Source organism: Solanum stenotomum, chromosome 10, assembly GCF_019186545.1.
Source record: "Solanum stenotomum isolate F172 chromosome 10, ASM1918654v1, whole genome shotgun sequence".
Taxonomy (NCBI): Eukaryota; Viridiplantae; Streptophyta; class Magnoliopsida; order Solanales; family Solanaceae; genus Solanum; species Solanum stenotomum.
Genome location: NC_064291.1, coordinates 28,704,459 through 28,776,547, shown reverse-complemented (window position 1 = coordinate 28,776,547; position 72,089 = coordinate 28,704,459). Strand labels below are relative to the sequence as shown.

The following is a 72,089-nucleotide window of genomic DNA, read 5'->3' as shown; positions in this document are numbered from 1 at the left end:
TGTATGGGATTGGTCCCGAATTTTGTACTCTAAAGTATTAGATGGTTTTGAGACATCATGTATAAAGTCTAGAAAGTCTTCCGCTTGCTATTGTTTTTTTTTAATGAAATGTTTTCTTGGTAAAGAAAGTTTTTAATTCCTTATGGTTTTAGTGTCTATGCGATGAATGAATGCTAAGAGGATTGTATTAGACCTCTTCGAGGTCGAGTACGCCGGTTACGACTAGGGGGTGATCCCGGGTCGTGACAACATCCTTGTTGATTTTGACTTTGTTGCATTACTTTGGTTGGTCAAACATCATAGTGACATCTTTTGGGCTTTTGTTGAAAGGTATGTTGAGGCTATTATGTCTCTTCTGGCATGATCTTAATGACCTAAGATATTTTATGGTCAGTGTATTATCATTATTTGACTTGTAGCTTTATCCTATTGAGTTGGCTATAACCATATGATGCAATGCCTATCGGCAACACTCCACTCCTTGCTGAGTGGCCTAGAAAAACCTTGTTATGATTGTGTTTTGATTAATCATGATTACTAATCATTGTTGTGATGTTTTATAGTCTATCTGTCGCCTATGATCTTGTTTTGGCCTTAGGAGACACTGACATTGCGAGGGTCTTAAGCATACAAAGTGATTCTTATACCGAGTCTTTGAGCCGGGTAGACCAAGCCTTTGGGCTGGGTAGATCGAGCCTTCGAGCTGGGTAGATTCAGCCTACGAACCGGGTAGACCGTGCCTATAGGTTGGGTAGGTTGTACCTACAAGCAACATATATGTATTGTACCACAGAGCCTCAAATTTGCATTGATTCATGGAACAAGTACATTTAGATGGTTCAGATCGGATTGCCATCGGGATCCAGTTAAGGGGCTAATATGGGTATTTAGCGATTGCTTGCTCTCGTTATGACTATAAGGATTGTGTGTTGTTTGTACCTACCGGGCTTATGGAGGCCAGGTCAGGTTATTGCTTGTTATATGCTTACATTTTATTGTTATAGGGAGATAGGGTATTATACTTGTCTTTCACTCCTACCTTTTTCCGTTCCATACTTTTACTTCAGTTTCAACTTTCGGTTTACCTTACATGCTCAGTACAATATTTTGTACTAACGCCCCTTGGCTGGGGACCTGCATTCATGCTTGTAAGTCCTAGAGGTTTGCATGCTTTGCTTTTTAAAGATTTTGGGGTAGGCCGGTGATGTTCGACGTAATCAACTGACACTATTTCGATTCAAGTGCCAAACTATCACGTGTAGTGATATAACCCAACCAAGGGTTGGGATCATTCCCACAGGGAATGGTTTTGAGAATTAATAGAAAAATAAAATTTAGTTCTAATTAGTCATAGCTATAAACATTATCGAATATAAACATACTAAATCAATGGGGGTTTGTATTAACTAACAACTAAAAAGAGCAAAATATAAGGAAACTAGATATGGAGACGGGATTCTTAGGATGTGATAAGAATACGGGATAAACTAGACTATCGGGTACATGATTTTGATAGTAAATTGTTGAACATTTGTGAATAGGCTAGACTATAGTGGGGGTAAATTCTCTCTCGAGCAACTTACCCCGAATCAACTCAATTTCTCTTGAACACCGAGTTGCCGCATTACGCACAGCCTCCACCTTAGCCCATTCACTCTCTCGAGCTGAATGTGTGGGAGAAGTCTAGGATTCACTCTCTCGAGCTGAACCCATGTCGATCAAATACCACCGACTATCAATTTAGTAGTCTTAGTTTTACGACCTCTCTCTCGAGCAAGCCAAAAACACTAAGATGAAATCATATTTGCAACTACAATCCCATTAAGTTCATACACAACTACTAAACGAAATCACATTTAAACAACAAATAAACTATCAACAAGCAAGACCTAACAAATAATTTAACCTATATTCACAAAATCACACCCTAAGAATTGGGGGTTTAGCTAGACATGTAAAAGAGATAAAAATTTATACCAATATCAGTTTCCATCAACTGGTATGAAGAATTAAGTCCTAAAACACGTCAAGAGTGAAGAATCTTCGAGACCCACGTCCAATTTTTTGGAGTTGAAACCCTTTGAATCTTCAAGGTCTTAGAACAAAGTCTCCAAAACCCTCTAAAACTTAAACTCTCCAAAAAACTGTAAAAAGTTCGAATAATAGAAGTGATACTAAGCTAGAAATTAAAAATAAGTATTTATAGTGTTTGAAAATTTGTGTTGCGGAGGACCATTCGGTTCAGTTAGTCGGGATCACCGATACACTCGGTGATCCGCCTTTTGGTCGATTTCATCGCCTTTCTGCTTTTGCCTTCAGCATTCTCGCATTTTGAGGCATTGAGCGATAGAAGTACTTGCTTCGCGAAACTGCTCGGCAACGCGCCGACTGCTTTCTTTCATCACGGAATAGACCTTCTTCTTTAGGGCTCGTCACACTAGAACAAAAGGCAATCTCTAGGCCGATCGGCGACTCGCCAATAGGGCTCGGTGATCTTCAGGCCTTCATTTCTTCATTCTTTTCATCCGCCTTGTTCCTTCTTGCCAAATAGTGTCCATACTTTGCCTTAAACTCCAAATACCTGAAACTTAAGGGTTTACATCAGATATTGAGATAAAATATGCATTTGAGGACTCTAATTCTATCAAAATATAGCCCTAAATGAGTCCAATTTGTTGACTCATCAACACCTCCAACTTAAAATTTTGCTTGTCCTAAAGTAAAACTCAAGTTCAGCAGTTCAAAAAAGGATGTCTCAAACAGTGCTACACAAGACTCAATCATGAATGTACACAACAAGACTCAACTTACTCATGCAAGGATCAATTGTATACTCAAAGATTCAAGTTGTGACACACCATTATCAAAGATTCTCAAGCTCACTATACTTGCTTCAAATTCAAGTCCGAGCTCAACAAATGTATTCGAATGCCCTCTCACAAATAATGTTTCCATATTCACACACAATGGTTTAATCAGTTAAAGTTCCGGAATCAAATGCAATGCTCACTCTCACAAAGAAGAACACAATGCATGCTTTCACCCATAGGTTTACCCGTATTTTCCAATCAACAAATGTTTCAGCTCACTTAAGATCAAAAAGGTCTTTTCAAGGCTTGTAATGAGGCTGAGTGCAAATGTATGGTCATTTAGGCTCAGTGACTTTCATCCTTGTGAAGTGTGGTACTTTCAACATTCCCTTTCCTCTTCTTTCATCATTTTCTTTAGTGCTCATAAGTCATCCCATTATTCACTTCCATGGATTGTTCGAAACCTCGTTTCTTTTGTACTTTATTCCACAACTTTTTCATTCTTTTTCTTTTTCTTTCTTTTTTATTTTTTATTTTTTTATGAAGGGGTTCCATTTTTTTAACACCATGGATTAAAGGGGACTTTTCTTGCACTTCTTGACTTCCCTTTTCTTTTCACCACACCCCCAACTTAGGCTTTTGGCCTAAGTTGACTATTCAATCAACCACGAATCACGGGGATTATAGGTAGTGGATTAAGAAAGGTCGTGTTTTCATCAAGTTTCTTCCAAAGAAAGGTAAGGCTCAAGGGGTGTTCAAAAGAGGTTCACACACTCATAAGGTAGGCCACAAAAGAGGTATATGTCAAATTGGCTCACACTCTTCGAAGTTGCCTTAAGATCATATCAAGAGATAATTACTTAGTCGACCGGACCAACGGGGCATATTCTAGGTGTTATCATACATGGTTCACAGTAAGCTCATCACACAAGGCATCGGCATCAAAGTCAAACAAGACTCCACGCTTTCGCTAGTGTACAACGTTCATCACTAGAGAATCATTTGATAATTAGCTAGTCACAACGAGATGCAAATAGTTCACATATTGACTATGTAACTTCAATTGGTCTCATCGTAGCCGCGTATTCATGTTCGTTCAATTATGAGCACTATTTGATTCATTGATATTGATCGAAACCGAGACTTAAATTTGCTAAATAAGAGCCACATTCAAGTACATACAAGAGTGGGCGAAAAATTAAATGGGTCAAATCAAAATCATTTATAATTTAAAATAAAAGGAGCCACAAGTTCAAACATCCACAAGAAGTAGTGTAAAACACAATTTTAAGCACAACAACCTAAATATATAAACAAAACACAAACATCAATATTCACACAAAAGGTGGGCCTTACCCCACCACAAATAAAAATCATTTGTCCTCAAATGCAAATGAATTAAAAATATCCAAAAAGTGAAAAGAAATAAAGACAGAGAGGGAGGTAAAGAGGGAATCCTGTCTAAACAGTCACTCTATCTGTCTGGGCATTAGTGCCTGATGCCTCACCCTGAGCCTGGGCATCAGCGCCTGAGGTCACCTCAAGAGGAACAACAATGCCATCTTCACCAAGTTATGTTGACTGTGAGTCTTCCAGAAAGACATGCACTGCCCTGTAGAATCCCTTAGCCCATGAAGGAATATTAGGGTCCAGGGTTTTCCTGGCAGAAGTGGGCCTCTTGCCCTTGCCTTTTCCAGTAGTTGTGGGTAGTTTCGAAGCTTTTCCTTTCGACATAACTGCATCCTCATTTATCACAATCCCTTTGGACTTCTTTTGAGTTGGCATTATTCATTCAGCAGCTTTTGATTTAGTCATGTCTGCAAAATCTCGAAGAGAGGTTAGAGAAACTTAAACGAAAGCTCATCAAAACAATTTCAGATAGACTCGCCAAACTAAAGGGTGACTCGCCAAATTTCTTGGGCGAGCTAAATCGAGCTCGCCTAAAGGATTAGCTCTAAAATTGCAGCAAATAGGCGATAGGAAAACCACTCGACCTGTCGCCGTTAGCTTTCGGTGAACAAGGACAAGCTCACCGAAAGTTCCAGTGCACAAAGGCTAAGAGGTGCAAATAGAGGGCAAAAGAGAAGACTTTTGGTGAGTCGCCTAAAGCTTTTGGCGACATCATGCTTTTCGCCGAAAGTTACAGAATCAACCTTCAAATAAAGCACGAAATCAAAAGTGATATGGGGACATTAGGCGAATCGCCGAGTGGTTCGGCGAGCTTGACCCAGCTCACCAAATGGCCCAACGTGCCTATTTTGAACCCAACTTCTCAAATTCAACCTTGCAACCCCCGAAAACAAAATCAAAGTATGCACCAGTACAATTAAGGTAGGACCCATACACCCAAACACAACCTCTTGAATTTTAATCCAGTTTAAGGCATGCAATTACAGGAACTCAACAATCACAACTACTCAAGCAAGATTATCAAATTAAATCATGCATGTAAACAATCTAATCCTATCACGCAGGATCATAACACTTCAACAAGATCAGGCTATTGCAAATGAGTATAAATTTTGATAAAATAAACTTGAGGCATAGAAAACCAACTTTTTTGTCGATAAAGAGAAGATTGAAGCGCTAGGCGGTAATGTAATCCAATTCCGATCACAAATCAGCACTGAAAATACTCTAAAAATGCGAAAATATAGGAACTATCGTGCGGGTGTGAGTTTGGGAAGATAAAAAGTGAGGGAAAGTGAATGAGGTTGAAACTTTCATATACCTCATCGAATTTTACAAAACCTCTAGTGAGTGTGGGGGTCCTAACGACGGTCTTCGTCGAGATCGCCGACATGGTCGGCGATTCGCCAATAATTTCTCAGGCTCACCGAGTTTTACAGACTCCAATTTGAAGATGTCTTGAGTCAAACGACGGATTAGGTCGTGTTCACCGACCTCTTCGACGACTCGCCGACTGGAACTATTGCTCACCACACTACACTTTTTCGAACACTTTCCATACTTCAACCTGTACAAACAACATACCATTATTTTACCAAAACACAAATAGAAAGCAATAAGGGGTTTTGGGTTGCCTCCCAAATAACGCCTTAGTTAACATCGCGGCACGACGCAAGTCCACCTCCAAACCTCATTTTTGGGGTTAGCCATAGTATCACTAGGCAAACCCCCCCTCCTGTCTCGGATTGAGATGAGATGCTATATGACCCATTTGGATCTCCAACTGATTTATAGACATTGAATGGGAGGTGACGGTCTGGCTAAGGGTGGACACATCTTCTTTCACTTCTTTCAAAATTTTGTCTGACCCTTCAACTTTATTAAGGATACAAGAGAGCATATCCTTAGACTAACACCTTCTGAATCCTTCGGCTTTTGGCACTCATGGGGAGGCACATACCTATCCTTCTCCCCATCCTTCCAGTTAGGATTTTGGTCCCTCTATTCTGTGTCGCGATCTTTCCAACCATCCTCTCTAGCCCAACCTTGGTTACCACCCTGCCTCGGGTAGTTTGAACGATAACCACCGCCTTGGTTGGCTAGAAAATTTACCTTCTCATTAAACAAGGCTTCAAACTTCGTCGCCTTAGGATTTGCACACCCGACCCCAATGACATTAACACCATGCGCACCAGCCCCCATGATATTTTTGGATAAAATGTCAAGTTGTGTCATAATCTTGGCCATGTTTTAGTCTCTCTCATGATCTTTCTCCATCTGTTCATTAGAGAGCTTGAATGTGAGAGGGGAGACCTAGTCTTCACGACTATACCACACTCTGTTTATGGTCGTCATACCATCTAAAAGTTGGGCTGCAATTGCATACGGTTGTTGCATCAAACCTCCAGTGAAAGTTGGTCAGCAACACCTTTGTTTGCCGACTCCAAACTTCGGTAAAAGTACTGCATCAAAACATTGTCGGGCAGGCCGTGAGTTGGGCATTGGAGCACCAACTTTATGAATCGTAGCCAAGTCTCATGGATTGGCTCACCCTCTAAATGTTTAAAACTCTGAATGTTGTCCCGAAGAGTCATCATTTTCGAGGGAGGGAAAAATCGCACTTGAAATGCGTTTACCAATTCCTCCCGAGAAGTGATGGATTAGCATGGCAACTCTTCCAGCCACTTACACGCCTCTCCCATCAACGAGAAAGGGAATAACCTTAATCGGACTGAATCTTGAGAGATGTTTTTAAAAGAAAATGGTCCGCACACATCCACGAAGTTTCAAAGATGCTCGTGAGGATCCTCACGAGCCAATCCACTGAAAAGTCCCTTTAGTTGCAAGAGTTGCAACATAGTGCTCATTATGTGGAACACTGCATTTCCATCGGTTGGAGGTAAACGGATAGCCCCAATACCTCCCATGAGATGGGGGGTCATTAATGTTGGGCTCTTGGACATAGTTGAGATTTCCGATGTCATCTTGGTGGCCCACCAGCCAATCGTTGCTGCCATTAACACTCATGCTTCCGGCTTTCAACACAAACAATAAAAAAAACTAAAATTTAAGTAAGTAGACTATGACTAACAAAAACAAAAATCCTACTTAACTAGAAATTCTCAAATAACACCACTCCCCGATAGCAGCACCCTTTTAATGTTCGACGTAATCAACTGACACTATTTCGGTTTAAGTGTCAAATGATCGTGTGTAGTGACATAACCCAACCAAGGGTTGGGATCGTTCCCACAGGGAGTGGTTTTGAGAATTAATAGAAAAATAAAATCTAGTTCTAATTAGTCATAGCTATAAACATTATAGAATATAAACATACTAAATCTAAGGGGTGACGTAAGCGTCAATTATCAATGGGGGTTTGTATTAACTAACAACTAAAAAGAGCAAAAATATAAGGAAACTAGATATGGAGATGGGATTCTTACGATGTGATAAGAATACGGGATAAACTAGACTATCGGGTACATGATTTTGATAGTAAATTGTTGAACTTTTGTGACTATGCTAGATTATAGTAGGGGTAAATTCTCTCTTAAGCAACTTACCCCGAATCAACTCGGTTTCTCTCGAACACCGAGTTGCCGCATTAAGCATAGCCTCCGCCTTAGCCCATTCACTCTCTCGAGCTGAATGTGTGGGAGAAATACTAGGGTTCACTCTCTCGAGCTGAACCCATGTCGACCCAATACCACCGACTATCAATTTAGTAGTCTTAGTTTTACGATCTCTCTCTCGAGCAATCCAAAAACACTAAGATGAAATCGTATTTGCAAATATAATCCCATTAAGTTCATACACAACTACTAAATAAAATCACATTTAAACAACAAATAAACCATCAACAAGCAAGACCCAACATATAATTTAACCCATATTCACAAAATCACACCCTAAGAATTTGGGGTTTAGCTAGACATGTAAAAGAGATAAAAATTTATGCCAATATCAATTTCCATCAACTGGTATGAAGAATTAAGTCTTAAAACACGTCAAGTGTGAAGAATCTTCGAGACCCACGTCCAATTTCGTGGAGTTGAAATCCTTTAAATCTTCAAGGACTTAGAACAAAGTTTCCAAAACCCTCTAAAACTTAAACTCTCCAAAAAACTGTAAAAAGTTCGAATAATAGAAGTGATACTTAAAAATAAGTATTTATAGTGTTTGAAAATTTGTGTTGCGGAGGACCATTCGGCGCAGTATCCGCGTTTTGGTTGATTTCATCGCCTTCCTGCTTTTGCCTTCAGCATTCTCGCATTTTGAGGCATTGAGCGATAGAAGTACTGCTTCGCGAAACTGCTCAGCGACGCACCGACTACTCCATTTCATCGCGGAAATGATCTTCTCCTTTAGGGCTCAGCACACTGGAACAAAAGGCGATCTTCCGGCCGATCGGCGACTCGCTAATAGGGCTCGACGATCTTCATTCCTTCATTTCTTTGTTCTTTTCATCCACCTTGTTCCTTCTTGCCAAGTAGTGTCCATGCTTTGCCTCAAACTCTAAATACCTGAAACTCAAGGGTTTACATCAAATATTGAGACAAAATATGCATTTAAGGACACTAATTCTATCAAATCTAGCCCTAAATGAGTCAAATTTGTGGACTCATCAGTCGGGGCCATTTCCCATCCAAGTGTTATATTCGTAGAGGCTTGCAGACTAGGGTGTTGGGTTGTGTAGCCATGTTATTGGCCACGTTGGCCTTGCTTTCTTGTTGGCTGATGATTGATAGTTGCTTGACATATTGGTAGATACATACCTATTTTTAGCTTTTGTATAGAGATCATGGTGGCTTTGATGGCCCACGTAGAGTTTATGCTTTCCTAGTTACCATGGTGGCCTTGACGGCCCAAACAGGCATATGTGCTAGTTTGTTATTGCTTCATATAAATTGTTGGGAGTAGGTATTTTCTTTATAGAGCTATTGATAGGGGCCTTGCTGACCGAGGTCTTATTTTTAAGTTGAGATATAATTGTTTGTTGTCTTGATTGTGTGTGGCTGCCATGCGCCATTAGCAAATGGTTCAGCAGGGTCGGCTCAAGCCTAAGTTTTGGCATCAGGTGTCAGTTGCACCCATCGAGTTTGGTCTGTGACATGTATTTAGTTTTTTTTTCCTTTTTAAATAACTTATAAGTTAAAAGTCAAAAGTTATAAGTTGGAAACCCCCAACTTTTTATTTTTGACATTTTATGTGTTGTGTTACCCAAACACTTTCTATATTAAAAAAGTGTTTAAAAATCGAAAGCCGCTAAAAATAAGTCAATTCAACAGAGTATATCAATTTAGTCTTTGATATTGCATGACATTGCATTCAGTTTATGACATATAATATTGATCAACTGCATCTTTATTTCTTTCTCAGTGGATTAGGTTATATGTATTAGTTTCCTAATCAGTTTAGCATCTCAAGTTCATCATCTTCAACTTTATATTTAATAGTGCATATCTCACATACTAAATACATTTAAAGTAGTGACTACATACCTTCATTTGCGATATATGATTTATAATATAGGTTAAAACACTCATATCCAACTCACAGTTAGTATGGTTATGTATCATCTAAACAATAGAGTTTAGTAATTTCTTATCTATGTAGGACAATGACTACTTTTATTTTTGTTATTTTAGTCATTTTAGTGTAGTAGAGGCTTTCATACAATAGTTTCAGCTTTATGGTTTTGTTCAGATGATTTCCATTTGATTATTAAGTTTGTTTTGAACTTACTTATACTATTCAGTTTTAGTTTCGGCTGTGGGATTTCTTAGTTTTATATAGTAATCTTAATGTCATGCTATGATATGGGCCAGTTTGGGGTCACTTGTAACTCTAAGAATCATATTACTACTAAGGGTAGTCTCAAGTCTTAACAAACTTGGTATTTGAGCATCACGTTTGAAATGTTCAAGAGTGTCTGAGAGTCTATTGAGTAGAGTTTTTTACATGGGTGTGAAAAGCGCACCATATTGATACTAAACATTTGGGAAGTTTCACTTTTCGTATGTTCATATCGTGCGATAAAGTGTGAACTCTATTTCACCTCCTTCTAACTTGTGCTTTACACATTTACTGAACCATACCTCAAAGAAGAGCTTATGGAAGGAGAAGTAAAAATGGGAATAGAGACTGGTAAGCACCACTAGTTCCAACTGACCCTTTTGAAAGAACAAGTCTCTTATACTTAGTCAAGGGTTGCGTTCCAGGTGATATAAATCAAACAATGACAACTCAGGTCAACCAACAAGTTGTTGCCCATGTCAAATATGAATACAATAGTAGCAAGGGTTTGAGATTTCACTCTGATGAATCATGTATAGTTATATGGTTCTAAGGTGGAAGAGGATATGTGGGAGTTCATTGGTGACATTCAGATGATCAAGCATAATATGGGTGTCCCTTTAGTCGAGAAGGAAAACTTATCCATTAGTTAGTTGGAAGGAGTGGCTATGACTTGGTGTAAGTAGTGCAGGAAGATAAGGGTGTTGTTATAGGTCCAGTAGACTAGGATGAGTTTTTGGCTGCCTTTTTTGACAATTTTTTTTTGCTTGAATTAAGGGAAGCAAAAGTCCAGGAAATAATTAATTTGAAATAGGGTGAGTTGACCGTGAAAGAGTGTTTCCTTAAGTTTACTTAGCTCTCTAACCATGCTCCAGCATTAGTGGCTGATTCAAGGGTCCGTATGAGTAAGTTCATTTCAGGTGTTTCCAAGATCATGGCTAAGGAATATGGGACTGCCATATTAATCAAGAAGATGGACATCTATGTGTTGATGACCCATGCTCAACAGACTAAGGAAGAAAAAGCCAAGAAGAGTGAAAGACATTGAGTAAATGGGCTAAAACAATCAATTTTGACTTTTCATAGAAGAAATTGGGTGGTTGGAATCACTCTCAATTTTTTCAGAAATCCTTAGTTCTAACTCTATCCTTTGCAAATGCCTTATTACCAAAGTTAAGAGGAGAGCACAAAGTCTCTAAGTCCCATAGTAGCATCACAGATGGCCCTATTCATTCGGTGTGCAAGAAATATGGTAACAACCACCCGGGGAATGTATGGCCGGCAGTGGTGGTTGTTTTGGATGTATTGTTCATAATATAGGTTAGCATCACATATGGTCCAAATCATATGGTGTGCAAAAAATCTGGTAAGAACCACCAGGGGATGGTATGGTCGACAATGGTGGTTGTTTTGGATGTACTGTTCATAATATAGGTTTAGACACTTTCGTATCATCTATACAATAAAGTTTGGTGAGTAAGGTTCCATACTATCTCTACAACAGAGTTTGATGTGTCCTCTTACTTATAGGACAATACCAACTTTTATTTTTGTAACACCTCAAAAGTGCCTAGCTCGGATAAAGTTGGAAAGTGCAAAAAAAGTTACTGAAGTCTGCAATTTTGATTTTTTTTACAAGAGGTGTTCATGGACAGTATAAGCTTGCATGGTTCGTGGAAGTCACCCATGAAATGAACATCAGAAAATGGAAATATTAGGGTCAGGGTTACGGATGGTTGTACAGTCCGTATAATAATTCATATACCATAGACCCTTTCGTTGGCCATCTTTAAAAAGTTGGAAATATGGATCGACATGACAAATGGGTTTCACGGCTCGTGGTAGGGTATATGGACCATGGATGGGGTCGTTGAACAAAGATTTGAACATTAGAAATATTAAGGATCCCTTGCCTTTCACAGAAGGCCAGGACAAGTCGTAGAATGGTTTACAGAGACCATGGAATGGTCCATAAAGAGGAATGTTCAAAAAATAGAATATTAGTGTTCACGAGAGGATGTATGGTCCGTCCTATCTTCTAAAGACCATGGAAGGGTCTGTAGATCCAAACTTTAGTAACCCAGTTTTTCCTCCCTGCCTTCTACGAGATTCTTCACAATCGGTGGACTGTTCTGCAGATCGTGGAATGGGTCCATGAATGGCTTCCGATAGATTTTAATCGGGGATATTTTAGTCTTTTCCATTCTTTTAATTCCTACATTATGTTGTTTTGACCTATTCTAAGTGAGTATAACTGATTGGTAATCACCCTAACTACCTCATTCCCCCTCATTCTCTCAAAATCAATTTCTTTTCTCCTAAGGCAATATCAAGGTCTTCAAACCAAATCTCCTCTTCTGAATTCAATAAGGGTTTTGACTAAGGTATAATGTGGGAACTTAATCAATAGGTTCTTCTTCAACCATTGATTTCTAAAGAAACCTCGATTTCTCAATTTATAATCTTCCTAAATTTTATGGTTTCATGATTTCTTATGGGTTCTTATTGAATTTCAATTTCATCTTTGTGATTGATCTTATTATGCATGAATTAATTGTAATTCAATTATTTCAATGTTATTTTCATGAACCCATGGCATGCAAATATTTTAATGATCACAATTATGCTGTTTTCACATGCAAGTTTTATGAATTAAGGATTTTATGAATTAAGAATGCTTTTAGATGAAGTATCATTCAATTTATATGATTAACATGATTTAGCTGCTTTCAGATAAAATGTCTCTCAGATTATGTTATGTTATCATGATTTTAAGGAGCTACTCAAATTATCATATTTTTCATGAATGATTCAATATTACAGATTCTTACTATTTCTTGACTTATGCATGTTTTCCGTTGGGAGTTTACTTATCACCGAGTAGACCTAGGGATGAAGTCTCACCCATTAGAAGATGTGTGAGACCTTTAGTAACAATTCCTTTATCTTAGAACTAGGTGCCCCCATAGAACTTAGTCTTTGTAAACTTTAGTTAACAGACTTTTCTTAGCTCAGACTCATGGTCCTTACCTTGACAAGTAGGCCACTTTTTTTAATTGTAGGAGTAGTACATTGAACTTCATGTTGTAGATCACATAGTTTATATCGGTTAACGGTATCTCCCACATATGATATGATTTTCAGATATTACATGATCTTGTGCTATGTTTTTAGATTAGATCATTATTTTTTATGTTATATTTACTTGGTCATTGCATTAGCTTGTTTTACTGACTTATCATGTCATGTTTATGCAGTTCCTCATACATAGTATATTTTGAATACTGACAACATAGTTTTTTGCCTATATTATTTCATAATATAGGTTTTGACATATCTCATTAGGCTCATGGTTAGTACATGATTCTATCAGCCTACACTACTTTTGGTGAGTCGTCATGGTTTGGGGATATACCTTCATATGTTAATTTTAGACTTTACTTTCAATTATCAGATTATTCGAGTGAGCTAGGGACTTGTCCTATCAACTCACTTATGAGTACATGATTTTCAAACATAAGGATTCCACATATGTTGTCGTTGTATTCAAAATTTTCTTTTATACTATGTTAGTCATTTGAGATTTTATTGCACTTTTCATGATTATTTCAGTTATGTGTGCTATCTTAGTGTGATGATATGCCATGTAGTTAGCTTGGGATCACGCACTAGGCAACATGTTACGTCTAAGGGATAGCCTTGGGTCGTGACAAATTTCTTTATTCCAGTCATTCAATTTTTGGACAGTTAGAGTTAGCTAGGGTATATCCCAACAACTCATCTTAGTAGAGGCTTCCAGTCAGTCAAACAATAGTTTCACTTTTAGGAATTCTTTCAGATGATTTCCCTTTTACTATCAATCTTGTTTTGTACTTGTTTTAGAATTTAGTTTTAGCTGTCTATTAGAGACGTCTCAATTTTATATAGTAATCATAATGTCATATCAGGCCATGGATTAGTTTGAGATTACTCGTGGCTCTAAGCACTGTGTTACTGTAACACCTCGGATGTTGGAAAGTCGAATTGGAAAGGAAATATCTCATTTTGGGCTACTGGTTGTGTCCTGAAAGACCTATCTATGGTTTGTAGAAGGCTCCATGGGTCGTAGATGGAACTAGTAGGAATGAGGTTGAGATTTGGGAAATTCAAGTTTCTGAAGTTTGACTTACAAATGAACAAGATGGACTAATGATGGTTGATGAGTCCTAGATGGGTTCGGTGGAAAGGTTCCACACTTGGTGAAATTTTGGACTTAAACTTAGGTTCTATGGATTGGTTCTACAGACCGTAGAAATGTCTCATGGAAAGTAAGGTGAATTTTGGGTTTCTGAAAATGGTTCTACGGTTGACCAGTATGAATTATAGGTCCAAACCATAAGAACCATACAACAATTATTATTATGGGTATATGTGTCTTTTCTTATGCATTAAATGCATATACTATATCGTTTTACCCCAGTTTCTAAGACCTATCACTCAAATCCCCAAATCCCATCCACATTCATCTTCCCCAATTCTCTCTCAAGATCAAGGAATATGAAACTACGGTTTCCAAATCAAGTCTCCTTTTCACCATTGCTTTTGGCCTTTGAATAACAAGTATGTAGAGTTTCATCAATGGGTTTCATTCACCCATTGAGCCTCAAGATTTCTAACTTTCTCCAAGTTCAATGTCATCAAAATTGATTAGGTTTTCATTCAATTCTTTATGTATTTTAATTGTGTTGATTCAATTATTTGATTTTGATCTTATTATGATTTTTTTTGACTCAATTACATGCTTTCCAATTGATTTCACATGAACCCATGCATTGATCATTATTTTTCTTACTATGACCTTTTAAAGACATGAATTTATGAAGAAGCTATATGCATTATTTATGGAAAAAGGATGTTTTATTATCTAGGTTAATTTGAGATGAGCATCAATGAAATTGTGAAAGGTTTTCTCACACATGGTTTAAGGAGCTACTCTATGATATTTTAAGCTTGGATTAGTAACTTAATTGTGCTTTTATATATATGATGAGAAGATTATATTTATGACTATTCCATTAGAATTTTACGTAGCACCGAGAGCCTACTGAGATGAAGGCTCTCCCATTAGTAGAGGTCGGGTTTCTAGTAGCAATCTCCTTATCCCTAACTATGTGCCCCTTATAGGATTGTATTAAGTGACATAGCTAATGGACCCACCTAATCAAGAAGTAAGGTTTTTTCCTTGGCAAGCAAGGACACCTCCTTCCGGTGTGGGAGCAAGACACCAGATTCCAAGTTGTAGCTCATGTGGTCTATGTCGGTTAGTAGTAAATATCCCACAAAATGATCTATGTTTCTCTAAAGATTTGTATGAAGCTTTCGTTATGATTTTAAGATGCATTGACCATGTTCATGATTTATGACTCTTCTTTAAAGGTTTTACTATTTTTTAGCTTGGACATGCACATATTATTTTCCTTTATTTTCCATTATAATCATGTTGTATGTTTTTATGAATATCCCTCATACTTAATACATTCCATGAACTAATACATACTTGTGCCTACATTGTCTCATAATGTAGGAATCGATGCTTGTGCTCCTCCCGCTCGTGGTTAGTTGATTGGTTGATCATTAAAGACTTGGTGAGTCCTCCTGTTTCGAGGATCATGTCACTTTTACTATGTTTTTCTTATGTCTTTAGTTTTTAGATGTTGTATGTGGTGTATGGGTTACGTCTCGGTCACTTTTTTTATGCATTGATTAACTTGTCAAGACTATGACTGGACTTCTGCTTTATGTCAAACTCTTTTATGATATGAGACCTATTGCTTAATTTCTAATATTTTTTATTATATTGTGTTATGTGTATGTCAAGTGGATTGTGTAGGACCTCTCAAGATCTTATACTCCATGTCATGCCTAAAGTGTACTTTGGATCGTGACAAGTGCTTGCTCAATAATACTAAATAATTATGGATAGGCTGGGTAATCATAAACGATACAAGTCTAATTTCAATCTCAATACATCATATCATAGAATCTCTATGCATTCTCATCCATGTTAAAATACAAATCAACCCAACACCTTACTAAAATCTCTCTTTTGAGCATGGACAATTATAAAGGGAAATACACTTTCTCTTTCGAGCAAACTACAACAATCGAATCTAATTTACAAGTATTAAGTTATTTATCCACTTCAATTTATCTTTTTCAAGCATTAACCAAAGATCTAAGTTAGGATTAAGTTTTCAACCTCAGCCCATAATTGAACTCATGCTAAATAACTCAAATTCATGAATAAACAACAAAAAACAGAGCAAGACACCAGACCCACTAAAATTAGTTAACACCCAACTCCATAATCACACCCCTAAAATTGGGGTTTTAGCCAAGTATCATAAAAAGGAAAGAAATTATACCAAATAATGTTTTCAGCCATTTAACTATTGAAAATCAACAATAGTCTTCAACAGCAACTTCGATTTGAACCCTCAATTGTCAATTACAAATTGTTCAAAACCCTAAAACTAAGAAATATTCAAAAACTATTTTCTAGAGATAGAAAGATAAAAACAAAAGAGTCTAGTTAATGAAAGATATGTGTATCTCTCCTTTGGTCTATTTATAATTTCTCCAAAAATTAGTGTGAAATTTTATGCGCGACCTGATTGGCGACGTTAGTCAAGTTCGCCTACTTGATTAATGGATCTCTGTTTTATTGTTCAACTCGCCTTTAATTAGCTTCATGTTTCAGGTGTTTGAACATCAGTTGACAAACTCGATGGAGTGAACCTTTCATGTTCAATGAATCACCGATGACCACCTTGTTCGCCTAGTTTAGCCCTCATTTTCAACTTAGCAGTCTGTCACTTTCGGTAATAGAATTGAGCTTGCCTTTTCACATTCGACGAATCACTGATATCTTCTTTCTTCGCTGACTCTCCTTGACATTTTATCATCAAACATGGTCAACTTTAGCGGAGTTCATGCACAATTAATGATTTTCCAATTGTCTTTGGTGATCTTCAACTTGGAATTTTCATTCTATTTTAACATTTTTAGCTTCTTTTTGCATGATTTGAGCCTTGACTTGTCCACTGGCCTTCATATCTACAAAATATCATCTGACAAGGACATAAATAGACATTGAAGACATTATTTGTTGAACTAAGAGGCCTCAAATGAGTCAAAATCTTAGATTCATCCTATATCATTAGAATAGGATATAATTAGGCATTGAGGACACTAATTGTTGAACTAAATAGGTCTTAAATGAGTGTTAATCTAACACTCATCAACACACCCAACTTAAACTTTTGCTTGTCCTCAAGTAAATCAAGAACACAATCAGCTCCATAAGGGTGTCTACAACAGTACTCAATGAGAGCTAACATGCAAGTGCAACTACAAGACTACTCTCAACAACATGCTACACTCAATCACGATCTAGAATCTTTAAATAATGACTATCCGGTCTCAACATAAGCTCAAGCTCACTATAGCTTCATTTCTAATGTAAGACTATGTTTCAATAAATGCATTCAAGTGCTCTCACATAAAAAACGATTCAATGCTCTCATAAAAGCAAATCAATAAATAAATAAGAAATAAATGCAAACTCTCACTCTCTCAAAAGATAAATACATGCAAGCTTCATTCCATAGGTTCGACCATATTTTCCAATCAACACACAACCTAGTTTATGCAAGATCTCAAGGATCTCCTGGGCTTGTAATTGGGATGAGGGTTAAGGTATGGCCAATTTGTCTTAGTGACTTCACCTTTTCAAAGCATTGTTGCAATCATCTTCACGTCTTCTCAAGTTTATTTCATTCTTTTTCATTTGATAACTCAAAATTTAACTTGTCAATCATTTTATTGGGAACCCTCTTTTATTCCACCGGCTCTCCTTTTCATTTCAATTTTTCAACATTGTTCATCACAATATTTCTCCTTTTTTTATGAGGAGGGGTTGTTTTTTTATTAACAAACTTCAAAGTTGAGTCTCATTTCATCCTTCTTTGCCTTTTACTTGACTTTTCTTCCTCCTTGCTTTCCACACCCACAACTTAGGCTTTTGGCCTAAGCCAACTTTTCAAACAAACCAATGCTTCCAAAAGAATTTTGGATGAGAAGTTAGGGTCAATTTGACTCAAGAGGTTTTAATATGGTTCTAAACAGAAAGTTCAGGTTCAAATGGTGCTAAAGTGCATGCACACTCTCATAAGGTAGTCACAAAGGATATGGAAGTTTGGGTTCCCTCTCAGAATTTTTGCCCAAGATCATGACTTACATTTACTAAAGTTTAAGCAATTAGACAAACAAGGTAAATTCTAGGATTTCATACACATGTTTTAACGAAAGACCTCACCACACATGGCACTTCAAATACACTCATTTAGCATAGCCCGAAAATATTTAAAACTTGTGTGTGATGTTCATTACAAAGCTCACATCAAAATGGAGCTAGTCAACAAAAAGATTCAAAAAGATCGTTAAAAAATGCAACCACGTTGATTTATTTGTTGCAACACAACACTTTACACCATGCTCATCATGAGTATTATTCAATACATCAATGCTGAACATAACCGATCCTCAAATTTTTTATCAATGAAAACTCAAGAATTTCATGATTTCCAAAACTCATGGGGCGATAAGATATTGAGAGAAATATGCAAACAGATACACCAAATGAAACACTATAATATAAACAAAAACAAAATACTACAATCATCCAAAAATTGAAAATAACAAAATACCAAAATACAATAAAAGGGGAATATTGGCACAAGTGCCCTCGCCCCACCAAAAAGTAAACATCAGTGTGCTTAATGCGAAAATCAAATCAAAGAGTACAGGAGGAAAAGTCAAATGGTCCCCCTAACAGGCTATGCCTGTGGAGTCTCTAGAGGAGTGGGATCATTTGGGGCATCAATGCCCGACAATAAGATCATAGGAGGCAGCAACGTAGCACCATCTGTGACATTAATGCCCGTAACATCACTAGAGGAATGGTGGAGTCTAAAGAGACTCCACTGGTGGCAACTACGGAGGTCTTCAGAAGGGATCTCTCCAACGTAGCCTGAACTATCACCTTCTTAGTGTCCAGAAACTCCATGAGTGTTAGTGCAATCTTCTCCTCGTCCTCTTCTCTCCTCAACTCATCCTCGTCACTCTCATGAGCCAAATCATCATCAACCCTCTCATTCTACTCATCATAAATAACATCTTTAACTATCTCAGCTACCCCACTCGGTTGAACACTCTGAGATGGCTTACTGCTAGGCATAGTTAGTGGCATAGAGGTAGATGCATCAGGTAGGGGAACATCACCCCAAAACATTGAAATATTTTTTGAACTCAGGTGGCCTACATCTTCCCTCAAGGTATCAAGCTCACTTCTCATAGTATCAAGCATACTTGAGCTACCCCCATCTTCTCTCGGGCCCTTAATCACCCCCTTGCACCGGGTCACCCTATCTCTCAAAGGAGCTACAACCTTCTCAATGGTTGTCTCTAAAAATTTGAGCAACTCAGCCTCAACCCTCGCCACCCTTACATCCACAGACCGAGCAAGATTTCCCATTTGGTAGATCAAGACTTGGATTAAAGGGGGACGATAAGTAGGAACAGGGGCAGGTGCAGCAACAACAGTAGTAGCCAAAATAGAAGGCACAATAAAGGATTGAGATATACCTGACTTCTCCATAGAAGGAGCGGATGTGGTGGTCTCAAAAGCCAAGGTAGCAGATCAACAACTGGCGTGGTGTTTGGTGGTGGCGGCTTCCTCCAAGCCGCATCATCCCTTAGATAATTGGCCTCTATCCTCCGAATATAATTGGAGGAGGTTGGGGTGATCCACACATCAATTTTCCCCCGAAAGGGAACTGCAACCTCCTCGACAATGATGGACCCACATGATATGCTCCTTGTCGATGATGGTTCCCACTAACACCGCCTTGGTATGCTAGATGATAGATTTATTTTGGGAAGGCATGATGTTGTTGCTTATGAGCCCGAACTAATACCGGTCACCTATGTTTAGATATTTCTTCTCAATTCTGGCAACGCCAACTATCCAAGGTGGAGAAATATCAAAATATCGATGGTGGTAACCACCCCTTCAGAGCGTCATGCTCATGGTGCATTCAAATCTGGAACATATCAAATTTATTTGAGGGGGTGCCAATGGTTGTGTTGATTGCACCCGTATGGTATTGTATCGTCTTACCACGCACTTCAACCTCATCCAAGGGTTTCCAAACCATAAACTTCCTCTTTTTATGTAAAGCATTTGCATAGGTTGTGTAAAATTCTCGCACCCAAGATGGAACATACAGGTTACGAGGTCTTGTGAACCCCTCAAACTTATGGAATTGAATCGTACCCAAATTGTTGGGTAGTTGCCCAAAACACCATTTATGCAGAGTTGTCTCTCATCTAGAATGGTATGCTGTCCAACTGCCTTTAGCCTATTGAGGCTTCTTGGAGCGGTTAGCGGGAGAACAGTTGATGTGGCACTTGAGTAGAGAAAGGTGGCACCATTTTGGACCGGATGTCCATTTTTTTCTTGCAACCCCCTTTGTGGATTGCGCACTTCCATGTGCAGTGTTTGGTTGTGGTCGAGGAGCCTTAGATGGCTCGTTGATTACAATTCCCTTTTTCTTTTTCAATTAAGTAGGACGAGAGTCTCTATAGAATTTCGTAATCGAAGTTATCACCTGTTTTCTCTTAGTTCTAGCCATAATCTACAAAACACAATCATTCAAACATAGAACCGACGAAGGTTAGTTGAAATCAAACTCAATTGAAAGCACAGTTCAAAAATTGTTCTGAGGCTCACCCAATTAGAAAGTTGTCCGCCTAACAAGATGAGCGAGCTTCAGTGAGCTCGCGGAAATAGACAGTACCAAAAATCAAAGAACTAGGGCATAATGGGTGTAGTCAATTCCAACTCGGTGATTCACCTAGTTGGTTTCGGCGGGATAAGACAAGTCCACCGAAACTATCAATGCAAAATGAAAAGAAACAGGAATAAAAGGTGATGTCCACTCCTACTTGGAAAACCACTGAGTGGGTTCGAGGAACTTGTGGAATAGTACACAAGGTCACATATTCACTCAAAAAGACGAGCTGGGGCTTACTCGAACTTTCACCTAATCGCCTCAGCGAGCTAAGACAAGCCCATTGAACATGTGGTGTTCAACCAAATGCCTTTTCATAGGTTAAACCAACATACACAACAATATATAGTTCCCAATCAACCTTACAATCTACCCACATGCTTATCTACCCATGGGTACTCAGATTTCCCTCAAATATCACAAAGTATTGCTCAAATTGACTATTTTACCTTAAGAAAATTGTCACTCAGTTTAATATTGGGAAAATCATGCAATTGGGTCAACACTGACTTATTAGACTTCACCCATATAGAATTTAAGTAAGACCCAACAATATTTACCAGTCAATTTCAACAAGTAACCAACACATTCAAGTTTAAAAATTTAGGCATAATTTAAAATATCTAACACATGGACATCATTAAAAAACAATATAGCATTACCCAATGAAATAAACTAACAACAAACATCAAATGTCCTTAAGCCAATACACAAAACACATTTTAAAGTTCAAATCATACAATAGAAGTCGAACACCAACCTCAAAGAGAAGCAAAATGCAAAAATGAGGGAGGTTAGGGTTTCAGGTTGACTGATCAAGACAAATAATGCACTCCACGCATTCAAGAATCACACAATAAGGACACTCACACACTAAAATATGCTATTGCAAGTGAAAGGGAGGAAAAGATTTCAAACATAGCAAAGGGTTTTCTTTTTGAAAATTAAAAGACCCTTGGCCTTTTTATACCAGGCACTTTCAGTGATCACGACTAATGTTATCGAGTGTGTTCGACAGATTGCCAAATTGTGTTGAAGCTCGCCGAAGAGGCCTGAACAAAACCAAACATGTAGGTTGATTCGACAGACTCGATGAAGTCCGTATAGTGTACTTCGGTGGATCACCTTTTGGAGCTCCAATCACCCAAATTGACAATACATTTTTTTACATTGTCCATCTCAGAAGGCAGTTAGGAATTAGTCCGCACAATGTCTTCGGCGGATTGTCGTTATTGTTTTGGCATCACCTATTATTTTCATCGCAACACTTTGACTTCGTTTAAACCTGCACTCACAACACACGTTATTGAAAGAAATAAAATAAAAGTAAAGATTGGGTTGCCTCCTAAGAAGCGCCTTATTTAACGTCATGGCATGACATAGTTCTTATTTCCTCAACATTCATTTTTGGGATTCGGGACGGTATCACTAGGCAAAGTTCCCTTTTGCCTTGGAGTGAGATGAGTGGCGATTTGGAACATCTAAGCTTCCAACTATTTGATAGACACTGAATAAGAGGTCACCATTTGAGATAAGGTGGAGAAATCATGTTTCAATTTTGCAACACCTTGTTGGATCCTTCAACCTGGTTGAAGATCCTTGTGAGTATTTCCTCGAATCTATTTCCATCCAAACAATCTGGTTCTTTTGGTCATGGACGATATGGGGAGGGATGTACCTATCTTTGTCAGCCTCAATATATCCCCAATTTTCACATCTCTAATCTTCCAGCTACTAACTTGCTCCTTGTTCCACCCTTGGTTCCCACATTGTCATTGATCCCATTTGAAGTATTGAACTTTTTCATTGTATAATGCCTCAAACTTGTAATCATTTGGGCATTGCCCTGTATTTGTTCCAACTACATTCACCGATTTAAGTTCACCTCACATGACATGTTTAGACAACAAATCGAGTTGGATTATCATTTTAGCTATGTTTTCATCTAATTCATTTTCCTTTTTGATTTGTTCTTTACTCATGCTTAGTTGTAGAGTAGACACTTGGTCTTCTCTAGTATGCCATGCTCGGTTAATCTTTGTCATGTAGTCTAGAAACAATGTTGCTACCTCATACTGTTGTCTCATTAATCCTCCTTGGACTAACTGATCAACCACACCTTTATTGATTGAATCAATGTTGCAACAGAAGTATTCCACCAACAAATTATCCAGAACACCATGTGTTGGACGTTGCAAGAGTAGTTTCTTGAACCACAACCAAGTCTCATGTAGAGGTTCACCTCTAATTCGCTTGAAATTTTGGATTTGGGTTTGAAGTTTAACTATCTTCTAGGGGGGAAAGAATCTTTCTACAAAAGCTTCATTCCACTCCTCCCAAGAGGTGATATCATTTGGTAATTCCGCCAACCATCTTGTAGCTTCATCCGCAAAGAGAACAAGAATAACCTTAATCTCACGGGCTCTTGTGAGATGTTTTTGAACAAAAATGGTCCACACACCTCCATAAAATTCTGAGGGTGTTCATGGGGATCCTCACAAGCTAAACCCCCAAACATTCCTCGTAGTTGAAGCAATTGTAGCATTGTTCCAGTTACATGAAAAACTACCCTCCCTGCCGTGGGAGGTATCCGGATGGCTCCTGTAGTTTGAATTATGTTCACATGCATATCATTCAAATCACCCATGTTATCGCTTCACCCATAGAGACTATCATTATTACTACCGTGGTCACTCATGTTCTAAACTTGTAAATCAACAAACCACAACACCAAGAAACAATCTACTACTAAGCAACATTCCACTACAATTAAAAAAAATTACAAACTAATTTATCAAATGATATTTCTAGCCATCAGTCCTCGACAACGACGCCATTTTTGATAACGCTCAAACTACTCTTCAAACCCAATTAAAAGACTAAGCGGTCGTCGTCAATAAAAATACCCAACTAAGAGTCAGGGTTGAATCCCACAGAGAATGATGCATGGCTATGAATTCTATCGGGAAATTTGTAATGTAAATTCATTCATTTGTACCAATAAAACAAGTGGATGGACAATTCCACCGAATTTAATAAAAATATTTGGTTATCAAAAGTCGCAATTAAGCTAAGATTTTATAAATTCAAATAAGTAACAAGTAATTTAAGGGTGTGGGAATTGGAATCGGTGTCACATAGGGGTAATTGTGTTGCTCTATAGTGATGAACATTCATGGATAGGCTGGGTCATCTTCAATGATACTAATCTTCTTTCGATCTCATAACATAAATTCATAGATATCCTTTGGATCTCATCTATGTGTTATATTAAACATCCCAATACCTTACATAGTCTCTATTTCGATGCAACAATAGGGTTTATAGATTCGACCTATAACCTCTCTTTTCAAGCAAGTTACAAACATCAAATCTACATTGCAAGTATTAGACTAATTACCCACTCCAATCAATCTCTGTCAAGCATCAATTAGAGATCGAAAGTAGGAATTAAGTTTGCAACCTTAACTCATAAGTTACTCCCATTCTAATTAGCCAAAATCCATGTATGAACAACAACAAAACAGAGCATAACACAATACCCACTACATTAAATCAACACCCAACCCCATAATTGCACCACTAGATCTTGGAATATTAGCCACCATCACAAAGAGAAAATAAATTATACATTTCATGAAAGAAGCCATGAGTAACATGAAATTAAGCAATCACAAGCAAACCTACTTTGAATTCAACTTCAATTTATCAATTTCAAGGACAAAGTTGAAAAATCCCAAAAACTAGAAGGTGTTCTTCACAAGGTGAAGTGTTTCTCTCTCTAACTATTGTTCAAGATTCAAAATTTCCAAACTCCCTCCCTTTCTCTCTCCTTTGGGCTATTTATAATTTCCTCAAATTTGGCCCAAAAATCAATGCATGACCTATTGGGAAAAATTAATAAAGCTCGCCGATCACGATGGGCGGATCGCCCATTGCTCTTCAGCTCGCCTTTCTCTTGCTCTAGCTTCAGGTTGTTGAACCTTAGTCGGCGAGCTCGTTTGAGTTTGTCTTTCACATTTGGCATATCACTAAGTACCACTTTTGTTCGCCTTTCAAGCCTTCAATTTTTCTCCTTATACTATCGCCGTTAGATATGGTCAACATATTCGTCTTTCTCATTTGGTGAGTCGGCTTTCCATTTGAAGTTCACCGGAAGCCTCAATTGTTGTTCTTGCTATGCGATCAACAATATGGAGTTTACACTTCTGTTTATATTTTTGTCCATTCTTTAAAACATTCATCATTTCCTTGTCTTTTAGCCTTCATAGCTGCAAATAATCAAAATATCATTAAAATAGGACATAATTAGGCATTGAGGACACTAATTGTTGATCTAAATAGACCTCAAATGAGTGTAAATTTACCACTCATTAGGTCTATATGGAATCAATTGAAAACCTTTTAATTGAATCAAATCATGCCTAATAACATTGAAATCAAACAATTAAATCATAACAAATAGGACCCATGGAGAATTGCATGAAACCCTAGATAATTTCATGAAATTAACTTTTGGAGAATGAGATTTCTTGGGACCCAATTGATGAAGGGAGTCCTTTAGTGAATTCCCACATACCTTGATGATCAAAGGCTAGCATATATATCAAGAAGAAAAATGAGACTTGAAGCTTAGAACCCTAGTTTTCTTCCTTGAGCTTAGAGAATTTGTCAATGATGAACTTGGATAAGAATTGAGGTGAACGGTAGTTATAGGGATTAGAATTAGGGTCAAAACGACATAGTATAAGTATTAAATGTATAGGAAAAGACCCAAATACCCTTAAGAAATAACTGTCGGAGTGACCTATGGTCCGTAGAACTTTCTATGGCCCGTACTGGTTGATCGTAGAACCAACTCTAGAAATCCAAAATTCAATCAACTACCCACGAGACCTTTCTACTACTCGTCGTTTTTTCTACGATTCGTAGACCCCTTCCGTAGAACCCAAGTTTAAGTCCAAAATTCCATTAAGTCTGGATCCCTTCTATGGGTGTTTCCTACGACCCGTGAAACAACCTACAACCTGTCTATTTCTTTCGTAGTTCTTAGGTCTCAAATCAAATCTCTGAATCAACTCTAGGGCACTTCCTACGGCCCGTAGAATGCCCTACTTTTCAACCCGTTTATTCGTAGGTCGATTTACTAGGACTTGACACAACCAGGGACTATGACTCACCATTTACAGCCCGTGAAACCTCATATAGTCCATAGATGAGACTCATAGTTCATAGCTTTAGTTTCAAAAACTGAACTTTTCCTTTTCTTTTTGACTTTCCAATTTATGAGGTGTTACATAATGACCATTTATGATGCTAGTCGAGAGTGTGTATGGTTGAGATCAATGGCTCAACACATTTATTATGTTGTCTTTCTATGGAAACACAGATTCCAACAATATTGTATGAAGATAATGCTTCTTGCATAACTCAATCGAAAGGAGGATATATCAAAGGAGACTGAACAAAACATATTTCACCTAAGTTCATTTTTTTCAAACATGATCTTTAATAAAATAGTGAAATAGATGTTCAACAAATTCGTTCAAGTGATAATCTTGCAGATTTATTTACTATGACACTATTAATGTCAACATTTGAGAAACTAATATATAATATCAAATAAGTTTTCACAGGGCGGGGGGGGGGGGGGGTAAAATACGCATTATACTCTTTTTTCTTTGATCAAGATTTTGTTCAATTGGATTTTCCTAAGAAGGTTTTTAATGAGGCAACACTCAAGGCTTATAACAAGATATGTGTACTCTTTTTCCTTCACTAGACTTTCCCAATGGATTTTTCCTAGTAAGGTTTTAACGAGATACATTATCTATGGACATTTGCGAGGAAGGTGTAGACATTGAAATTTTGTGGGACTTTACAAGACATATTCAATTCGAATTGGGACTCTTGAAGGTGTATTAAGATTCAATTAAAATTCTTAGAGGCTACTCAACCCTAAACCCTAATTTATGCCTACATAAAGGGTACTAAATTCTCTTAAAAGGCATCTCAAAAATTCCATAAAGAGATCAAGATCTCGAATATTCCGCAAATTGATGGAATATTCATATAGAGGTCAAATCTAAATCATCCTAGTTCAAGAAATATGCCACTAACGGCCCTCGAATCATGGATAAATCTTAGGAGAGTAGAATCAAGGGAGGAACATAATGGTACTCGCTATCTTGATGAATAAAATTATGTTTCATCAGATTTTATTTGTGTGTTTATTTATTTTCCATATGTTTAAAATTTGTTGCAAACAAATTTTGGCATGCCCAGTGAGACCTAATAAGCCCTTCATCTCTTCTCTCATAAATCAAATCTGAAAATCTGAAGCTGCAAAGGTGGAAAAATGAGTACTTCAAGCCTCGTTTTTGAGTTTCATCGAGTCAACACTCTGACAAGCCTTGAAGCAGGTGACATTTGCAGACATTGAAATTTTGTTGGACTCTACGAGACGTTTCAATTCAAATTGGGACTCTAGAAGTGTGTTTAATTTCAAATAGAATTCTTGGAGACTACTCAACCCTAAACTCTAATTTATGCCTATATAAAGGGTACTAAATTCCCTTAAAAGGCATCTCAAATATCCCATAAACTCTTGGGTACTTTTAAAGATGAAGATCTCGAATATTTTATAAAAGTCATGGAATATTAGAAGTCAAATCTAAATCATCCTAGTTTGAGAAATATGTCACTAACGACCCTTGAATCATGAATAAATCTTAGGAGAGTAGAATCAAGGGATCAACAGAATTGTACCCACAATCTTTATAAATAAAAAATTTGTTTCTTCATATTTTATTTGTGATTGTAATTTATTTTGTCACTTTTAAATTTGTTGCAAACAAATTCTGGCATGTCCAGTGGGACCAAATCTGCCCTTCATCTCTTCTCTCATAAATTAAATCTGAAAATCTAAAGCTGCAAAGGTGGAAGAATGAGTACTTCAAGCCTCGTCTTTGAGTTTCATCAAGTCTACACTCCGACAAGCCTTGAAACAGGGGGCATTTATAGACATTGAAATTTTGTAGGACTCTACAAGACGTATTCAGCTCGAATTAAGACTCTACAAGTTGTGTTCAGATTCAATTAGAATTCTTAGAGGCTACTCAACCTTAAACTCTAGTTTATGCCTATATAAAGGGTACTAAATTCTCTTAAAAGGCATCTCAAAAATTTCATAAAGAGATCAAGATCTCGAATATTCCGTAAATTGATGGAATATTCATATAGAGGTCAAATCTAAATCATCCTAGTTCGAGAAACATGCCACTAACGACCCTCAAATCATGGATAAATCTTAGGAGAGTAGAATCAAGGGAGGAACATAATTGTACTCGCTATCTTGATGAATAAAATTATGTTTCATCATATTTTATTTGTGTGGTTTATTTATTTTCCATATATTTAAAATTTGTTGCAAACAAGAGTGTTTTAAATGTATTAATGTGATTGTCTCGTCCGTAATTCTTTTTAAAGTTCATGTACTAAATGAAAGATCGTCATTTAATTCTTATAACTTGAGAAGCTTTTCTGCTATAAATAGGCAATAATTATTCTATAGAAATACAAATCCAAAAGTATAGAAAAAAGAAATAAGAAAGCATTCTCCCCATCTTTTATCTATATATATTGCTTTATATTATTCTATATTGTTAATAATTAATATTTTATAACAAATGGTTATTTCTCATAGTTGAAGGCAGAGTTTAATTTTTAAAATAAACTTCGATTATGTAAATAATTTTCACCCTTTGATTTTTCAAAAATATTAGATATCCATGGACCATAACCTTAAAATATTTGATATCCATGAGACCGTAACCAAAAGTTAGGTACAATTTGGTAGCACGTACTTTGCTCATAATTTTTTGGTATGCCCCTCTGTGAAGTTCATTTTTTTGTTCACTGCCGTTACACCTTTCCCTTCCTCTGGCATGGCTGATCTTTGAGCGATCGTCCTTCCGATCTGGCCGTAATCCTTGTGTCGCCGGAGCAATAAGTGACCTCCAATGTCGACGGCGCTGTTCACTAACAAAATTTCCTTTGCTTTCCGTTATCGTTCTATTGATCAATTACGTCGCCGTTTTCCTGTTTGCGGATTTCAGATGTTTCAAATGAAACCTTCGTTTTTCTCTCCTCATCGAATGACATTGGCGAAGGGAATCACAGAAACAACCACACTACAATGTTTCTCCCTCTTTTCCCTCCTAAAGAAATCTTCCCACCCCGCGATGAGCTCTCCCTTCGACACCTCCAGAAAAGCCCTTCAAGTGCTCGAATGCCTATCCACGACGATCTCCTCCTTAACGGGTCAGAACTTGTATCCAATTGCTTAAAATGAATGCGTATCTCTACTCTTTCTATTCTGGCTAACTTCAGAGGATGCAAATATTATACGACTCGCCTTTGGATTGGAACTCCTTCTCAGAGATTTGCCCTTATAGTAGATACTGGGAGTACAGTTACCTATGTTCCTTGCTCTACTTGTGAACAGTGTGGCAACCATTACGTTAGCTCATTACTGAATTTTCTCATTTCCACATAAGTTAATTAAGAAAACAAAAACAAAGAAGAAGCATATTGTAAGATCATGGGCACCATTTACTTTAATGTAAAATCGATGCTTGTAATAATGCCAAATGAATGTGAAAGAATTTTATGTACGTGTTTTATGACTTATTATTAGTTTCACGCATTATCTAAAGAGATAAACTATACTCTGTTAATTTAAATTTATGTTTTCATTAGCATTACAATTCAATTTTTACCATCACGATTCAAAATAAAGACTGAAAATCGAATGTTAATGACAATTTAATACCGTATAAACTGAAACCTGTACAAGTTTTAGTGCAAGAAAAAATACAAAAATATCAAAAAACCTTACAACATATGGCTAATTCTTTATATGCAAATTACTTACCATAAAATAAACTTTATTTATACTTAAAACTTAGGGACAAATATTGATTGAGATAAATATATTTATGCTCGTATAACTTTAAATTTATAGTTGCATGCATTATTTAAACAACAACTTACCCAGTGTATTCTCACAAAGTGGGATCAGAGGAGGGTTAGAGTGTATGATACCTTACCTCCACCTAAGAGGTAGAGAGATGCTGTTTTCGATAGACTTTCGGTTCAAGAAAAACAATCCATAAAAAGAGATAATGGAAGTGCAAGAAACAACACATATGGGTCCGTCTGGCCATGCGATATGGAATCATGAGATAAATTAAATTTTTGTTTGGACATGCAATATGAAATTTTTGTGTTTTATATTTTCTCATAAACATAAGAATCCATAAGTTGTAAAACTATTAAAATAGCCCCAATTGTTTATTCAATCTTATCAAATAAACAAAAATTAATCGCATAATTTCAACCTAACTTTCATATCAATTTATTAGAGTAAATAAAGAGAAGACCTTTCACTCCATGTTCAAATAGATATAACTATAGTTGTAATAAATACAAAATGGTAGAAGTAATAAATTAAGTGTTGGAGTAAATGAACAGAACAAATTTATTACTCAACAATCAGTTGGTGTGAGTTAAAGTGACTATATGTTGGTGAGAATGATAAATTTTATGTTGGTGAGAATAATAAATTTTAAAAAGTAATGATGTGATTATAAATTTTCTTTACATATGAAATAAATGGTTAGTAGATATAAATGTGGGGTTGTTTTACGAAAATATAAACTCGTGGATCAATTTTTGTATTAAAATATCTCAAATCATGATATGAAATTCCCATATAATTTCATATCATGGATTTTGGAGATTATGGAATCACATCTCATGATATGAAATCATGAGATGGGATCAGCGTGAAATCGCATGTCCAAACGTTGATTCCATCTCACGATACCATATCGTGATATGGTATCGCATGACCAAATGTTGATTCCATCTCACGATACCATATCATGATATGGTATCGCATGACCAAACGCCTACATAGTAACAAAACAACAGATACTAACAAAACAATACTACAACAAAACTATCCATAGTCGAAGTACAAGAAACAACAGATAGTAACAATATTTAAAGGATACGAAACTACTAGAGTAATACTACGGCTATTAGTACGAATGAATAGCAAGACAATGCACTCTTACCTATTAACCTTCTACCCTAATTCTTATCCTCCACAACCTCTTATCTAAATGTTATGGCCTCAATAAGCTAAAATTGTGTCATGTCTTGTCTAATCACCTCTCCTTAATACTTTTTTGTTCTACCTTTACTTCTCTTGAAGCCATCCATAGCCTACCTCTCACATCTCTACACAGGGGCATTGGCACATTTTCTCATCAATGCCTGAACCATCTCACCTTGCTTCCCGCATCTTGTCTTCTACCGAGCCACTCTCACCTTTTCTTGGATATCCTCATTTCAAATCCTATCTCTCCTAGTATGCCCACACATCCATCACAACTTTCTCATCTCTGTCACTTTTATTTTTTGTACGTGAGAGTTCTTAATTGGCCAACATTTTTCCCCATACAACATAGTTGGTCTAACCACCACTTTGTAGAACTTGCCTTTCAAGTTTTGGTGGCATATTCTTATCACACAAGACTCTGGATGCGAGCCTCTATTTCATCCACCCTGCACCAATATGGGGAGTGATATCCTCATCAATCTCCCCATTTTTGGAAAATAATAGATTGATGAGACTTGAAACTTCCTTTATTTTTGATAACCTATGTCTCAAGGCTCACTCCACGTCAGGCTCATGCTTTACTTCAATGAACATGCATTCTAAGTATTTTTTTGGTCCTGCTCAACCTGAACCCTTTAGATTTCAGGGTCTGTCTCCAAACCTCCAACATAACGTTAATTCCACTATGAGTCTCGTTAATCAAAACTATGTTATCTGAAAATAACATACACTATAACACCTCATGTTGAATGCGATATGTCGATGCATCCATCATAAGGCAAACTAAAATGGGCCTAGGGTTGATCCTTGGTACAACCCCCTTAAACTGAGAAGTGCTCCGAGTCTCCTTCCACTTTCTTTATTGGGTCTTGGCTCCATCATACATGTTCTTGATCACCCTAGTGTATGCCTCAGGTACATCTCTAGCCTCCAAGCACCTCTATAGAATCTCGCGGGGGACTTTGTCATAAACCTTTTCTAGGTTGATGAACATCAATTAGACTTCAAATCCTTAATTTTTTGTTTGACATGAAACCTTAATTTGAAATTAAGTAGTAAAGGAGAGAAAAAGAAAATAATAATAAAAACAAAGATATGGCAAAAGCGAGTAATAGAAAAAATACTAACAGAGAAAAAAAGAAGAGAACTAAAAAGTAATTATCAAAGTGGGCTACAAGGGATCAAACTCACACCAAATGCAAATTATGAACATGGGTGCCTACTGAACTATATGGAAAAATCTGAATAAAGTTATCAGGGAGATCCCATTTTAGTTGCTAGGAGAACGGGTTCACGTGCCCCACATTTCATCAAGTGGATCTGCGCCTAAGAAGAAGAAAACAATCTTAAAGTAAGTTCACCGCCATTTGGTGCACTGTTTGGTTAGAAAGGAAACTTTAAAATATTTAACGGCAAAAAGAAAATGTAACTAGCCTTAAATGTAGGTCTATTCTTATGCTATTTTCTTGTTGTAGACAGTCTATTGCAAATGATGAAAATGCTCCGCTAGACACTCTTAGCCTCCTACATAGCCTGTAGACCTTATAGCACGTTCTTAGTGCTTTTGCTCATCATAATACCTTACCATCATAATGTTTTATTTTTCTAGGCTTCTCTTTGTCGCGGGGATATGCTCCTCTACTATAAAGAGTTATTTCTTTCGTGATAGTAGTATCATGTTCCTTAGATATTTTTCTTGTTATTGTGAAATGTACAATAACTGGTGCTTGCTCTTAAGTATATAGCCATTTGACACCTGTTGTAGTGTTTTTTTTTTTGGTTGAGAAAATCTTGACCTTTTAGCCAATATGTTGCCTCTATCTTGTTGATACATGATTAATTTACCATTGATTGGATCAGATATTATTTCCCTGTTTTGATCAGTGGCACTTCTTTCATTGCTGTTCTTTGAATTAGGATCCTAAGTTTCAGCCAGAAATGTCAAGTACCTATCAACCTGTGAAGTGCAATGTTGATTGTACCTGCAACGATGAGAGAGAGCAATGTATTTATGAAAGGCAATATGTTGAGATGAGCTCTAGTAGTGGAGTTCTTGGAGAGGACATTTTGTCCTTTGCGAACCAAAGTGAGTTGGCACCCCATCGAGCTGTTTTTGGATGTGAAAATCTGGAAACTGGTGATATTTACGGCCAACACGCTGATGGTATAATGGGCTTAGGTTGAGGGGATCTAAGTATAGTGGATCAACTTGTCGAGAAACATATGATTAGTGATTCCTTCTCCTTGTCTTATGGTGGAATGGATTTCGGTGGTGGTGCAATGGTTCTTGGAGGAATAACCCCTCCTTCTAAGATGGTTTTTACCCATTCAGATCCTCTACGCAGGTATGTATTTTATATAATTGTCTTGAAGATAGGAATTTAGGTGTTATAACAAATACACTCGATAAATCTTATGCATTTACTCTAGTCTCGGATGGCAACAATCCATATTACAATATTGAGCTGAAGGGGATACATGTCGCTAGGAAGGCACTGAATCTTAATCCACATATTTTTGATGGAAAAGATGGGACTGTGCTTGATAGTGGTACCACATACGTTTACCTTCCAGAAGCTGCATTTGTGGCCTTCAAGAGTGCTGTATGTTTTCTAAATTACATGCTATTACATCTATCATTTCATGATGCACTCTGCCAGAGACAAGTAGTGGTGAAATATTGCATGCTTGTGGCTAGAAGAGTGGGGTGAAGAAATCAAATCTGTGAAAGCTGAGTTTCATTTGAATGACGTGTTTATGCTTAATGCCATTATGATTGTTGATGTCCTTTTTTGTGTCAACTTTGCTTGAGTACAAGTTACACCACGATTGGTGGAAGTGGAACAAACAATTGCATAATTGCTTGAACAGGGTTAACATAGTTAGTGTATACCTGTTAATATGTGGGATTCAAACTAAAGCCTCATAGTTACACAAGTATTAGGCTAAGGCTTCAATGCTTACGACATAACTTTGAAGGGGAAAATAAAGCATCCAGGAGTTTTGTGATCCTAAAATTCAGAAAACTCATTTATCCATTTATTTTTTCTTGTGATGTAGCATCTTATAGGTATGTTAGTAACTACTTATTGTAGTTGTTTTTTCCCCGTAACATACAACTTTTTCTTCCAATTAGCTCACTAGAAAGAACTTTTGAAAACCTTCTTTTAATATATACTTGAAAGTTCCTCAAAATCTTTGATTATTTTAGTTCCTCATTATTCTTATTCGATTTGTTACTTCGTGTAAATGTAAAAAGTGGAGTTATGGAATCCTAACAATGTACTACCAATGGGTGGTGGACGCATTGTCGAACTTTGTAGTAATGACAATTTATTTTCTTTCTGAATTGAAGTGCTGAAAATATTATTTTAGGTCATGAAAGAACTTCATTCCTTAAGAGAGATCACAGGGCCTGACCCGAACTATAAAGATATATGCTTTTCTGGTGCTGGAAGGTAATAAATTAGTACAGAAATGTTATATCATTATTTTTTCTTTTATTTATTTTTGGTGTCACAAGTTGTACTAAGTGTCTTGTATATTTCAGTGACGTGTCACAACTTTCAAAATCATTTCCATCTATTGACATGGTATTCAGCATTGGAAAGAAACTATCTCTCACACTTGAAAACTACCTATTCAGGGTAGGCATCTTATTCACATAACCTTGCCTTTACAATCTGTATCTCCTTTTGGCTTCATCTCTCCTAGCCACTCCAAATTTTTGTTAAGTGGCTGTAACTCCATTTTCATTGTGTGTTTCTACATTGACTAATTTTTCCCCTTCTCTTAATTGTATTGTAAATGCTATAACTTCATGATTGTAGCACTCAAAGGTGTGTGGGGCCTACTGCTTTGGAATTTTCCAGAATGGGAAGGATCCAACTACTCTTCTTGGAGGTATGTAAATCCCTTTATATCTTTTAGCATCTTGGAAAAGTTCTTCCGCAAAAAGATGCTTAGTTATATAATCTTTAAGACTTTAACATGTGTGCTTTTTGCTTTTATTGCACCAAGAATTATTGTCTGCAACACTCTTGTAAGCTACGATCGTGAAAATGCAAGGATTGGTTTTTGGAAAACTAATTGTTCTAAGTTACGGGACACACTTAATGTATCTTCCTCACCTCCACCTCCATCACTGCCCTCGGGCATGGACAACACAAACTCCACTGCACATATGACTCTAGCACTGGCACCTAGTGAACCTTTGGAATATTATGCACCTGGTAAGAAACTGTTCTCTAGGCTAATAGCTTTTGTCACCGTTAGTATGATTTTCTGTCATGCTTTTATCTAGTTTTGCAGTGGGTCTGGCTTTATTTAAGTAATTGCACTAGGGCGATTTAGATCTTTTTCCCCTAACTTTTGAATCCAATAGGGTTTCTGATTATTTTTTTGATAGTGAAAATGGAGAATCAAATTTAGAATTGTACCATGTTGGTTTTTTTCTATGTTACCTAAGATTAGGTCACCTTTCAAGATTTCATATGCTCCCTTTGGTTTTGGTCATGAATGTTCCTGTATTTACAAATGTCAGCTTTCAGAATGACATTTGAGCATGAGTTTCTGTATTGTTTTATTAATAATGTCTTGTATTTATCTATTTCCTTAGCGCTCCAAACTTCCTGGGAGGTACCGGCTAGAATAGAGTGTCTTAACCTTTTTTGACCCAAGTAAACATTCTTTATTGACGGAAATTACAGTTTCATGGAGTACAATAGTTACTGCAAGATAGCATGTGTTACATTATGCTACCATCTTCAATACCCTCTCAATTGATAATTCCTTGTTATTTGTCAAGAGCTTTCACTTTTTTCATTTACTGATTTGGTGTAGACAGGAAATTCCTTGTTGCAAAGATGGTTAGATTTTGGGAGGTGTAACCGTACTGCAACAATTTTGTCAGTCAACACCATCTAGGTGTATATCAATGCAAAATTTGACTTATCACAGAAAAGGGAAAAAAAGAATGGTGATTGTAATGTTGCAATCGAGGGTGATAATTATGTTTTGTCTCGAGCCAAATGACTAGTATAACTTTGACAAATGACATGCATGAGAGTTTGCTGTCTTAAGACCTTGAAGGTTGAAATTAAGAACTTTTATACTTTTTTGGTGCAAAATTTCCTCCTGCATAGCTGAAGCATTTAGGAAATTAATTTTTTATGGATATGATAGAGGCTAGCATCTGGTGTCTTATGTGATAAGAAGATGCCTCTAAAAATAAAAGGTAAGTTCTAAAGAGTAGTGGTTACCTATGTTGCGCGGACTCTTCATTTTTGCGGCCGAACCCGTCTTGACGTGACACTGGTGCGGGCGCGGGTGCGGGGTGCGTGTCGGATTCGGTCAATCCGATCCAGATACTTTGACCAAAGCCGAAAAAAAATGGGAAGAGATCAATTTCATGGCCGGCAAAAGTTACGACGATGAAGTTGTCACGTCTAGCTGCTCCATGGAAAAGAATAATGAAGAGACAAAGTTTACAAGAATAGAGAGAGAGCAGACAGATCTTTTTTCTTGTACAGAGGAGGCGAAGGGGCTCCATGGGAAAGAATAAATAATTCAAAGTTTTTTTCTTGAAAAAGAATAGAGAAAGCTTTTTTTCTTGGAAAGGAAAAAAGCAGGCTAGGGTTTTTTAGGAGAAGAAAGGGAAGAAAAGGCATTCTTGGGAGAAGAAAGGACAGCACACAGAACTTTAATGAATTGTATTACTATCTAATTTAAGTTAGACTATATATATATAATAAATAAAAGGAATTATAATTTTTTTTAAATTAATTAGTAACAAGTAATTAATTTATACTTTTAAATTTGTATATCTATAATTGATATGCTTTTAAGTATAGCATTTTACAAGATATTTAATATTATTATTATTCTTATTATTATTATTATTATTATTATTATCATTATAACTATATTTTCTAATATTGAATAATTTTAGCCGAATCCCCGCACCCATATCCATACTCGGATTCGCACCCCCAAATCTTAAAATTTAAATTTTGCCAAATTCGACTCTTGGATTCGCATCCGTTGCGGATACCCGCACCCGAGTCCGAGCAACTTAGGTGGTTACTGACTTTGTTATATGGGGTAGAGTGTTGCCAGACAAGAACTCTCATGTCCAGAAGATGAAAGTTGTGGCAATGAGGATGTTGAGATGGATGTGTGGGTTTACTATAAGAGATATGGTCAAAAATAAAGATATTCAGAGAAAGGTGAAAGTAGCTTCCGTAGAGGAAAAGATGTAGCAGGCGAGACTGAGATGATACTTATCCATAAAATATTGTTTTCTTAATAATTGCTACATTCTTTGCCAACTATATTTATTGTTTAGTGCTACCCCATTAACATTGCCTTGCTTTTGAGGGTTCAAGCTTGTTGATGTCTGTCGTTGTAACAACCATATTCTTGTTAGTTTTAGTTTTTGATATCTATCTTCATTTGTTTATTGTGTTTCGGCTACTGCACTATTCTGTTGTTGTTCATATTCTTTTCTTGTAGGCTTTGCATTAGTTCTCCTATTAGTTGTAATGTTTTCGTCATTGTTTTCTTCCTCTTTACACCTGAAATTGTTACACTTGAGCCGAGTCTTCTAGAAACAGCCTGTCTATCTCTACGAGGTAGTGGTAAGGCCTAAACTGGACCTTCCCCAGACCCCACTTGTGGGATTTCATTTGGTATGTTGTTTTTGTTGCTACCCCATTAACAGCAGAGTGCATATGTAAGGCACACACTTGATTCTTGGACTAAAGCCCAACTTTGAGGTTTAAGTATGCTTCAAGTGAGCCTTCAATAACCATTGTTCCACAGAAGATATAATCTGTTAGCCACTTTTGCCACCTTCAGGGACTCTCCCTGGCTTCTCCAAGAAGAAGCATTTTGACGCATGCTGTGACCCTCCATTTTTTCTCTCGCAATATTGCTACTATTTCTGTTGCTGCAACTGGTTGATCAAATATACAACACCAATCATATGAGCCCTCATATTCTTCTCTCTACTTCTTTGCCAGAAACAGAGAAGATGGTGTCCTCAGTTTGATCATTGTCTTGGCATATCCCTCTTATAATTTGACTCCTTCCCATAAATTGGGAACAATTTACTAGATGCATAGCAAGTTGACGTGTACTGGCACTTTTTCCCATCAAAATACACCTTTTCCCTCATATTTAGGAAGGGTCCTGTGCAAGATTCAGTGAGTACTAAACCAAGTTATTTCCGGTGTAGATACTTTTGATTGTTATCACCTTCATCTTTTATCTCACTTGGCAGGGGAAATCAAAATTGGGCTAATATCATTTGATATGTCATTGAGCATTGATAACTCGGAATTGAAGCCTCATGTTCCAGAACTTGCCCATTTCATTGCACAAGAGTTGTAGTTTACGTTTCACAGGTAGATTGTTTTAATAATGACAATTTTGCATAACCCAAATTACTTGTGCAACTTCTTTCTTTTTTTTTGCATGACCCAGAATTGTCCGAGGCTGATGTCATCTAAAACTGAACATCCCCTCCTTTTAAGTTACTGAACTGCACTAGTGTGTTAATTTTGTTTAATGTGATGAAGTCACTTATGATACCTTGCATGTTCACTTGATGAACTTTTCAACAAAAGGAAATGATTCCCTCATTAGATGGGCCATCTTTCCTGCAGGATCTGCCGATTACATGTCACATACCACTGCAATGGTAACTCTCAATTTTAGAATGTGTAAGGACTATATCTTGAATCGAAGATCGTTTGCTTAATCCATATCTATTTGCAGGAAATAACTAGCCGATTAGCTGGTGATCGTCTTCATCTTCCAGATACATTTGGAAGCTACAAATTTGTCAAATGGGACATTGAACCCTTACAGAAAAGGTATAAGCAAGATCTATTCTTTGCATCTTCATAACTATTGCATAGCTATGCTGTATATATTGTTAGCATCATCTCGGTGCATCATTAATGAAATTATCCTGATTTGTCAAAATATATGCCTTCTGAATTTACAAGGCAAAACAAATCACCGCAGTGGAGTTTTGATGGGAAAAACTTGCTTGTGTTTCTGATATATACAACTCAAAAAGTTTCATCTTTTCATCTAGCCAAAAAATACATTTATATATCAAGTTTCTGAAATTGTGGAACATGAGTTATTCTGCATTGGATGGCATGGGTCAACTGCTTTCAAGGATAATGATAGGTAGGTGGTGATTTTTCTTTTAATCATATAACTTGTGTTTGGGGTGTGACTAATGGATTTAGGAAATCCTCAAAACATACTCCAGTTTTCAAATTACACCAGTAGTAAGCATCACTCAAGACAGGTTATGTGCTTGTTTAACGTACATCCTTGTCCTTTGGAGATCTTCTTATACATATTATTGTTATGGGTTCTGTTCTTTAATGGGCTATCTTTTTAATTGTCTGGAGTGGAAAAAGGTATGGTGCTAAAGTATGCATTGTGAACATCTGATATTAATGATGGGTTCATATGATACAAAGTTGTTGATTTGATATGGTTGTATTACAATGATCTAGGACGCGATGGCAGCGAAGTTACCTGGTTGTGGTGGTAGCACTTTTAGTTATCTTGATACTAGGACTATCAACTTCCCTGGGATGGTTTATTTGGAGACGAAGAGAAACTCCTACCCCATATGATCCTCTTGGAAGTGTTGAAACTATGGCAGATGAAAAAGAGCTCCAGCCACTAAATTGAAAGATATTATATTACCTATACTTAATATACATGCATGCAAAGGCACTCCTGACGTCCAACTGCTGATTCTTTTTTCTTCCAATCCCAGTACAGATAACAAAAGAATTGTCTAGTTAAAGGAAAGTTAACTCAGTTACTAAGTATATGTAGTATCCCCCACTGGCATTAGACTTTAGACTGAAGAGAGAAGACAGAGAACTGCTCCGTAATGCCACATTGATTTGTGAATACTGTAAGATATCATGTATTGAATAAGATGTTTATTTGGTGCTATCACACACTTAAATTACAATATTGTGAAAATAACATTCGAAACAAATACTTTTACTTGGATATGAGGAATTAATTCTGGAAAATGACCTTTGGTTACTATTCTGCAACTATAAATTCATGAATTATTCTTGACAATATTGCAGTTTTGTAAAATGGTTATAGTTGCAAAACAGTAATCATGTAGAGGACTAATGTTTTGTCCAAGTGGCCTAAGTGTCAATCTCAGCAACATTACCCCCAATTTCATATTTCTAAAATTGCTATAAAATACTAAAGTTAATTTATTGGAGTAAACTAGTGTAACATATTTTAATTAAAAATCTGAACTGATATCGATAACACATTTTCAGAAAATAATATTAAAACAGTAATAATCAAATGTCAGTTTTGGCATCATTACATAATGCTTAGTAAATATAATTATATTTTTACTTATAAATTGTTTCTTCTATCACAAGAACTTAACCCAATATAAAGAAAAGAAATCCCAAAAATTGAAAGCAAATGGAAAAGGGCTGAATTCTTTTTGATTGGAGGATGACATGTATAAAGAATAAAATGATTTGATTGAGAACGATGGAAAGGTATATAATAAGTGTTTTGCACCTTGTAGTATTAGAGCGTATATAAAGAAAAAGGAATTATTTTCAGTTAGATATGATTAACTAAATATAAGCTAAGCTATTGGAGTGTGAGAAATATACTTAAACTATCATGTATGTGTGTATATCCACACATTCAGGTGCACCTGGCCCCAAAATTTTTGTCCACGTGATTTTTATTTTTGAGGTAAATGTCAAAAAACACACATGAACTATCATTTGTTTCGTTTCATACCTACATTATTGAGAATATATACAAAAGAGGACATGTTGATCAAGGACGCTAACTGCTCACCCTTGTCTCCGATCGCCAAAAGTTGTAGAGGATGGTCCGAATGATAACCCTTCGTAGTTCATCCTAAACTCTGCATCTTTTTTATGATGTAGGTCCTAGTACCATCTATTAGCTGTAATCGTTCGTGCCATCCTTTGCAACTTCTGGGGATAAGAGACGAGGGTCAATGCTTGGCATCCTATATAAGCTTATATCCTTATATATATATATATATATTTTTTTTAGCTGGTCTTTTGCCTTTGATAGAGCTTGTTATTGTCCACTTTTGGGAATTGTATTTTAATATTAGACAGCTTCGTACTTGTGACAATCAAGTTTTGGGAGGGGTTCTATTGTATTTAGATTTTGGTTTGCTTCCATTTCCATCTTATTCTATATTGTTAGTGATATTTCTGTCTAGTTCTACCCTTATAATCACTACTTGTAATTCTAGGTATGAGTTGGCTTAGCTACTAGTGGGTTATACTAGGTTTCATTACGACCTAGAGAAACTCAGTCATTATAGAAAACCTCTCTAATAAATAAAATAATTTGGTGGGACAAGGCCCAAAACTAGCCATAAAAGAAGTCTGAAATAAACAGAGAAACAACTAAACTATGTCCCTAATAAGGAGGACTCACAACCTATTGAACTATGAATGAATACTTTGAGCCTAAGAATGATCACTTGTACCTACATTACATGATAAATGTAGCACATAAGAGGTATGTGATAAGTACTATGAAGGTACTGAGTATTTTGGAACAAAAGTAAATAACAAAATGCATATTTATCATAAGTTTTGGGTGGAATCACAACGAACCTTTTAATTAAACGTAAATATAAACTATGGAATATTGTAGTGAAAGACAATAAATAAATATTTCACAAACAAAAATGTATATATGAGATAATGCTTTTTGAAATCATACTTTAGAGGATGCATATGTGAAAATCATGTTATTTGACATTATATATATATATATATATATATATATATCATGTCTAAGTGAGGAGATTCTCAACCAACATACACCATTTTGCTCATGAGAATCTAGAATGATAGAATCATTGAAGCTCTAGACAAAAATGATTCATAACTCATATGAAATTTGTTTTAAATCCAAATTATTATTAATATTCAAGATGTTTGGGGGTGTTTTGTAGGAAAAAAATATGTTATACAAAAAATTTATTCATAAGTATAAAGGAATATGAAAAGTTTCTTAATTAATGGATGGTTAGATGTAATGAGACTTTTCATAAGCTCTTATCCTTTAATTTACCTAACCCAAAAAGGTAAATTAGGTAAGGTTATGAATGATTTATAAGCTCTTATCATTTAATTTGTCTAACCAAAAAAGGTAAATGAGATAAGGAAGTGGATGATTTCATAATTAATTAGGTAAGTATATGAATGATTTCATAAACTTTTATCCTTTTATTTATGTAATCTAAAAAGGTAAATGAAATAAGGACATAAACGATTTTATAAACTCTTATCCATTAATTTATCTGACCTAATAGGGCTAATCAGATAAAGATATGGATGATTTCATAAACTCTTAGCCTTTCATTTATCTAACCTAAAAAGGTAAATCAGATAAGAATATATAAAATTTCATAAACTCTTAATGGTACTTTTATTTTGCCTAAAATGTAAAATTAGTTAAGGATATGAATATTTCCTTTGCGATAATCCTTTATAATATATTATAGATATTATTTTCATTTTTTCTTCGATTGGCATATAATTAATATTCCTATTATGTATATGTAGTGACCAAAGACTAGCTTTAAATTAACAAATTTGTTACTATTTGTGGTCTTGTGGAGAAGTAGCACCCAATACATTATAAAAGCCAAAGTAGTGAGACAATCAAGTTTCACTCTCACTTTTCCTTTTTCATTTGGTATGTCTAATATTTACTCAGTTTATACTAATATGAGTTTCATCAGCAATAAAATTGTTTGAAAATTTTGTAATGAATCAACAAAGTATAAGTCTACCCCCCAAACATGTGGGGTTGATGAGTGAAATGTTTGTGTTGTAGATTAGGGTCTTAATTCTAATCAAAGTGATGAATGACATGTTTGTGCTAGGAAGTCTAAAAACTAAAGGGGGGGGGGGGGGGGGGNGGGGGGGGGGAGAGAGGTAATATAGGGATGATGTCAAGGATTCATCATAGTTCTATTTTAGAATCATTGGAAAATAAAAATAGTACTTGTGGTCATCTAATCATTCAAAAATTTGAATTGTGTAAAAATGTTAGATCATCTAATCAATTGGATTTGCCTAATGAAGAAATAGATGAAGATGTTATTTTAACTGATGATGAATTTGATGAGAACCAAGAGTAAAAAGAAATGAATAATGAGGAGTGCAAAAAAAATCGTTGGTTCAAGAAATTATTTGAATGTCTCAACAAGTTGACTATTCATATAATTACTGATCCTAAGAAACAATGGCATTGCCTTGTCTCCAAAGGCGTAGTAGGTGCAATTAGATGGTTCACATGGCTGCACTCATTGGTGTCCCATACATAAATAAAATGTGGATCTAGGTACAAATTACATAGACAGCTTTCTCAACTTTTGGAGGCGGAACTACGTCTGAGGGGCTAAATAGGAGAGGAATACATGCCTTTTAGTAGGAACAAGGTTCATCATATGACAGTTCTTCTTCATGCATAGTCTATTAATATATTATTAATCTATAATTTAGTATTTCCATATGGTTATTTGAGTGAACCCTCAAAATAATGAAACTTTATGTCTTTGAACTTATGTTGGTTAATTTTATACTTTACTCATTATGATTGAATTTGTCATGATCAATTGTACATTCAGTTTGTTTGTTTAACACGTTTAAGGATGTTCTAGATAAAGTGTCTATCACTTCAATCTCAAATTTAAGTATTTATGACTTATGAGTATCATGACCTAAAAATGGACGTGATGACACTTGTATTTTCCCACCGAGAAAATTCAGTCTCAACCCAACGAAAACAAAAGAAATGTGGAAATATAAAATGAGAACAAGATAAAGGCAGAAAACATATTAATTCTAAACAATACCTCAAAACCACGTTGTCATGTGTACAAGCCACTCAAATCCTTCACGAGCCTCGACTGTCAGAAGAAGAAGAAGAAGATCACACGGGTCTAGGATCGGAACCTACAGAAGTGTAGAAGCAAAGGGTGAATACCAACAACATGGTATATAACAAGCAAACTATTAAATAAAGCAACTAGCTAGAAAACGAATATCGCTAACACTCCAATTGAACCTCCTCAAACTATAACCTTCATAGAAATCAACCTAACCTAGCAATTCTACAATACACAGCTCACAAGGCCCAATATTCACAGTTCAATCTTCACAATTCAACAATCAAACAATGCAAATATGTCAATCTCAAAGACAAGTAGTTCAGTCACATGCAACAAGTACATCAACCTCAAGTATCAAAAAATTCACGCATAACCATCAAATGCATCAGCTCACAATAATCAAGCTCTCATTGGAATAATTTTCCATTGGCTTTATATCAAATCACTAGCCGAAACTATTTCCCATCGGCTTTATATCAATCGTTAGCTGGAACGATTTTCCATTGTCTTGTTAAACACTTGCTGAAAATGACATCGACATCTAACACTCCCCAACAAAGACCTCAGCATCATAACACTCGCCGACAAAGACCTCGGCATCATAACACTCACCGACAAATACCTCAGCATCGTAAACCGTCATATGTCTCATCACAGTGTTCACATCAATGCAAGCAAGCAATATCACACAACAGGGAAGAGACAACAATTCATACCATTCCAGTCTACCTTCATTCTTTCAAGCATTTCATCAATCAATCAACAAGGGTCATAATAAGACAATTCACATCATCATGTTCATCGCATAGAATTTTCATTTCAACCACTTTTTATTCATTTATGTAACAAGTGAACAATTTAAATCGTTAACCTCATCCCCTTTACTTCCAACACACAACCAATGGATCTCAGTAACCGATATAGGTCTGGTCCAACCGTTCACTGCCACAATCTTGGTTAGATCTACCCTAATACCCTCCTTGGACACCATATTTCCCAAAAATTCCACAAAATCAAGCCAAAACTCACACTTTGAGAACTTGGCATAAAACTTCTCTTCCCTCAATCTCTGGAGTACAATCCTCAAACATCGATCATGATCCACCTTGGTCTTGGAGTACACAACGATATTGTTAATGAACACTATCACAAAGGAATCTTGATAAGGCCACAACACCATATTCCTCGACTCCATAAACGCTGCAGGGGCGTTAGTCAAATCACAAGCCATCACACGAAACTCATAGGTCCCATAATGGGTCCTAAATATTGTCTTAGGGATATTTGATGCCCTAATCTTCTGCTCGTGATAACCGGATCTCAAATCAATCTTAGAAAATAGAGATACATCCTGAAACTGATCAAGCAAATCATTGATACGAAGAAGAAGATACTGGTTCTTCATTGTCACTTTATTCAACTATCGATAATCAATACACATCCTAATGCATCCATACTTATTCCTTAAAAACAACATAGGAGTACCCCATGGAGAAACACTAAGGCGAATAAACCCCTTACTCAACAATTCTGCAATTGAACATTCAATTCCTTCAACTCAGCTGGAGCCATATGATAAGGAGGAACATAGATGGGTTTGGTGCCCGACTCTAAGTCAATAGTAAAATCAATATCCCTATTTTGAGGAAAACTTAGATGATCTGTAGGAAACACATCTACCAACTCTCAAACCACAAGCACATAATCCATGGGAGATGGCTCAAAACTAGTATCCCGAATGAATGCAAATTAGGACAAAGACCGTATATCAACAAATCTTTGAGCTCTAATGAAGGAGATAACTTTTCTAGGGTAAGAACCACTAACTCCCGCCCACTCAACTCTTGGGACACCCAGCATCGCTAAAGTCACAGTCATAGAATATATCAAGAATAGCGTGATGAGGAGAAAGATAATCCATACCCAAAGTAATGTCAAAGTCTACCATCCTCAAAATGTCAAATCTACCCAAGTATCATACCCAGCTAAAGAAACAAGACAAGATTGATACACTTGATCCACCACTAAGGATTAATTCAATGGTGTAGAAACATGAATAGGCACAGAAATGCGATCAAACATCTTATCAGACCCCAAAAAAAATAGGTAGACACATATGAGAAGTAGAACCCAGATCAAACAATACAGACGCAACTCGATGGAAAACTGGGACGATACCTATGACCACATCATCAGAAATCTCAGCCTCAGGCCTCCCTAGAAAAGCATAACACTGACTATCTCAGCCGCTTGTAGTCTGAGCAGAACCTCCACATCTACCTTGTAGAGCTGGAACACCCCTACCAAAAGTCATGCTACCACTACCGGTCTGAACTCTGCCTTGAACCCTAGCTAGAGGTGGTGAATCCCTAACTGGAGCAACAAAATAAAAATGTTGAGGTCTTGAATGAGTCTATAGAGGACATTATCACATCATTTCCTCTGGATCCCCACAAGTGAAGGAAGACCTTGACACAGATAACTGTTGTTGCGAACCAGATGCACTACCATAGCCGCCTCATCCAGAACCATAAGATCCTCGGGCTGACTCCCCACTCTCAGTTGCTGGCATAGAATCATGAATCGGCCCATAACGCTGAAAAGAACTACTACCTCGAAGCAGACCTCTACCTCTAGATGAGGCACTGGAAAACTGACTAGAAGAACGGGCCCTCTTGGCTTCCCAAACGTCTTTAAAACCATCAACTCCACCTCTTTATCGGTGCTCATAATGGACTAGAAGGAAGCCCCCTCTCTGGATGCTCTTAACACATAAGACCTGGCGGTTAAAGTCAACTTTCTCACAAATCGACGAACACAATCTACCTGATGTAGAATAATAGTCATAGCATGCCTAGAAAGCTCACATAAATTGGCCTTATACTCTATCACAGACAAACTGCTCTCATATTTCAGATGACTCTCCTCTCTCATGCTCCAAGGAATGAAGCAGTCTTGGAAAGCATTAGAAAACACATCCCACTTTGCCGGGGGAGATCTAACTGGTTTAGACCTCACACAAGTCCTCCACAATTCTTACGCGACCACAAAGTTGAAGTGCAACAAAATTGACACCGAGAGCATCCACCATATCTATAGCCTCAAGCATCTCATGGTACAAATTCAAGAACTCATCAACATTCTCACTCTTACAACCCTCAAACTGGGGTTGTTTATCTTCTGAAACCTCTCATAACACTACTGATCAGAATAACCTCGAGAGCAATCTGTGCACCAATAGCTGGTGCAAGAATTACTGGTGGCTGGCCCACCTGAATATGAATACCCAGAGTCGATTGCTGACTAGGGGTATGTGCCCCTACCCTCGTCTAAGCACCTTGTGGCGTACCTATCGCAATACCCTGAGAAAGGTTCTCTAACACACCTAGCAACCTCAACAAAATCTCGTGAAACATATGAGCTCCAAACCCAGGAGAAACCTGATCCACATCAAGCTCAACTTGTGGCTCAGGAGAAGCCACTTTAGCTCAACCTATAGCTAGTGCCACTCAACAGGCATGACCTCTAGCCTGTGCTACTCAATGAGCACGATCTCTAATTCGGGACCTACCCCTACCCCTAGCTGGGGTCTCAACAATAGTCTTGGGGACTGCCTCCCTTCTAGCACTCGAAACAGAAGCTCTAATCCTCGACATCTGCCAAAACAACACGCACCTACTCAATACTAGTGAGGGTAACCACACATGATAAGATAGGATGAATAAAAGCAAGTTTCCTAACAATATTTGTAGCCTCTTAAAGATTAGTACAAGAGTCTCCATAACGATCCTCAATACACTACTTAGACTTGGCCTGTACACACATGAGACCTATGGACATGGTTCTGATACCATATGTCACGAACCAAAAATGGACGTGATGACACTTGTCTTTTCCCACAAAGAAAAGTTAGCCTCAACCTAACAAAAACAAAAGAAATTTTGAAATATAAAACAAGAACAATACAAATGAGGAAATCTTATTCATTCTAAACAATACCCAAAAACATGGTTGTCACGTGTACAAACAAGTGATGAAAATACATAATTTGAAAGATAAATACAAGTCTCAATCTTTGTTTCTCAAGTAGAACAAAACTTAAAGAAAAAGGAAAAGAGTGCCCGCCAAGATGATGAAGCTATCTCTCAAATCCTTCACAAACTTTGTCTGTCACGAGAAGAAGAAGACGATCACATGGGTTCGGGATCGGAACATACACAAGTGTAGAAGAAACGATTGAGTACCAAAAACACGGTACCCAGTAAGCAACCTACTAAATAAAGCAACTAGCTAGAAAACGAATACCTCTTACACTCTAACTAAACCCCCTCAAACTACAACCTATACAAAATTCAGCCCAACCTAGCAATTCTACATAAATGACTCACAAGGCCCAATATTCAGAGTTGAATCTTCATAATTCAAAATATCAAACAACACAAATGAGTCAATCAGTGACACGTAGTTCAACCATAAACAACAAGTACATCAATCTCAAGTATCAAGAAAGTCACGCATAAGCATCAAATGCATCAAGTCAAAATAATCAACCTCATGCAAGAACCATTTCCCATCGGCTTATTAAACACTTGACGTAAATAACCTCGACATCACAACACTCGTTATTAAATACACCGACATCTAACACTTGGTGGCAAATACCTCAACATCATAACACTCACCAGCAAAGACCTCGGCATCTTGAATCATCACATGTATCATCACGGTGTTTACAAAGAATGCACACAAGCAATATCACACCACACGGAAGAGACAACAACTCAAACAATTCAAGTCCATATTCAACCTTTCAAGAATTTCATTAATCAATCAACAAGGGTCACAATAAGGTAATTCACATCATCATGTTCATCACATAATCTTTTTAATGTCAACCCCTTTTTATTCATTTAGATGTAACAAGTGGACAATTTAAACCCTTCACATCATCCCCATTACTCCCAATACACAATCAACGGGGAAAGTTGTCACGACCCAAAAATGGACGTGATAGAACTTGTCTTTTCCCACCAAGACAAAGTAGCCTCAATCCAACAAAAATAACAGAAAAATGGAATAATAATAACATGATACGGAGAAAGACAATCCATACTCAAGATAATATCAAAGTCTACTATCCCTAAAAATGATCAGGTCTACCAAAGTATCATACCAAGTAGAAGAAACAAGACATTATTGATACACTCGATCCACCACTAAGGATTCACCTACTGATGTAGAAACATGAATAGGCACACTCATGGAAATAGACATCATATCAAACCTAACAACAAAATAGGTAGGCACATATGAGAAATTATATCTCGAATCAAACAATACAGATGTAGGTCGATGGAAAACTGGGATGATACTTGTGATCACAACATCATAATTCTCAGCCTCACCCTCAACTTCAGCCTCACTAGAAAACCATAGCACTTGCCATCTCGGCCACCTGTAGACTGAGTAGGACCTCTACTTCCATCCTACAGAGTTGGAGTACCTCTACCAGTAATCTGGCCACCTCTACTGGACCGAACTCTGCCTCGACCCCTTGTTGGAGGTGCTGAATCCCTAACTAGAGTAGCTGAAAAAGAACGTTGAGGTCTTGAATGAGTCTGTTAAGGATAGTGTCACATTATATGACATGGATCCCTACAAGTGAAGCAAGATCTCGGCCCAGATAACTATTTTTGCGAACCATACGAGCTTTCATAGCCACCATGGCTAGAACCATAAGATCCTCAGGCTGAAGGCCCACTCTCAGCTGCTGGCTTAGAAACATGAACCGACCAACGGTGCCGGAAATAACTACTACCTCTATGCCAACCTCAGCCTCCAGATGAGGCACCATACGACTTACTAGAAGAATGTTCCCTCTTGGGCTCTCCAAACTCCTTTAAGCTCATCAACTCCGCCTCCTTGGGAGTGCTCACAATTGACTGGAAGGATTGCCCCTCTCTAACTCCCCTAAACACATAAGCCCTGATGGAGAAAGTCAACCCTCTCACAAACCAGTGAACTCTCTGAGCCTCATACCGAACAATAGTCATAGCATGTCTAGAAAGCTCACGAAAATGGGTCTCATACCCGGTCATAGATAGACCACCTTGGGTCAAGTTCTCAAACCTTAGACGACTCTGTTCACTCACGCTCATAGAATTAAGCGGTCCTAGAAAGCACTAGCAAACACATCCCACACTGTCGTAGGAGATCCAACTGGTCTAGACCTCAAAAAAGTTCTCTACCACTCTTTGGTGCGACAATGAAGCTAAAGTGCAACAAACTGGACATAACAAGTATCCACCATACCCATGCCTCAAGCATCTAATAACACAAAGTCAAAAACTCATGGGCATCCTAGCTCTTAGCATCCTAAACTTTAATCTTCTGAAACCTCTCATAGAACTACTGATCAGTTGATGTCAAGATAACCTTAGGAGAAATCTATGCACCAACAACTGGTGGAGGAACCACTAGTGTCTGGCACATCTTAACATGAACATCTGGAGTCTTCTCCCTTACTCTCGTCTAGTCACTCTGGGGTGTGGCACGCGCACCACCCAGAGAAAGGTTCTCTATCACCCCAAGCATCCTCACTAAAGTCTCATGAGATTATGGACCTCCAAACTCGGGAGAAAGCTAGTCCTCAGCAACCTCAACTTGTGACTTAGGAGCAGCCTCTCTAGCCGTGCCTCTGGCTGCTTCTGCTCTACAGGTATGACCTCTACCTGGTGCTACTCCACAAGCATGACCCCTGCCTTTACCCCTAGTTGGGTTCTCAACAATAGGCTCGGGGACTGCCTTCCTTCTATCACTACAAACAAAAGCTCTGGTCCTCAACAACAGGCTTGGGCATCTGCCAAAACAATAGGTGGTAACTCAGCACTAGCGAAGGTAACCACACATGATAAGAAATGATGAATAGAAGGAAGTTTGCTAATAATATTTGTAGCCTCTTTAAGATAATTACATATGTCTCCGTACCAATTCTCAAGACTCTTCTTAGACTTGTCTTGTACACATATTAGACCTATGAAGCAGGGGTTTTGATACCATTTTTCATGACCCAAAAATGGACGTGATGATACTTGTCTTTTCCCACCAAAACAAATCAGCCTCAACCTAATAAAAACTAAAGAAAAGTGGAATAACAATAAAAATAAGAACTAGATATAGCGAAAAACTAATTCTTCTATTTAAACCCCCAAAATATGGTTATCACATGTACAAGCCACTAAATACATAAGTATGAAATTAAGAAATAAAAATACAAGTCTCAGTCTTTGTTTCTCAAATAAAAAAAAGTGTAAGAAAGGAAAAATAGGGACCCACCGAATGACAAGCAACTACCTCTTCAAGTCCTTGACAAGCCTCGAGATCAAAGAAAGAGAAAGATATGGGTTCTAGCTCGGAACCTACACAAGTGTAGAAGCAAGGGGTGAGTACCAACAACACGGTACCTAAAAAACAACCTACTAAATAAAGCAACTAGCTAGAAATTGAATACCTCCGACTCTCCAACCGAAGCTCCTCAAAATATAACATGCGTAGAAATCAGCCCAACCCAACCATTCTACAATACACGGCTCACATGTCCAATATTTCTCAGTTCAATCACCATAATTCAACAATTAAAGGAATCAAATAAGTCAACTTCAAACTCAAGTAGTTCAGTCACACGCCACAAGTACATCAATCTCAAATATGAAGAAAGTCACGCATAAGCTTTAACTACATCAAGTCACAATAATCAATCTCTTGTCGGAACCATTTCCCATCGGCTTTATAATCATTGCCAGAAATGACCTCAGTATATTAACACTTGTCGGTAATGATCTCGGTCAAATCACACTCGCCTGCGAAGACCTCAACATAATAACACTTTCCAGAAAAGGCCTCGGCTTCATAGTTATCACATGTCTCATCATGGTGTCCAATAATTAATGCACACGAGCAATATCACACCAAATAGAAGAGACAACAATTACCTAATTCAAGCATATAATTATGCTTTCTAACATTTCATCAATCAATCAATGAGGGTTACATTAAGGAAATTAACATTATCATGTTCAACACATAACCTTTTTCATTTCAACCCCTTTTGTTCATTTAAATGTAACAAGTGGACAATTTAACCCTTCAACTCATTCCTATTTCTCTCAACACACGAGCAATGAAGGAATCATACAAATTCAACTAGAATACAAGGTTTAGGAAGCCACTTTCCTTAAATCAATCAACAATCACTCCAATAGTTGAGTCTTCCCCTTCAGAATCACTTACAAACCCACACAATCTATGCACAAGCAAGTATTCACAATAAATTTCCGTATAAAACAATAGACACATTGATCCTCTTGAAAGGTAGGTCAATCTACACCAAACCCAATTCTAAATTTAAGGTTTGAATATGAAATTTAATACTTGAAAACATTTCTCAATGCTTTAGGAAATCATTAGGGAAAATCATTTTTAAAAAAAGGACTTAAAACCAGTTCACCAACTTCATTTTAAGTAAGAACTTGGGTTCTTGAAAAACTTCATTATTTACCAATAAAAATCCCATATTTTGATGTTAAAACTCATAACTAATCAATGGAAAAGGAGGTTTAGCATAACAAAATTTACCCAACTGATCTAGCATAGAGAATCCTACCAAAAACCGCCACCAAGGGTCCCTAAAGCTCAAAATTTTAAAAACGGCCTTAAACCCTGCAATGGTAGGCCAAAATCCACTTAGGGCTCTCCAAAGTGACATGGGTTTCGCTTAAGCGAGGCCCGCTAAAATCTTGGGCATCAGAGAAGGAACTAGCCTTCACTTTTGTGAAGCTCGCGATTGCGAATAGGGCCTTCGCAGCCGTGAAGGTCAAGTTAAGTTCACCCATTCGCGAAAGTGAACAACACGTCACAAAAGCGAGCTCCTCCTCAAGATCGCGAGATACACAAGAAACAGGCACCAGAAGGAATCTGCCAACTCACAAAACCTTGGAAGGACCCTCAGGATTCATTTGAAACACCATAGACACAAAATACATATGCAAATCAATTATACTCGACCTTTTGAACTTAATGGAATCTTTAAAAAATGAATATGGGGTCTCCTTGACTCGATATCTGTGAAAACAAAAATAAATTAATTCACGCCTAAAAAGGCTAAAATATTCTCGGGACCTCTCAAAATTAAATCAAGACCTCACCTAGGCCTAAAATCATCCTCCAAATCCAACGGAACTCTTCGAATGCTAATCCGAGCATCTAAACCACGAATGTTGACCAAAGTCAACCCAAAGGCTATATTTCAACAATTTCACAACTTAGGACCTCAAATCCTTAAAAAGACCCGGAATTTGAAACTGACAACAATCATAAAAAGATTTGACATTTCAAAACTGATGAAATTGACGAAATTTCATTTTGACACTAGGAACTCCAAAAGACCCCAAAAACAACATTCTTGACAACTTGGCCTTTAAACTCACTAACTTACCAACATATCAACTTTTAACTCATAGGTCGAAGCCAACTTTTCAAACTTAATCATAAAAGACTCGGGGTTGGTATCAAGAGGGGAAAGATTGTGAATTCACAAAAATTTTCAAAAATGACCGACCGGGTCATTACAGAAGTACATGAATTCTTCTAGAATATAAGGTTTATGAAGTCACTTCCCTTAAATCAATCAACAAATAGTCCAAGACTTGAGTCTTCCCCTTTCAAATCATTTCCAAAGCCACACAACCTCTAATAATCAAGTATTTGCAATCACTTGTCAGAAACAATAATTCCCACACCAATTATGTAAAGAAATGGCTCGATCAACTCCAAACCCGATTTCAAATTGAGGTTTGATCCGTAAAACAATACTTGAAAATGATGTTTAAGGCTTTAGGAACTTATTACCGAAAACCATTTGAAAAGGGGATCAAAACCACTTCAAAATCACCATTTTACTAAATTCTTGGGTTCTTGAAGATAACCTAAATTTTCTCATTTCAAAATCTTGATTTGAACACATAAATGCATAAATAATAATGGGTAATTGAAGATTTAGAGTTAAGAATGGTTACCCAAAAGATTTTCCTCAAAAAGTTGGTCCAAACTGCCTCCCTTAAGCTCCCAAAACTCAAAAATAGTGAAATGGGGGCTTAAACCCTGAAATGGCAGCAAAAAATCTCTCAAGTGTCCCTTAAGTGACCACAAGTTCATTTAAGCAAACCTTGCAAAACTAGGGGTCTCACTTTTGCAAACCAGGCTTCGATTAAGCGACCATCGCTAAAGAGAGCCCTGGTTCACTTAAGCGAACCCGTAAATAGTCCGGCCTTCGCTTAAGAGATGAAACCTTCACTTAAGCAAAGCTCGCTTAAGAGGAAGGCCTATCACAAAAGCGAAGGTTACAAAACTTAGGCACCAGAAAAATCAGCCAACTCTCAAAAACATCGAAAGGACCCTCGTGATTTTTCAAAAATTAATTATACTCAATGTTCTGGACTCAATGAGACCGTCAAAACATGAATCCAATATCTCCTTGACCCGACATCTGTAGAAACCACAAAATCTAATTCACGCCTAAAAAAGCTATATCAAGCTCGGGACCGCTCAAAAATCAACCAAGACCTCACCTAGGCCTAAAATCATCCCCCAAAACCCATGGAACTTTCATAATCCCGATCCGAGTAGCCGAACCTCTAATGTTGACCAAAGTCAACTAAAAGGCTAAAATTCAACAATTTCACAACATAGCACCTCAAATCCTAAAAAATACTTGAAATAAAAAATTGACAACTCTCAAGGATCAGATTTCACATTACGGGACTTATGGAATCAGTAAAATCCTATTCAAACATTTGAAACTCAAAAAGACACTAAAAACCACTTTTTGAAAAACTTAGCCTTTAAAACTCAAAACATACCAAATTCACAACTTTTGACTCAAAGTTTAAAACTAACTTTTCAAATCTCAATCATAAGAAATTTGGGATCAATCAGGTGAGGGAAAAATGGAAAATACATGAAACTTTCAAAAAATGACCCACCCGGTCATTATAATTAGCCTTTCTTATATTCAACATTATTCAGTTTATCAACATAAATTTTGTGCTGCAATTCCTAGTACCAGCTACCAACGATGATCGTTCGTGCTATCCTTTGAAGCTTTTGTCGATCATAGACGAGAATCAGCACGTGTCATCCTAGATAAAACTGTCTCTTTCTATATATATACATATATATATATATGTGTGTGTGTGTGTGTGTTTAGCTAGTCTTTTTCCCTTGAGATGGCTTGTTGTGGTCCACTTTTGGGACTTGTATTTTTATAATACACAACTATGTACTCGTGACTTCCAGGATCTGGAAGGGATTATGTTGTATATAGTTATTGGTTTGCTTAAGTTTCTGTCTTATTTTTTATTGTTAGTGTTATTTTTGTCTTGTTCTACCCTTATACACACTACTTATCATTTTGGGTAGGATTGAATTACCTACTAGTGGGTTATAGTAGGTACCATTACGACTCAAGAAATAGGGTCGTGACATAAAACCTCTAAATTAAATAAAACAATTTGGTGGGACAAGGCCCCAAACTAGTCATAAAAGAAGTCCAAGCTAAGGAGAAAAAACTAAACTATGTCACCGACTAATTAAGAGGACTCACCAACTACTAAACTATGAATGAATGCTTTGAGCCTATGAATGATCTCTTGTATCTACATCATATGAAAAATGTAGGACATAATAGGTATATGATAAGTACAATTAAGGTATTGAGTATTTAGGAACAAAACTAAATAACAAAATGGATATGTATAATAAGTTTATAGTGGGACCAGAGTGAACCTCTTAATTAGACGTTAATATAAACTGAGGAATATTGTAGTGAAAGACCATAACTAAATATTTCTCAAACAAATACGTATATATGAGATTTTACTTTTTGAAATCATATTTTAGAGGATGCATATGTGAAAATCATGTTATTATATCTATGACTATATGTGTGATCATGTATGTTCGAACTGTAAAACAAATAAATATATATCATGTCTAAGTGGAGAGTTTCTCAACCAATATACACCATTGTGCTCATGAGACTCTAGAATGAAAAAATCATTGAAGCTCTAGACAAATATGAGTCATAAATCATTTGAATATTTTTTAACCCAACTGAATATTAATATTCAAGATGTTTGGGCGTGTTTTGTAGGAAGAAAATATATTATACAAAAATTTATTCATAAGTATAAACGAATATGAAAAGTTTCGTAATTGTTTGATGTTTAGATGTAATGAGACTTTTCATAGACACCTATCCTTTAATTTATCTTACCTAGAATGGTAAATTAGGAGAGTTTCTCAACCAATATACACCATTTTGCTCATGAGACTCTAGAATGAAAAAATCATTGAAGCTCTAGACAAATATGAGTCATAAATCATTTGATTTTTTTTTAACCCAACTGAATATTAATATTCAAGATATTTGGGCGTGTTTTGTAGGAAGAAAATATATTATACAAAAATTTATTCATAAGTATAAACAAATATGAAAAGTTTCTTAATTGTTTTATGTTTAGATGTAATGAGACTTTTCATAGACACCTATCCTTTAATTTATCTTACCTAGAATGGTAAATTAGGTAAGGTTATGGATGATTTCATAAAATCTTATCCTTTAATATATCTAACCTTAAAAGGTAAATCAGATAATGATATGGATGATTAAATAAACTAATTAGGTAAGTATTTGAATGATTTCATAAAATTTTATCCTTTATTTATCCAATCTAAAAATATAAATGAAATAAGGATACAAGTGATTTTATAAAGTCTTATCCATTGATTTCTCTAACCTAAAAGGGTTAATCAGACAAAGACATGGATGATGTCATGAACTCTTATCATTTCTTTTATATAACCTAAAAAGGTAAATCAGATAAGAATATATAGGATTTCACAAACTCTTATCTTTTCTTTAATCTGACCTAAAAAGGAAAATCGGCTATAAAAATGAATATTTCCTTTTGTGGAAATCCTTTTTAATATATTATACAGATTCTTTCCCTTTTTTCTTCAATTTGCATATAATTAATATTCCTATTATGTAAATGTAGTGACCAAAAACTAGCTTTAAATTTACAATTCTTTTACCATTCATGGTCTTGTGGAAAAGTAGCACCCAAAATGTTATAAAAGCCAAAGTAGTGAGACAAGTTAGTTCCACTCTCACTTTTCCTTTTTCATTTGATTTGTCTAATATTTTCTTAGTTCATACTAATCTGAGTTCCAACAACAATAAAATGGTTAGAAAGATTTGTAACGAATCAACAAAGCATAATTCTACCCCCAAAACATGTAGGGTTGATGAGAGAAATGATGGTGTTTCAGATTTGTGGCTTAACTCTGATCAAAATGAGGAATGGCTTGTTTGTGCTAGGAAGTCCGAGAAGAAGGGGGAAAAGAGCAATACAGGGATGATGTCAGGGATTCATCAAAGTCCCAATTTAGAATCATTGAAAAATAAGAATAGTACTTGTGGTCATCCAATTGTTCAAAAATTTGAATTGTGTAACAACGTTGGATCATCTAATCAATTGGATTTGCCTAGTGATGAAAGCGATGAAGATAATATTTTAAGTGATGATGAATTTGATGACCACCCAAATTTAAAAGATATGAATAATGAGTTGCGCAAAAAATGCCGCTGGTTCAAGAAATTCTTTGAATGTCTCAACAAGTTGACTATTCATATGATTATTGATCCTAAGCGACAATGGCATTGCCCTGCCTGCAAAGGTGGACCAGGTGCAATTAGGTGGTTCACAGGGTTGCACTCATTGATGTCCCATACAAAAACAAAATGTGGATCTAAGTTTAAATTACACAGAGAACTTGCTCAACTTTTGGAGGAGGAGCTACATCTAAGGGGCTGAATCTGAGAGAAATACATGTCTGTTAGTCGGAAAAAGGTACTTCATATGTCAGTTCTTCTTCGTGCATAGTCTATCAATAGATTGTTAACCTATAATTTAGTATTTCCATATGATTATTTGTGTCAACCCTTAAAATAGAGAAAATTCATGTCTTTGAACATGTGTTGGCTAAATTTTGTACTCTACTCATTATTTTTGAGTTTATCGTGATCAATGGTAAATTCAGTTTTTTTATTCAATATGTTTAAAGATGCTTTAGATAAAGTGTATATCCCTTCAATCAAAAATTTAATTGTTTATGAGTTATTCTTTTAATAAGTATTATTTAGTTTATCAACACAAATTTTGTGATGCAGGTTCTAGTACCAGCTACTAGTGGTGATTGTTTGTGCCATCCATTACATATTTTGGGATCAGAGACGAGGGTGAGCACTTGACATCATTGATAAATCTGTCTACTTCTCTTTCTCTCTCTCTCTCTCTCTCTATATATATATATATATATTTATTTATGTTTAGCTAGTCTTTTGCCTATGAGATGGCTTGTTGTTGTCCACTTTTGGGACTTGAATTTTCATATTAGACAACTTTGTACTCGTGACTTCTAGGTTCTGGAAGGGATTCTGTTATATATAGATTTTTGTTTGCTTCTATTTCCGTCTTATTTTTTAGTGTTGGTGTTATTTTTGTCTGGTTCTACCTTTACACTCACTATTTGTCATTCAGAGTATAAATTGGCTTACCGATTATTGGGTTATTGTCGGTGCCATCACGACTCGAGAAACTGGGTCGATACAAAAAACCTCTAAAATAAATCAAAAATATTGGTGGAAAAAGGCATCAAAATACCCATAAAAGAAATCCAAAATAAGGAGAGAATCAACTGAACCATGTCCGTGAATAAGGACTCACCAACTGCGAACTATGAATGAATACTTTGAGCCTAACAATGATCATTTGTATCTATATCGCATGAAAAAAAATAGCACATAAGAGGTATTTGATAAGTACAATGAAGGTACTAAGTATTTAGAAACAAAATTAAATAACAAAGTGCATATTTATCATAAGTTTTGAGTGGGATCAGAGTGAACCTTTTAGTTAAACGTAAATATAAATTGAGGAACATTATAATTAAAGACAAACATAAATAAATATTTCTCAAACAAAAATGTATGTATGAGATCATGCTTATATATATATATATATATTCTCAATGAATATATACCATTGTGTTCATAGAATCTAGAATGATAGAATCATTGAAGGTCATGACAAATATGATTCATAACTAATGAAATTTGGTTTTAACCCAACTTATCATTAATATTCAAGATGTTTGAGGGTGCTTTGTAGGAAGAAAATGTATGAAACAAAAATTTATTCATAAGTATAAAAGAATATGAAAAGTTTCTTATTTGATGGCTGTTTGGATAGAATGAGACTTGTCATAAACTCTTATCCTTTAATTTATCTATCCTAGAAAGGTAAATTAGGTAAGGCTATGGATGATTTTATTAATTCTTATCCTTTAGTTTATCTAACCTTAAAAGGTAACTCAGTTAAGGATATGGATGATTTAATAAACTAATTAGGTAAGGATAGGAATGATTTCATAAACTTTTATCCTTTCATTTATCTAATCTAAAAAGGTAAATGAAATAAGGATATGGATTATTTTATAAACTCTTATCCATTAATTTATTTGTCACGACCCGATCCCTTGAGTCATGATACCAACTACCATAACCCACCAGTAGGTAAGCCAACACGTACCCAGAACGCGAGTAATAGGTATAAGGGAAGAACTAAAATTGAAATAATACTAACAATAATAAAAGACAAAAATGGAAAGCAAAACAAAAGCTATAATAATGGAAACCCTCCCAGAACCTGGAAGTCACAAGTACAAAACTATCTAGTATGAATAACTACAAGTCCCAAAAGTGGACCGCAACGAGCCGTCTCAAAGGTGAAAGACAAGTTAACATATGTACAGAAGGACACAGGCTGGTCTAGGAAGCCAAGTGCTCACCCACATCTCCAATATCCACAAGATGCAAAATATGACACCTCATTCATAGGCACTTTCCATTAGTTAGACTTCACACACTATATAACAAATAAATGATCACTGCTGGTAGCTGGTACTAGGACCTGCATCACAAAAAAGATGTAGAGTGCAACATAAGTACCAAAGCAAGGTACTCAGTAGACATCATAGGCCGAATGAGTAAGAAAGGCAAAGCTATTCAGAAAATATAGAATCTAGACACAAACAAAGGTCGGAGTGGGAAAGAAAAAAAGCACACGAGTATAATAAAGTAAATCTTAGTACATCTAAACTAAACCTAACTAGACCCCATAAGCCTAGAAGGTACACTCGTGTGCAAGTTTAAATAAAACCCAAACGGACCTCCATAAGGCCGACATGTACATAGAATAACTAAGACTACAAGAATAAGATACTCAAACCCAAGTCCAAAAGAAGTCAACTAGGCCTCAAACCTACAGTGATATGATCTAGGCCTCGAATGCAAATTTGTAGAATATGGGCCTCGAACCCAAAGCATCTCTAGCTGGAAATAATGGCCTCGAATCGTAAATCGTCAGCTTCAAACTGGAAAAATACCTTGAACCGTAAATAATCACTACAACCAACAAACTCATAACCCAACTAACAAGAGTTCCAAGGGTATGTCAATGCCAAGGAGAATCCCAATTCAAGTCAAGTCACAGTGGGACGCCGCCCACCCAAAGATATCAACAGAAGGCTCCCAGCCTAGTACAACTCTACCTCTAATCGTTGCAATAGCATAAACCTTTGGCAACGCCTCAGAGTTGCAGAAATAAGGAGAGAAAGAGAAAATAAAAGATCTAATAAGCCATGAATTCGCCTAAACTAAGGTTCGTACTATCAGGCTCAAGTGTGCTATTCCAACCTACATGGATCTAGTTTGTCTGAAACGATGTGAGTGACAAAGCAAGCCTGAAATGATGTGAGTGACAAAGCAAGCCACAAGGTTCGAGAGTCTAAAGCAACACTAGTCTATCCTAGGCTAAGGACAAACATGCATTAGAAAAATAAATAAAACTCAAGTAATTTCACATACACGCAAGTCAGACAGCTAACCCCACTAGCCTGGTGCTACTCTTGATATAATAGTAATCAACCCTAAATCATGGTTTCTAAGCGGAAAAGAAAAATAACTAGGTACCCACCCCCAATTCACACTGATCATTATGAATTTACACATTCATGCTCAATATAAATAGAAAGGAATTCGTAGCCTACCTGTAGGCCGACCATGCGTGCTCCAAATCACAAGGCCAGAGATTTTTCCTTGTAAACGGCCTCTGAACACTGCCACACTATAAAAAATAGGACCACAACATCAATACGATCGTTTAGACACAAAAATCACCTAAAATGGTGTTGGACCAATTTTTAGAGTCAAACGGGCATTGTGGGACCCACATAAGAATTTCCAAGAATGACTTCGTCAAAAGGTCCTAAACTACACCTTAAACTTGTGTTCCAAAATTATATATAATCCGCGGCTCAAAAGCTGCCACAACAACAACATGCAATAAAAACCCACTTCAAGCAAAAATAAAAGAGAGGGTAGATGCTAAAAAAAGATATTCACCTCAAACGAGGGCTCCTCAAAAGATTCTAATCACAAAATTAAGTAGCCACACTCTCAATGATCACACATGACTTAGAATCACTCAAATCAGATCCAAATGGGGGAGAAATTGTCTTTTGAAAATAAGAAATGAGACTGCAAATTCGCTATATAAATAAATGAGATATGGTCACTACAAGTCCAATTCTAGTCGATAAAAGTCTAGTTTCTTGTAACTAAAAGCTTGCACCAGATATCAACACTTCAACTAGTTTGTTTAAACTCCTAATAGTCCGATAGGGTGCTCCGAATTCGTTTGGAACCCTGCATATGCAAAAAAGATACGAAATCCTACCAGATTCGATATTTCGGACGAGCAGTCAAACTTCCCATACAAGGTCATTTCAGCAAAAAGTAGGTCCCACAACAAAACTCCATCTAAAGCCAAAATCCACTAGGAGGCTATGAATTAGCCAAGAAGCCTTGGGATCTAAAATAAGGATCGTTCTAGGTCAAATTCAACATTCCAGAGCTAACCGCACTGACAAAATTCGCATCCAAGCTCATTTACTCAGAATGTTAAATAAACTCAATCTTAGGCATTAACTTGAAAAATAAAACACCTAATCCGTCAGACTTGCACTGAGAGCTTCGGGAGTCATGCCGACCATGCTAGTAGCCTAAAATGATCCTTTCACAGCTGATGGAATCATCCAAATTGGATTGTGGGGTCATCTTCTTGAAATTTTGATCAAAATAGACCATTCAAGGTTCAAAAGCTCCAAAACACTAAAGCTCACACAAAAATTAAACGAATGACCAAGTGACCGAATTATTAGTCCTAGCAAGTCATAAATGACTTGGGGTTGGTATAGAAAAGCTCTTAATGACAAACATAAGGCATAAACACGGAAATGATCGGGAGGTCATTACAACATCCCCTATTAAAAATGACTTTCATATGTGAAAGTAAGAATCAAGATGTACCTGAAGGTTCAAACAAACCAGGAAACTGCTCCCGTATATCATGCTCGGTCTCTATCTCAACGTGAGTGCCTTCAATGGATCTTAACCATAGATATGGCTCACGAGCGCATCTGCCACACATCTATGGCAAGAATGGCAACTGGTTCCTTTACGAAGGTTAAGTGATCATCTAACTGTACTAGATTATACTAAAGCACATGACACTCATCGAGAACATATCGGTGCAACATCGACACTTGGAAAATTGGGTGGATAGTTGAGAACATCGGAGGCAAAACTAACTCATAAGAAACCTCTCCAACTGTCTGAAGGATCTCAAAAGGCCTAATACACATGGGGCTAAGCTTGCCCCCGTTTTCAAAATCTCATCACACCCTTCATGGGCGACACACAGAGGAACACACTATCACCAACAGAGAATCTCAATGGACGAAGCCTACGATTCACATAAATAATGTGCCTACTTTGAGTTACCCGAAGTCTATCCTTAATCACCCTCACCTGCTCTAAAGCCTGCTAAATAAAGGTAGTGCCACGTGGTCTAGGCTCTATAGTCTCCAGCCAACCAATTGGAGAGCGACAACGCCTACCATATAAGGCCTCAAACGGGGCCATCTTAATGCTAGAATGGTAGATGTTATTGTACACAAACTCCGCCAAAGGCAATAACTGGTCCCACTGAACTCGAAACTCTATCATGTCCTCAAGGACTTGTATAGTACACTTCAACTGACCATCAGTTTGTGGGTGAAAAGTTTTGCTAAGGTCAACATGAGTGCACTAAAAAGTCCTCCAAAAGCTAGAAGTGAACTAAGCACCCTGATCTAATATAGTAGTGATCGGCTCACCATGAAGACGCACAACCTCACAAAAGTAGATATGGGATAAACTCCCAATATTGAATGAACATTGAATATAGAGAAGGTGTGCTGACTTGTTCAGTAAATCAACGATAACCCAAATGCTATCAACACTTCTAGAAGTCCGAGGCAAACCTGCCACAAGGTCCATGGTGATGTGATACCACTTCCACTCTGGAATGGTAATTTCTAAAACTTACCACCATGTCTCAAATGCTTGTCCTTCATATGCTAGCGACTAAGGCAACTAGATGCATAGTCTGCAATATCTCTTCTCATACTGCTCCACCAGCAATGCTACCTGAAGTCACAATACATCTTCGCACTGCCTGGATGGATAGAATATCTAGAGTCATGGGCCTTCCGAAGTATCAAGTGAATCAAACCCCCAACTCTCAAAACACAAATACAACATGTAAACGTCAAAACCCCATCTAAATCCAAGTTAACCTGACCGACATCACTTGCTAACGCACAATCTCGAAATACCACAAAGGACTCATACTCAAACTGACGGCTACAGATCTGATCAAGTAGAGGATTGAACTCCCACAGAGGATAGAACACGCCTAAATCTGAAACATCCAACCAAATTATCTCATAAGCTTACAACTGAATGTCCAAAGCTAATGGTTTCCCAATTGTAGATAAGAAGGCTAGACTTCCCATACTCACTGCCTTCCGACTCAAGGCATCTACTAATACATTAGCCTTTCTCGAATGGTAGAAAATATGGAGGTCATAGTCCTTCAGGAGATCAATCCACCGATGTTGCCTAGAATTAAGATCCCTCTTGCTGATAATATACTGAAGACTGTTGTGATCAGTGTAGATTTCACAATGAACTCCATACACGTAGTGCCTCTAGATCTTAATTGTGAAAACTACCATCGCCTAATCTAGGTCATTAGTGGGGTAGTTAAGCTCATGTAACCTAAGTTTCCTCGATGCATAATCAATGACCTACCCCCGCTGCATCGTAACAATACAAAAACCAACACCAAATGTATCACAACAGACAGTAAACCCTCTTCCTCAACCGAAATAGTTAATATGGGACCAGTAGTTAACAACTACTTGAGCTTCCAAAAGCTCAACTCACACTGCCCACACTACTCAAAAGAAACATCAAGAAACATCAACCTGGACAAAGGTGCAACAATGGTAGAGAAGCCCTCCATAAACCGTTAGTAGTAGCCTGTCAAACAAATGAAGTTCTGAACCTCAGTAACTAAAGTGGGCTAGGCATATCACAAATAACATCAATCTTCGTCAGATCTATCATGATGCCATCTCTGGACACTACATGGACCCAAAATGCTAAAGACTAATGTCAAAACTCACATATTGAGAAATTAGTATAAAGCCGTTGATCTCTCAAAATCTGGCGTAAATTCCTCAAACGGTGCTCATGATCACTCCTGCTCTGAAAATATATTAGAATATCATCTATACGTACAATGAAGAACAAATGAAGATTCAGCCTAAACATCTAAATCATCAAGTCCATGATGGCGGCAGGGGCATTAGTTTACCCAAAAGACATCACTAGGAACCCATAGTTGGCATATCGAGTCCTAAATATGGACTTAGAGATGTCCGCTGCCCTAATCCTAATCTTATGGTAACGAGACCTCAGATCAATCTTTGAAAACACAACAGCACCCTGAAGGTGGTCAAATAGATCATCAATCCTAGGCATGGGGTAGCGGTTCTTCACTTTCACCTTCTTCAACTGTCTATAATCGATACATATGCGTATCATGTGAGTCTTCTTATCCATAAATGGAACGGGAGTCCCTCTAAGGAGACACACTAGGCCTGATGAATCCCTTACCCAAGAGAACCTGAAGCTGAACACTAAGCTCCTTGAACTCTACAGGAGCCATCCTAAATGGAGGAAATGAAATAGGCCGAGTAATCGACTCAAGCTCAATAGGAAAGTCAATATCACACTCTGGGGTAGGCCAGGTAGGTTGGTAGGGAGCACATCGATAAAATCTAGGATAACACGCACAAAATCAACTAAAGGGACATCCCTATTTACATGCCACATATATTCCAAATAGCACATACATCAGCTAGCCATTAGCCTCCGAGCAATACAAAGCATGGATAAGGTAATGGTCTCAAATATACAATCTAAAATGGCATGATATGGGGATAACCAGTCCATGCCTAGAATCACATCAAAATCAAACATATCTAACACAATAAAGTCAGCTCGGGTGTCACGTCTCTTGATAGTAACTAAGCAAGACTGAAACACCTGATCCACTATTAAACACTCACCCATGGGATCAACACACGAACTGGTGCTGCCATAAACTGAGAACTCATACTTGAACAAGAAGCATAATACATAGACACATAAGAATAAATAAAACCAGGGTAAAATAAAGTATAGGTGGACTGATGGCATAATAAAATTGTACATGTGATCACATCATCCAGTGCCCAGCCTTCACCCTCGCTGGAGTCGCATAGAAATAGCCTCGTCCGCCTCCACCCTGGCCATCAGTCCTACCGCCTGACCTACCTCCCTAGGGACCACCCCGAATACCATAATAACAACAATGATGGTCCTGACCCTAACCTTGACCCCTAGCGAGAGGTGGTGTTAGTGGAGCTGGTAGAGCTAGGAGAGCTGTCTGTTGAGCAAGATCAATCCTTCTACGCATAGGACAATCTCTAGAGTAGTGACCCTAGTCACCACAAACAAAGCAACTCAACAATGATCTGCCCCCAAAAGAACGACCACCTCGGCCTGAAGCACAAGACTAGGATGTATGGCTTTGACTGAAGCGAACCTCACTCTTGCTATACCAGTCTCTCTTTGAAGCCTAATATAAGGCTTGCGCTTACCGGCTGGACATGCTTTGCTAATACCACTACCTACGCCCATCAAAGAAGCCCCTCTGCCTAGAACGAAACCCGTTGTAGCTACCATCAAATCTATCTCTCTTGTTTCTTCCCTTTTTGGCCTCACGATGGAGCTCTTCAATAGTACGGGCAAGATCAACAACATCCAGAAAAGTACAACCCACAGAAACCATGGACTGTGTCTCATTCCAAAGCTGATGCTTCAATCCATGAAAAAACAATGAACTCTTTCCTCCTTGGTAGGTAGAATCATGGTGGCATGACGGGAGAGCTCGTGAAACCTTATCTCATACTCGAACACCCTCATGGAGTCCTTCTCCAACCTGGAGAGTTGTTCCTGAAGGCAATCTCTGACGCTGCAAGGGATAAAACGGGTCAAAAAGTTCTAAAAAGGTTGGTCTAGGTGATCGGAGGGGAACCATCTAACATGTTCTTGATAAATGTATGCCACCACTATCTGGCTACCCCATCCAACTGATATGAAGTGAAGTCGGCCACTCTTGACTCCATAAGACAAAAGTGTACAACCACTCTCGGCAAGTGGTCAGAAACTCATGTGCATCTTCACCCACAACCCCAGAAAACCTCGGAGGTGAAAGCCTCAAGAATAATCCAAGCATCTTTTACTCTTCTAGCGACATAGCTCCGGCTGCGATCATGGGTTGCGAACCCCCAGGTGGTACCGGTCCCTAGGTGCCTCTATTTTAGCATAATCCTGCAGAAGTGGTGCTGGTGCAGGTATCCGTGCTAGTGTAGGAACAGGTTATAGTGTTGGAGCATGTTGCATGCCATTAAGCATAGTCAAAAGTTGGGCAATAGCTTCCAAAAGATTAGATGCCATAATTGGGGTGGGGGATGGCTAGGCTAGTCCCAGCCCCACCGACTACTCTAGAACACGGGCTGCTGGAGGATCCGCTGCGGGCTCTGGATCATACACTCTATATAGGGGTGGTGTTGAACCCCTACCAGGCAAGGGAGATCGACCCTTACCTCGAGCCTCCACGTGTAGCATACGAGCCATCTTGCAAAAAGAGTGGAACAAGTGAGATTCCAAGAAACCAATAACACACACACTGCACAAATAAGATACATGAGAGAGGAATTATTGAGAACACCCTGTAGCCTCCCAGAGAAAGGATATGGATGTCTCTGCACAAATATGTAGAACTCTACCAAGAATTAGCTTTGTAAAATTGAAACTAGTGAACCTGGGGCTTTGATACCAATTTGTCACGACCTTATCCCTAGAGTCATGATGGAACCTACCATAACCCACTAGTAGGTAAGATAGCCCGTACTTAGAACGTGAGTAATAGGTATAATAGTAGAACTAAAAAGGAAATAATACTAACAATAAGAAAAGAGAGATATGGAAAGTAAACCAAAACCTATCTATAATGGCAACCCTCCCAAAACCTAGATGTCACGAGTATAGAGCTATCTATTAAGAACAAATACAAGTCCCAAAAGTGGACCACCATAAGTCGTCTCAAAGGCGAAAGACAGGCTAACATATTTACCGAAGGATACAAGCTTGTCCAAGACACTAAGTGTTCATCTCTCATCTCCAATATCCACTAGATACACAAGATGGCACGAATAATCACTATTGGTAGCTGGTACTAGGAACTTCATCACAAAAATATCTAAAGTGCAGTAGAAGTACCAAAACAATATACTCGATAGGCATCATAGGCTGACTAAACAAGAAAGGTAAGGACAATCAGAATAGATAGAATCAAGACACAAACAAAGGTCAAAGTAGGAAAGAAAGATGGAACATAAGTATACAAAAAGGAAATCTTTGTACAACTCAGCTAAACCCAACTCGACCCCATAAACATAGAAGGTACACTCATGCACAAGTTTTATAAAACCCAAACAGAACCCATAAATGTGAAAGGTACATGGAATAGCTAAGACTACACGAATAAGATACTCAAACCCAAGTCCAAAAGAAGTCTACTGGGCCTCAAACCCACAATTGTCTTGAACCCAAAATGGTAGAATCTGGGTTTTGAAACCAAAGTGGTAGAATGTGGGCCTCGATCTCAAAGCATCAGTCTCAAGCGGGAAATAATAGCCTCCTACCGTAAAATGTTAGCCTCAAACTTGAAATAAGGACCTCGAACCATTAATAATCTCTGCAACAACCCAACTAACAAGAGTTCCAAGGGCATGTTAATTCCAAGGAGAATCCCAAGTCAAGTTAAGTTACCATGGGATGCCTCCCACCCAAAGGATCAATAGAAGACTCTAAGCCTAGTACAAATTAATCTCTAATCGTCACGATAGCATAAACCTCTAGTAATGCCTTAGAATCGCAAAAACAAGTAAAGAGAGGATAACAAATCTAATAAGCCAAAAATTTGCCTAAACTGAGGCTCATACTATCAGACTCAAGTCTGTTATTCCATCCTACAAGGATCTCGTCTGTCCGAAACGAAGTCAGAGACAAAGTAAAGCCACAAGGTTCGAGAGTCTAAGGCAACACTAGCCTATCCTAGGCTAAGGCCATGCATTAGAAAAAATATAAAATTCATGTAAAATAGCATGCAAGTCACCCAGTTAACCCTACTAGCCTAGTGCTACCCTCAATACATTAATAATTAACCCTAAATCATGGTTTCTAAGAGGAAAATAATAAATAACTAGGTACCCGCTCCTATTTTATACTAATCAGCATGGATTTACACATTCATGCTCAATTTAAATAGAATGGAAGTCGTAGCCTACATGAAGGCCGACCGCGCACGGTCCAAATCACAAAGGTGAGATCTTTATCCTTCTAAATGGCCTCTGAACTCTTCCACACTATAAAAAATATGATCACCATGTCAATACAGTCTATTAGACACCAAAATCACCAAAAATGGAGCCGGACTAATTTTTAGAGTCAAACAGGAATTGTGGGACCCACACTGGAATATTTTGAATTGACTTCGTCAAAAGGACCTAAAATACACCTCAAATTTTTGTTCCAAAATTGGACACAATTCGAGGCTCAGAAGCAGCCACAACAACAACATGCAATAAAAACCCACTTCAAGCAAAAATTAAAGAGAGCGCAGCAGCTAAACCAAGAAATTCACCTCGAACAGGGGTTCCTCAATAGATTATAATCACAAACCCAAGTATCCATGCTCTCAACAAGGACACATGACTTTGAATCACTAAAATAAGAGCTCGGATGAGGGAGAAATCGTCTTTTAAAAATAAGAAATGAGGCTGCAAATTCGCTATGTAAATAGTTGAGATCTAGTCGCAAAACGTCAAATTCTAGTCGATAAGTCTGATTTCTAGTCGCTAAAAGCCTGCATAGATATCAGCACTTCAACTAGTTTGCTTAAACTATGAATTCTCCAACGGGGTGCTCCGAATTTGTTTTGAACCCCGTGCATACAAATGAGATATGAAACCCTACCAAATTCAATATTCCAGACTAAAAGGGGCAGTCAAAATTCTCATACGATATTATCTCCGTAAAAAGTGGGTCCCACACCGAAACTCCATTTTAAGCCATAATCTACAAGGGAGCTTAGAATTAGCCCGGAAGCCTCAGGATCCAAATGAAGGGTCATGCTAGACCAAAATCGACATTCTGGAGCTAACTGTGCTGACAAAATTCTCATCTGAGCTTGTTCACTCAAAATGTTGACTAAAGTCAAACTTAGGCCTTACCTTGAAAGTTAAGATGTCTAATCGCACTGACATGCACTGAAAGCTTTGAAAGTCATGTCGGACATTCTACTAGCCTAAAAGGACCTTTCCAGAGCTGATGGAATCGTTAGAATAGGATTCTAAGGTCATCTTCTTGAACTTTTGAATAAAATTGACCGTTCAAGGTTCAAAAACACTGAAACACTCAAACTCACATAAAAGATAAATGAATGACCAGGTGACCGAAGTGTCAGTTTCAGCAACTTATAAATGTCTTGGGGTTGCTCCAGGAAAGCTCTAAATAACGAACATAAGGCTTAAACACAGAAATGAGCGGGAGGTCATTACAACATCCACTAATAAAAAAAAAATTTCATCTGCGAAAGTTAGAGTCAAGGAGTACCTAAAGGCTCAAACAAGCTAGGAAACTACTCATGCATATCATGCTCGGTCTCCTGGGTAGCCTCCTTAACTGGATGATGCCTCTAATGGACCCTAACTACAAGAATAGCTCTCGAGCGCAACAATCACACATCTCTGGCAAGAATGGCAGTTGGCTCCTCTACGAAGGTCAAGCGATCATCCAACTATACTGCATCATACTGAAGCACATGAGACTCGTGAGGAACATACTGGTGCAACATCGATAAATGGAAAATTAGGTAGATAGCAGAGAACATTGGTGGCAAAGCTAACCCATAGGAAGCCTTTCTATCTGTCTCAAGGATTTCAAAATGCCAAATATACCTAGGGCTAAGCTTGCCCCGCATCCTAAATCTCATCACGCCCTTCATAGGCGACCCACTAAGGACCACTCTATCACCAATAGAGAATCTCAAAGGTTTTCACCTACGATCCACGTAACTCTTGTGCCTATCAAACGGGGCTATCTGAATGTTAAAATGGTAGTTGTTGTACGTAAACTCCGCCAAAGGCAAGAACATGACCCACCGACCTCTAAACTCTAAGACACAAGCCTGCAACATGTCATCAAGGACCTATATAGTACTCTCAGGTTGACCATCAGTTTGCGGGTGAAAAGTTGTGATAAGGCCAACATGAGTTCCCAAATCATCCTAAAAAGTCCTCCAAAAGCTAGAAGCGAAGTTAGCAACCTGATCGGATGGAATAGAGACTGACACACCATGAAAACGCACCACCTAATGAATGTAGATACAGGCTAACCTCTCAATGGTGAATGAAGACTGATCAGGGAGGAAGTGTGCTAACTTGGTCAGTCTATCAACGATGACCTAAATATTATCAACAACTCTAGAAGTCTCAGGCAAACCAGCCACAAAATTCATGGTGATGCGATCCCACTTCCATTCCAGAACGGGTAATCTTTGAAACTCACCACCAGGTGTATAATGCATAGCCTTCACCGGTTGGCAACTAAGGAATGAGATACATAGTCTACAATATCTCTCGTCATACCACTCCACTAGTAATCTTGCCTCCAGTCAAGGTACATCTTCGCGATCCCCACATGGATAGAATATCTAGAATCATGATTCTCCCAAAGTATCAACTGAACAAACCCCGAACTCTCAAAACACAAATACGACCTGCAAACCTTAAAACTGTAACACCCCGTATTCAAAATAGACCAAAAAAATTCTAGATATTGAGAAGTTGTAGGTGCTACCGACAGAAGTCAACTACGAACCATCAGTCGAATGACGGCCCATCAGTCAACTCCGTCGATGGGCTAGTCAACTTTCAGTCTTAGTCGCAAATGACGGTCGACCAGTACCGACCCTTAGTCGACTCATAGCCCATCAATCAGCTCCATCGATGGGCCAGTCAACTTTCAATCTCAGTCGCAAACGACAGTCGAATAGTACGGACCGTCAGTCGACTCACGCCCTGTCAGTCAACTCCATCAATGGGCCAGTACACTTTCAGTCTTCAGTCACGAACGACGGTCGACCAGTACGGACCGTTAGTTGACTTTGACAACTTTTAAGTCAGGGGTCTTTTGGTCTTTTCCTTATTCATTTGTCCCCTAATCTACATCGTTTAGACCCTAAATTATGAGGTTTTAGTCA

At 37.4% G+C, this 72,089-nt stretch overlaps 1 pseudogene; it reads left to right on the top strand.

Moving 5' to 3' along the window:
• Positions 1-28,932: 28,932 nt before the first annotated feature.
• On the top strand, positions 28,933-39,911 carry LOC125842584 (aspartic proteinase 36-like; annotated as a pseudogene).
• Positions 39,912-72,089: the final 32,178 nt, after the last annotated feature.